Source organism: Malus domestica, chromosome 11 (assembly GCF_042453785.1).
Source record: "Malus domestica chromosome 11, GDT2T_hap1".
Lineage (NCBI taxonomy): Eukaryota > Viridiplantae > Streptophyta > Magnoliopsida > Rosales > Rosaceae > Malus > Malus domestica.
In genome coordinates this window covers 36172980-36243439 of record NC_091671.1, presented here as the reverse complement: position 1 = coordinate 36243439, position 70460 = coordinate 36172980, and the positions used below count along the sequence as shown (strand labels likewise).

The 70460-nt window shown below is 38.9% G+C and overlaps 7 protein-coding genes across 15 annotated transcripts; 5 read left to right on the top strand and 2 right to left on the bottom strand.

Moving 5' to 3' along the window:
- The first annotated feature begins 5173 nt into the window (after positions 1-5173).
- On the top strand, positions 5174-7462 carry LOC108172897 (uncharacterized). Its single transcript, XM_070808517.1, has one exon. It carries the CDS (start codon positions 5174-5176, stop codon positions 7460-7462), a length of 2289 nt encoding a protein of 762 aa, XP_070664618.1.
- Positions 7463-19396: 11934 nt separating this feature from the next.
- TLP4 (tubby-like F-box protein 7) lies at positions 19397-22986 on the top strand. Its single transcript, XM_008388038.4, has 4 exons — positions 19397-19945; positions 21091-21178; positions 21903-22032; positions 22232-22986. The coding sequence occupies exons 1-4, from the start codon at positions 19601-19603 to the stop codon at positions 22803-22805; spliced, it is 1137 nt and encodes a 378-aa protein (XP_008386260.2). The 5' UTR covers positions 19397-19600; the 3' UTR covers positions 22806-22986.
- An 815-nt stretch (positions 22987-23801) lies between these two features.
- Positions 23802-27609, bottom strand: LOC103423048 (uncharacterized). Of its 6 annotated transcripts, none has more exons than XM_070808162.1 (7): positions 26469-27609; positions 25905-26378; positions 25686-25781; positions 24784-25386; positions 24517-24708; positions 24233-24418; positions 23802-24144 (listed from the first exon to the last, which is right to left on the bottom strand). In XM_070808162.1, exons 1-7 carry the CDS (start codon positions 27423-27425, stop codon positions 24058-24060), a joined length of 2595 nt encoding a protein of 864 aa, XP_070664263.1. In that variant the 5' UTR covers positions 27426-27609; the 3' UTR covers positions 23802-24057. The 6 variants fall into 6 exon arrangements, with proteins under 6 accessions (XP_070664263.1, XP_070664265.1, XP_070664264.1 ...); XM_070808164.1 differs by having other exon boundaries at positions 24244-24418; XM_070808163.1 differs by having other exon boundaries at positions 24284-24418.
- A 968-nt stretch (positions 27610-28577) lies between these two features.
- On the bottom strand, positions 28578-35115 carry LOC103423049 (polynucleotide 3'-phosphatase ZDP). Of its 4 annotated transcripts, none has more exons than XM_070808160.1 (12): positions 34631-35115; positions 34100-34159; positions 32812-32868; positions 32664-32723; positions 31959-32030; positions 31589-31645; positions 31266-31342; positions 30530-30611; positions 30274-30390; positions 29928-30052; positions 29340-29594; positions 28578-28884 (listed from the first exon to the last, which is right to left on the bottom strand). In XM_070808160.1, exons 1-12 carry the CDS (start codon positions 35006-35008, stop codon positions 28698-28700), a joined length of 1527 nt encoding a protein of 508 aa, XP_070664261.1. In that variant the 5' UTR covers positions 35009-35115; the 3' UTR covers positions 28578-28697. The 4 variants fall into 4 exon arrangements, with proteins under 4 accessions (XP_070664261.1, XP_028944921.1, XP_070664262.1 ...); XM_029089088.2 differs by having other exon boundaries at positions 29525-29594; XM_070808161.1 differs by lacking the exon at positions 31589-31645 and having other exon boundaries at positions 34631-35098.
- A 7289-nt stretch (positions 35116-42404) lies between these two features.
- Positions 42405-49330, top strand: LOC103448772 (uncharacterized). Its single transcript, XM_070808178.1, has 8 exons — positions 42405-42840; positions 45369-45503; positions 45792-45983; positions 47052-47113; positions 47234-47391; positions 48168-48316; positions 48415-48558; positions 49083-49330. The coding sequence occupies exons 1-8, from the start codon at positions 42499-42501 to the stop codon at positions 49257-49259; spliced, it is 1359 nt and encodes a 452-aa protein (XP_070664279.1). The 5' UTR covers positions 42405-42498; the 3' UTR covers positions 49260-49330.
- A 1548-nt stretch (positions 49331-50878) lies between these two features.
- Positions 50879-53340, top strand: LOC103422123 (peptide-N4-(N-acetyl-beta-glucosaminyl)asparagine amidase A). The gene has a single exon (XM_070808089.1). The coding sequence runs from the start codon at positions 51021-51023 to the stop codon at positions 52854-52856; it is 1836 nt and encodes a 611-aa protein (XP_070664190.1). The 5' UTR covers positions 50879-51020; the 3' UTR covers positions 52857-53340.
- A 13260-nt stretch (positions 53341-66600) lies between these two features.
- LOC103448768 (uroporphyrinogen decarboxylase 1, chloroplastic-like) lies at positions 66601-70256 on the top strand. The gene is made up of 6 exons (XM_008388035.4): positions 66601-66732; positions 66860-67020; positions 68062-68444; positions 68576-68860; positions 69034-69269; positions 69745-70256. Exons 1-6 carry the CDS (start codon positions 66710-66712, stop codon positions 69905-69907), a joined length of 1251 nt encoding a protein of 416 aa, XP_008386257.2. The 5' UTR covers positions 66601-66709; the 3' UTR covers positions 69908-70256.
- The last annotated feature ends 204 nt before the right edge of the window (positions 70257-70460 follow it).

The window sequence follows — 70460 nt, the reverse complement described above, 5'->3', positions numbered from 1 at the left end:
TACAAGGCAATGAAGGCAGAAGTTGAAAAACTCAAAGGCATAGGCTTCGTCCGCGAAGTCAATTATCCAATGTGGGTAGCAAATGTTGTCCTTGATAAGAAGAATCCGACCTAGGAAAGTTTCCTGCTCCAAAAGGTCTTATGGAGAATGTGTGTCGATTACACCGACCTAAACAAAGGATGCTCGAATGATAGTTTTCCTCTTCCTCTCATAGACAAACTTATAGACTCTACGGTAGGGTGTGAACTTCTGAGCTTCATGGATGCTTACTCAAGATACAACCAAATCCTCATGAACCCTCCGGACTAAGAACACACAACCTTTACTACTAACAGAGGACTATATTGCTATAAAGTCATGCCTTTCAGCCTAAAGAATGCAGGAGTGACTTATCAGAGACTGGTCAATTCAATGTTCGCCGAACAGATTGGGAAGAGCATGGAAGTTTACGTTGATGATATGCTAGTCAAGAGTAAACACGCTGACCAACACATCACCAACTTATCTGAAACTTTCACCATTCCGAAGAGGTATCGAATGAGGTTGAACCCCAACAAATGTGCCTTCGGCGTAAGCTCTAGCAAATTCTTAGGTTTCATGATAAGCCAACGAGGCATTGAGGCTAATCCCGAGAAGATCAAAGCAATCCTCGACATGAAGGAACCGGTAACTTCAAAAGACATCCAGAGCCTTACTAGCAAGGTGGCAGCCTTAACTAGGTTCATCTCTAAAGCCACAGACATATGTGCTCCTTTCTTCAAAGCACTTAAGGGAAGTAAGAAGTACATTACATGGACTGATGAATGTGCTGAGGCATTCAAGAACCTCAAAGACTACATGAGTAAAGCCCATCTGCTTTCCAAACCTGAGGTTGGTGACACTTTCATTATCTATCCGTCAGTATCGGCTTCAGCAGTAAGTTCCGTTCTCATTCGAAATGATGGTAATGTCGAACGGCCTGTCTACTACGCTAGCAAGGCCTTACAAGATGCAGAGACACGATACTCCAACATCGAGAAATTGGCTTTATCATTGGTCATGTCTGCTCGAAAACTTCGCTCTTACTTCCAAGCACACTCCATCATCGTGCTTACCAATCATCCTCTTCCACAGATACTCCAAAGTCCTGACACTTCCGGGCGAATTATCAAATGGGCGATAGCATTGGGTGAGTTTAACATCTCTTACCAACCAAAGCCAGCTGAGAAGGGCCAAGCAGTGGCAGACTTCATCGCCGACTTCACATATCCTGTTGAGATTGTTTCTATGCCTAAAAAAGTGGTTTCATTACCCTCGGAAGCTCAGAAAATAGAACCAACAGCCCCAGCATGGAGTCTATATGTTGATGGCTCGTCCAACCAACAAGGTTGTGGAACAGAACTAATCCTTACGACCCCTGACAAAGTGGTGATAGAGTATGTTATTCGTTTCAAATTCAAGGCGTCGAACAATGAGGTCGAATATGAAGCCCTCCTAGCAGGCTTACGTTTGGCCAAACACCTTGGGGTTAAACGAATTGATATCTTCAGTGACTCCCAATTGGTGGTTAACCAGGCTACCAACAACTTTGATGCTAAGGATAGCTCTATGGCAGCATATCTGGCACAAACATAATTATTGCTCCAACACTTCCACTACCAGATCACCCAAATTCCTCGAGCAGCAAACAGTCATGCAGATGCTTTGGCTCGCCTCGCCTTAGCGGTGGAAGACAAGATTGGGAGAAAAGTTCAAGTCGAATTGTTAGCAGCACCAAGCACCATGGCTGCGGAAGTGTGCAACTTACAACAGGGGGATAGTTGGATTACCACGATTTATAGATTCCTTGCTCATGGCACCCTTCCAAATGACAAAGTTCAAGCTAAGCAGATTCGATACAAGGCTACCCGTTACTTGATCATTAATGACCAACTCTACAAACGGGGTTTTAACCTACCATACCTAAGATGCCTTACGCCTGCAGAGGCGGAAACTGTCCTTCAGGAAATACATGAAGGAGTTTGCGGAAATCATGCTGGATCTCGATCCCTAGCACACAAGGCTTTTCGCCAAGGATATTACTGGCTAACACTCTACTAAGATGCCATCAGAATATCCCATTCATGTGATAAGTGTCAATGCTACGCAAATATTCCCCACTCTCGTCCCGAGCCGCTCACTCCCATGATCAGCCCTTGGCCCTTTGCCCAATAGGGACTTGATTTGATCGGCCCAATGCCTGCAGGGAAGGGCAAGGTCCGATATGCAATCGTTACAGTTGACTACTTCACAAAGTGGGCCGAAGTAGAACCCTTGGTAACCATTACTGAGGCAAAAATAGAAGACTTCGTATGGAAGAACATCCTTTGCAGATTCGGCATTCCTAATGCGATAGTCACTGACAACGGGCGACAGTTCAACAACAATAAGTTCAGGATGTTTTGCTCTAAGTTCAACATCAACTTATGTTTTGCCTCCCCAGTTCATCCCTAGTCTAATGGACAAGTTGAAAACATCAACAAAATAATCAAGCAAACTTTGAAAACCAGCTTGGACAAGGCTAAAGGTTGTTGGCCAGAATTTGTACCTTAAGTTCTTTGGTCATACCGCACTTCGTATCGGACATCAACAGGAGAAACCCCATTCTCACTTGCCTTTGGTACAGAGGCAGTTGTCCCAGTTGAGCTTGAGCAAGTAACGTTCCGAGTCCAGAACTACGTGCAAAGCGAAAATGACAAACAACTTACCCTCAACTTAGATCTAGTCGAGGAACACAGAAACCAAGCTCACTTGAGGAATGTCGCCTACAAGCAGCGCATCTCCAACTACTATGACTCAAGGGTAAAACCTCGTTCTTTCAAAGTGGGGGACTGGGTATTGAAGAAAAGATTACTCTACGACAAAGTCCCGAGTGAAGGAACACTTAGTCCAAATTGGGATAGACCGTTTGAAGTTGTTGGCATCAGTCGCCCTGGCTCTTACAAGTTTAGAAGCTCCGATGGCAAGACCATTGGCCATCTATGGAACGCTGATCACTTGAAGTACTATTACAAGTAAACTCACATTGTACAAGTGTTAAGCTTCAGCCGTTCGGCATCCTATGTAACGAAGACTATTTGGCATGAATTCAATAAATAGGTGATTTAGACAACTCGATCCTAATCCTCTTACATTCCTAGCAATGAAACACTCGGGTTCAAAGCTTCAACATGAATGCTTCCAACATGAAACAAAGTCTAAGTATATGTCAACAAGACTATACAAATAAACGAACAGCTTCACAATATATTCGTTCAATCATACATTCTAACACATTCATACATAAGCCAACTGTGCTTTGAAAGGGTTCAACATATTTTGTGTCATTCGACACTTGCTACAGTGTGCCTAGACACCTTGCCCTTATTCTCACCAACCAGGTGATGACATGTGAAGAAGGAACTCATCTTCATGCTGATCACTCATATATTTCATGCATTTATACCATCCATTTCTAAAGTCTTTGTGATGTTTTTGTGTTAAAATTGTGGCATTTTACCTTACCTTGTGTTAATGTGCAGTTAAATTTGTTTTAAGATAAATTTCAAGCAAATGGGAGTGGGAGAGACACAGAGAAAGAAAGCAGTGGAGGACACGGGCTGAGTGGAAGAATAAAAGAAAAGAGAGAGAGGGCAGGGAGCAGAAATAATGGACTGATGGAGGAATAAACAAAGGAAAAGAAGAAAGGAGTGCGGCACAGCAAAAAGAAAAGAAATAAAACAAAGAGAGTGGAGGAAAGACTGAAATAAAATAGGAAAGGAGTGCGCGACTGATGAGGGACACGGACTGAAAGAAAAAGACTAAAATAAAAGGACATAGGCAGACTGCAAAGCGAAGTGAGAAGCAGAAAGCACAGAGAAGTGTGCGGGGAGGAGACGCAGAGCAGAGAGACGTGACAAACAGAGAAGCACAAAAAAATTGTGCGGAGAAAAAGAGCTGACAGGGGGGCAGGCACGGAAGCAGCAGAGAGAGAAGCAAAGAAACTGACAGAGAGCAGAAGCAGCAAGCACAGAAGCACGGCAGATCTTCTTTTCTTGGTTTTATCTTCTCAAATCCATGTTTTAATTTTGGTTTAATTTGAGAATAATGTGTAACTAATTTTTTGTAGTTAGGGGCTGTTTTGAAGCCCCGAATATGATTGTAAGTTTGTTGTGATATTTTGTTTGAATGACTTTTATGAAAGGATGAAAATTGTTTCACTACTTATGTCATTGATAAATTCTTTATGTGTTTCTATGGATGCATACATAGTGAGCATATCTAGGATTTTAATGCTATGAATATATGTTTACCTGCCCTTGTTAATTGAGGACCTACATATGTTCTAGAGTAGCACTTGTTAATTGTGGTTAACATGTGAACCGATTTCTAGGATAAGTAAGACAACGCCAGTACTTACCATGCCTTGTGATGACTCAAACTCTTTTCGTTCTTAATGATTTCTACTTGTTAAATCTATGAACACGCCATTCTAGATTGCATGCTAGGGACTACGTTAAGTTGAAAACGCCATTCTCTTAACATACTACGTAAGAAAGAGTAATAGGTTGTGTTCTAACATTGAGCCAACTTGAGCATCTTCATCCGGAAATAAAAGGAATTTGAATGAAACATAACATGTTTGCATGATTATTTGGTGGTGGATAACAATTCCCCTAACTCGTTTTCTTAACTTGTGAATTAAAATCTATTGGTATTATTTAAAACTTGTTGAGGTCCTGTTTTGTCCTATTTAATTTAAATAGCTAATCAACTCCAAAACTCCCAAAAATTTGTATGAGCATAGCTTGGTGTGTCTAGTTTATGTGTATAAAATTTCGTTGCATTTGGATAAGTTTAAGTTAGTTTAATAATTATTGTTCGGTGGCTGGTCAGTGGAGACAGCCACCCTGTTTTTGTGACATTTTAAGTATTTGGATAAAACAATCTTCTGCGGGAAAGACCCTTATTTTTAAATGTTACAATCGACAAATTTTAGTGTTAATAAGGAAAATCAATAGGATTATTGTGGGCTACTTTGTGGTGTGCTTTTAATCCTACCAAATTTTGGCGCCGTTGCCGGGGATTGTTATTTCTAAATTACTTATTTTTCTATTGTTTTCTTTTCTTATCCAATTAGTGTTTTTGTTTTTATTTCAGGTACTCTTTGTAGTACATGCATACTCGAAAGTCTAAGAGCATTGATCTAGTTTCCTACGATCCAGAGATTGAACGAACATTTCGAAAGCTTCAAAGAAAAATCAAGCAAAAGTGTGCATCGGTGTCTTTACCACCATCTTCTCCACCACATTTAAGTTCGGAAGAGGAGGAGGAACCACAAGAAGGCATGGCTGATAACCGTACATTGAGGGAGTTGGCAATGCCAAATACGGATCAACAACCATTGTGCATCACATATCCAAATGCAGAAGGAGGATTTGAGCTTAAGTCCGGCATGATTCACTACTTGCCTAAATTCCATGGCTTCTCAACAGAGGATGCCAACAAGCATCTCATGGAGTTTCACGTGGTATGCTCAGGAATGAGACCAGCAAATGTGGATGAGGAGCAAGTCAAGTTGAGGGCATTCCCATTTACATTAGAAGCTAAGGCAAAGGAGTGGCTTTACAATTTACCTCCGGGATCAATGAACACATGGAACCAGGTGAAGCACGCATTTTTGGAGCAATATTTTCCGGCCACAAAAGTTGCAAGCATAAGGAAAGACATATGTGCAATCCGACAACAACATGGAGAGCCCTTTGGAGATTACTATGAGCGGTTCACATATTTGGTTGCATCTTGTCCTAACCATCAGATTTCAGAGCATTTACTAATACAATACTTTTATGAGGGATTGTATGGTACTGATCGTGTAATGCTTGATGCAGCAAGTGGAGGAGCATTCATGGACAAGACGCCTACTAATGCTAAGGCATTATTAAAGAACATTGCTGGCAATACACGACAATTTGGAGGGAGAGATGAGCTACCTTTTAAGAAAGTTAACGAGGTAAGTGCTAATTCTAGTATTGAATTACAATTAGCTAACTTGACTAATCTTGTGCAACAGGTTATTGTGGCTCCAAAACAGGTGTGTGGTGTATGTTCAATGATGGGACATGCCACAGACATGTGCCCTTCGTTGATGGATCAAGGTGGTCTTGAGCAAGCTAATGCATTAGGAGGATTTCAAGGGCAACAAAGGCAAAAGTATGATCCCTATTCCAACAACTATAATGCAGGTTGGCGTGATCATCCACACTTAAAGTGGAACAATCAAGATAACGGACAACAATCTGTTCCCAACAACTATAACCGTCCGTCTGGCTTCTTTCAAGCAAAACCGCAGGCACCATTTCAGCCTCAACAACAACAAGCTCCAAGTAAGTCTCTTGAGGATTTAATTGCTTCTTTAGCTAACTCTACTCAATCTCATCAACAGAAAACAGACAAAGCAATTGAAAACCTTGAGCGCCAAATGAGTCAGTTAGCAAGTTTAATGGGGCAACAACACCAACCAGGAAGGTTGCCTAGCCAAACTGTGGTGAATCCAAATGCGGAGCAGATGAATGTTGTGACTTTAAGGAATGGAAAAGAAGTTTTTGAGCAAGATGAGGCTTCAACAGAAACTGAAAATTCTCCTAAAGATACAGAATTGAACAAAAAAGATTCTGATAAGGTAAGTAAAGAAGTTCAAAATTCATTTAACTCATGTGTCCCTATTCCTTTTCCTCGTAGGTTTATGAAGTCTAAGAAAGAGCAAACTGATAAGGAAATCTTGGATACTTTCCGGAAAGTCCAAGTGAACTTACCTCTTTTAGATGCCATAAAACAAGTGCCCAAGTATGCAAAGTTCCTTAAAGAGCTTTGTACGAACAAGAGGAGATTCAATGATCAAGAAACTGTGGCATTAAGCGAGGAAGTATCAACTGTTTTGCAGAGAAAGCTGCCACCGAAGTTGAAAGATGCCGGTAGCTTTACCATTCCATGTGTAATTGGAGGCAAAAAGTTTGGGAGAGCATTGTGTGATTTGGGGGCATCCATCAATCTGATGCCATATTCAGTGTATGAGTCATTGAACCTTGGAGACTTGAAGGAAACAAAGGTAGTTATCCAGTTGGCAGATCGTTCAAATAGATATCCCAAAGGCCTATTGGAGGATGTACTTGTGCAAGTGAATGAGCTCATTTTTCCCACTGACTTTTTTGTTCTTGAGATGGAACATGATCCTATGCCTACTGCACTTCCTTTTATATTGGGAAGACCATTCCTTAGAACAGCACGGACGAAGATTGATGTCTACGATGGTACCTTAACCATGGAAATTGAGGGGGAAAACGTCAAGTTCAGAATCTTCAATGCTATGAGGTATCCTAGTGAATTAGAATCTTGTTTGTCTATTGATGTGTTTGACTATTTGTGGAGGATTGTTTTAATGAAGGTGTGGGACAAGATAATTTAGAGAAGGCATTAGTGCATAGCATTACACATGGAAATTTTAATTATTCAGAGCACATTGAAGAAGAATTAATCCAAATAGTGGCCTCTCTTGAGTCTCTTTCACCAATTCGTGGTAAGTGTTCTTCCTATTTTATTTCTCTTCCTACTTCTAACGAAAAAACTCTTCCTTCTGTGATTCAGGCACCCAAATTGGAGCTTAAACCAATTCCTGAACATTTGAAGTATGCATTTTTGGTAGAGGATGAAACATTACCGGTCATCATATCGTCACAACTTTCAACAGAAGAGGGGGAAAACTGATCCGGGTACTGAAGGATCACAAAACTGCCATAGCTTGGAGCATTGCAGATATCAAGGTATAAATCCAGCTACATGCATGCATAGGATTATGTTGCAGGAAGGTGCAAAACCAACAAGGGAAGCTCAACGCCGTTTAAACCCACTCATGATGGAAGTCGTAAAAAAAGAGGTTATCAAACTTCTTGATGTTGGCATCATATATCCTATTTCAGATAGCAAGTGGGTAAGCCCTATTCAAGTAGTCCCTAAACGATCTGGAGTCACATTTGTTAAGAATGAAGCTAATGAGCTAATGTCTACACGTGTGCAAAATAGTTGGAGAGTCTGTACAGACTATCGAAAGATAAATAGCACCACACGCAAGGATCACTTTCCACTCTCATTCATTGATCAAATGTTAGAAAGGCTAACTGATCATTCTCATTATTGTTTTCTTGATGGCTATTCTGGGTATAATCAAATTGCAGTTGCTCCGGAGGATCAAGAAAAGACGACTTTCACATGTCCATTTGGCACATTTGCATACCGGAGGATGCCGTTTGGACTGTGCAACGCCCCTGCCACATTTCAGAGGTGTATGGTAAGTATCTTTTCTGATATGATTGAGAAAATAATTGAAGTGTTCATGGATGATTTTTCAGTTTATGGTGATTCTTTTGACATAATCTGTCCCTAGTTTTAAAACGTTGTCAAGAAACTAATCTAGTGTTAAATTGGGAAAAATTTCATTTCATGGTTTCGCATGGATTAGTTCTAGGGCATGTCATATCTGAAAAAGGAATTGAAGTTGATAAATCTAAAGTAGAACTTGTTAGTTCTTACCCATCCCTACTACTGTCAAGGAGATTCGTTCTTTTCTTGGACATGCAGGTTTCTACTGTAGGTTTATGAAGGACTTCTCAATGATTTCTAGACCCTTGTGTCGTTTACTTTAAAAGGATGTAACATTTGATATGAATGAAGAGTGTGTGGTAGCATTCAATAAGCTTAAGGAGTTGTTATCCACGGCTCCTGTAATCATGCCACCAGATTGGAGTTTACCTTTTGAGTTAATGTGCGATGCTTCAGACTATGATGTTGGTGCAGTTCTAGGGCAGCGTGTCAACAAAGTGTCATATGTCATCTATTATGCATCTCAAACACTCAATGATGCACAGTTGAATTATTTAACAAAAGAGAAGGAGCTTCTAGCTGTTGTATTTGCTTTAGAAAAATTTAGATCTTATCTGATTGGGACTAAAGTTATTGTGTTTTCTGACCATGCAGCTTTGAAGTATCTACTCACAAAAAAAGATGCAAAACCACGACTCATTCGATGGATACTTCTGTTTCAAGAGTTTGACTTGGAGATCAAGGATAAGAAAGGGAGTGAGAATGTTGTAGCAGATCATCTTAGCCGACTTGTGCATTCAAACACAGAGGAAGATCTCATCCCTTTACGTGAAAGTTTTCCAGATGAGCAACTGTTTTCATTAAAGATTACTGACCCTTGATATGCAGATATTATCAATTATAAGGTCATCAAAAAGATTCCGGATGATTTTACACGTGCTCAAAAAGATAAGCTTGTCAAAACTGCCAAATACTACGAGTGGGATGATCCTTATTTGTGGAAATATTGCACTGATCAATTGATTAGAAGGTGTGTCCCCGAATCTGAGTTTAAATCTATTCTAACTTTTTGTCATTCTTATGCATGTGGTGGCCATTTTGGAGCAAAGAGGACAGCGCTGAAGGTGTTAGAGAGTGGTTTTTATTGGCCTAGTTTGTTTAAGGATGCGTACGAGTTTTGTGCAACATGTGATCGTTGTCAACAAACAGGTAACTTGGGCCCAAGAAATCAAATGCCACAAACCCCTATTTTGGTTGTTGAGATCTTTGATGTGTGGGGTATTGATTTCATGGGACCTTTTCCATCTTTGATGTGTGAGGTATTGTTTATTCCTCACACATCAAAGATCTCAACAATGCAGTCCTATAAGCCCACAATGCATCGTTCAAGCGCATGCTCCAATCCTTCCTTCTAGGACTCACAGTTTTCTCCAAAATTTGCTTCACCTCACGATTTGATACTTCTGCTTGACCGCTAGTTTGCGGATGATAAGGTGTAGACACCTTATGTGTGACATTGTACTTCCTAAGCAACGCTTCAAATGTTCGATTGCAAAAATGACTCCCTCCATCGCTAATGATTGCTCTAGGTATTCCAAATATTGCAAAGATGTTACTCTTAATAAAATCTGAAACAACTTTTGAATCATTAGTTTTGGTGGCTTTTGCTTCCACCCATTTAGAAACATAATCCATAGCCAATACCCCACACATCAAAGAGAGTGGAGGAATAAACAAAGGAAAAGAAGAAGGGAGTGCAGCACAGCAAAAAGAAAAGAAATAAAACAAAGAGAGTGGAGGAAAGACTGAAATAAAATAGGAAAGGAGTGCGCGACTGACGAGGGACACGGACTGAAAGAAAAAGACTAAAATAAAAGGACATAGGCAGACTGCAAAGCGAAGTGAGAAGCAGAAAGCACAGAGAAGTGTGCGGGGAGGAGACGCAGAGCAGAGAGACGTGACAGACAGAGAAGCACAGAAAAACTGTGCGGAGAAAAAGAGCTGACAGGGGGGCAGGCACGGAAGCAGCAGAGAGAAAAGCAAAGAAACTGACAGAGAGCAGAAGCAGCAGGCACAAAAGCACGGCAGATCTTCTTTTCTTGGTTTTATCTTCTCAAATCCATGTTTTACTTTTGGTTTAATTTAAGAATAATGTGTAACTAATTTTTAGTAGTTAGGGGCTGTTTTGAAGCCCCGAATATGATTGTAAGTTTATTGTGATATTTTGTTTGAATGACTTTTATGAAAGGATGAAAATTGTTTCACTACTTATGTCATTGATAAATTCTTTATATGTTTCTATGGATGCATACATAGTGAGCATATCTAGGATTTTAATGCTATGAATATATGTTTACCTGCCCTTGTTAAATGAGGACCTACATATGTTCTAGAGTAGCACTTGTTAATTGTGGTTAACATGTGAACCGATTTCTAGGATAAGTAAGACAACGCCAGTACTTACCATGCCTTGTGATGACTCAAACTCTTTTCGTTCTTAATGATTTCTACTTGTTAAATCTATGAACATGCCATTCTAGATTGCATGCTAGGGACTACGTTAAGTTGAAAACGCCATTCTCTTAACATACTACGTAAGAAAGAGTAATAGGTTGTGTTCTAACATTGAGCCAACTTGAGCATCTTCATCCGGAAATAAAAGGAATTTGAATGAAACATAACATGTTTGCATGATTATTTGGTGGTGGATAACAATTCCCCTAACTCGTTTTCTTAACTTGTGAATTAAAATCTATTGGTATTATTTAAAACTTGTTGAGGTCCTGTTTTGTCCGATTTAATTTAAATAGCTAATCAACTCAAAAAATCCCAAACATTTGTGTGAGCATAGCTTGGTGTGTCTAGTTTATGTGTATAAAATTTCGTTGCATTTGGATAAGTGTAAGTTAGTTTAATAATTATTATTTGGATAAGTGTAAGTTAGTTTAATAATTATTGTTTGGTGGCTGGTCAGTGTAAGTTAGTTTAATAAGTTAGTTTAATAATTATTGTTTGGTGGCTGGTAAGTGTAAGTTAGTTTAATAATTATTGTTTTTGTGACATTTTAAGTATTTGGATCAAACAATCTTCTGCGGGAAAGACCCTTATTTTTGTATGCTACAATCGACAAATTTTAGTGTTAATAAGGAAAATCAATAGGATTATTGTGGGCTACTTTGTGGTGTGCTTTTAATCCTACCACATGCCACCAACCAGGTGATGAAATGTACAACCTGTACTCTCCTTCATGCCACCAACCAGGTGATGACATGTACAACCCATACTCTAATATCATTTGGCAACTTGCCACTCATGCCACCAACCAGGTGAAGAAAGAACTCATCTTCATGCCACCAACCAGGTGATGAAATGGACAACCTGTACTCTCCTTCATGCCACCAACCAGGTGATGAAATGTACAACCCGTACTCTAATATCATTTGGCAACTTGCCACTCATGCCACCAACCAGGTGAAGAAGAAACTCATCTTCATGCCACCAACCAGGTGATGAAATGTACAACCCGTACTCTCCTTCATGCCACCAACCAGGTGATGAAATGTACAACCCATACTCTCCTTCATGCCACCAACCAGGTGATGAAATGTACAGCCCGTACTCTAATATCATTTGGCAACTTGTCATTCATGCCACCAACCAGGGGAAGAAAGAACTCATCTTCGTACCACCAACCAAGTGATGAAAGCAACTCACCATTCATTCCACCTACCAGAAGACGAGTGGTACAACTTGTACATGTGAACTCCTAGCATTCACAAATAATCAGAAACCCTCAAACTTGACAACTCAACTAGAGGAGCATTTATGCCCAACAAGAGTTATAGTCACCAACAAAGTCTTATTGCAAGCCAACAACAACTTCAATGCATGGCATACGAAGATCAAGCTATTCAGCCCTCTTGCATCAGCTTTAAACATTTCCCCTCTGTAACAATGCAAACATTACAACTCGTAGAAAGCTTCACACACTCTTGATCAAGACAGTGTGAAGCAAAACCAATTTATGGTGCCAACAAGAGCTTTATCAAAGGAGTTCAACCATAATTCTCAAAAGCTTCACACATTCTTGATCAAGACAGTGTGAAGCAAAACTAATTTATGGTGCCAATAAGAGCTTCATCAAAGGAGTTCAACCCTCACAATTCTCAAAAGCTTCACACACTCTTGATCAAGACAGTGTGAAGCAAAACCAATTTATGGTGCCAACAAGAGCTTCATCAATAGAGGGCAACCACAATTCTTAAAAGCTTCACACACTCTTGATCAAGACAGTGTGAAACAAAACCAATTTATGGTGCCAACAACAAGAGCTTCATCAATGAAGGGCAACCATAATTCTCAAAAGCTTCACATACTTTTGATCAAGACAGTGTGGAGCAAAACCAATTTATTGTGCCAACAAAAGCTTCATCAAAGAAGTTCAACCACAATTCTCAAAAGCTTCACACACTCTTGATCAAGACAGTGTGAAGCAAAACCAATTTATGGTGCCAACAAAAGATTCATCAATGGAGGGCAACTACAATTCTCAAACATTCGAAACAAATTCAAGACTGTTCGAAGCAAATTCAATTTATATGGTTCATCCAAACCTTCGACTATTACAAGGTGTGGCTTGCATCATAATCTCTTGCTTAACAGTGTGGAATCAAAATTTGTATATGTTGTCTCTCCCACATTTTCAAATTTCTAGTTTCTTAAAAAATTAAAAAAAAAATTAAAAAAAAGGGAAATTCAACAAAGCTTAATCAATGGAAGACAACTATAAATTCTCAAAAGTTTCACACTATCTTAATCAAGATAGTGTGAAGCAAAATCAATTCATGGTACCCAACAAAAGTTTCAACTCCAAAGCTTCACCTACAAAGCTTCAACTCCGAAGCTTCACCTACAAAAGCTTCAACACAAAAGCTTCACCAACAAAAGCTTCATCAATGGAGGACAACTACAAATTCTCAAAAGCTTCACACTATCTTGATCAAGATAGTGTGAAGCAAAATCAATTCATGGTACCCAACAAAAGCTTCAACTCCAAAGCTTCACCTACAAAGCTTCAACTTCAAAGCTTCACCTACACAAGCTTCAACACAAAAGCTTCACCCACAAAAGCTTCAACACAAAAGCTTGACCTACAAAAGCTTGACTCACAAAAGCTTGACCCACAAAAGCTTCACCCACAAAAGCTTCACCTACAAAAGCTTTACTCACAAAAGCTTCACCCACAAAAGCTTGACTCATAAAAGCTTGACTCATAAAAGCTTGACCCATAAAACCTTCACCTACAAAAGCTTCACCCACAAAAGCTTGACCCACAAAAGCTTCACCTATAAAAGCTTGACCCATAAAAGCTTCACCTACAAAAGCTTGACCAACAAAAGCTTGACCCACAAAAGCTTGACCTACAAAGTTTCAACACAAAAGCTTCACCTACAAAAGCTTCACACTATCTTGATCAAGATAGTGTGAAGCAAAATCAATTCATGGTGCCCAACAAAACTTCAACCTCAAAGCTTCACCTACAAAGCTTCAGCATCAAAGCTTCACCTACAAAGCTTTAATACATATATATATATATATATATATATATATATATATATATTTTCTGAAATTCGAAAATTAAAAAATTCGGAAATTCAAAAATTCAAAAATTCGAAAATTCGAAAATTAAAAAAAAAATCGAAAAAAAAATTACCTAGGCCTCCTCTTCTTTGGGCCTAATAACTTTCATAACAAATATATATGAAGAAGGAGTTTTTGGCTACCATTTAGAAAGGAAATGCCTCATTCGTCAACTCCATCGACCGGAGACTTGGGGGATTCCTACCATATGATACTGCACCTTGATACTCGGAAGTCTCACGACCACTCAATGACTTGGATTTTTCAAGTCTACAAACGAGAAGTTTTCCTCACTTGGGAAATTAAGGGAGCACTACCTCAACCTACATGCTTCACTCACAAAGCTTCAACAAAAGGAAAAATTCAAAGAACTTAGTGAAGAAGGCATTGGTGTATTTAACACAATACGTTGAAATGAAGTAAAACTTGTTTATTGATATCTCTGATAAGTTACAAATATGTACATATACATGAATCAAAATAAACAAACAAGAATGAGCCTTCACAAAGGTTGCTCAGGAGAAGTCTCAGCAGTCGGTAGAGCCCTAAAAAGATGAGGCACCAGAAGGTGATTATTCGGAGCCTCAGTACTAGGCAGAACCCCAGAATGAAGAGGCACCGAAGGTTGATCATTTGGAGCTTCATTACGCGATACAGCCTCAGAAGACGAAGGCAATAAATGCCTTTGGAACAAACCCACAAACCTCTGATGATCAAGTAAAATCTGACCATCAGATTCCTGCAGCTGGTCGTGCTTCCTCTTCATGCTTGTAACATAGTCATGTGCGAGCCTGTGCAACTGTTTATTCTCATGCTTGAGCCCTCTGATCTCCTATTTGAGACTTATCACTTCAGCCGCCAATGATTCAACTTGGCGGGTTTGAGCAAATAGGAGTTGAGCCATATTAGACACAAAACCTACACACTGAACACTGAGAGCCAAAGAATCCTTAACAGCCAACTCATCAGACCGTTTGGAAAGTAGTCTGTTATCTTTGGGAGTTATAAGGTTACTGGCCACCACCGCAGCGGTCATATCATTCTTCATCATAGAGTCCCCAACGGTAAGAGGACCGGTATGGGATAAGAAGGATGGGCGATATATTTTGTCTTGAGAAGGCATGGCTACCTCTTCACCAAAGTTCAAGTCAAAACGACGGTCGGATGGGCCAGACATTCTCAGAAATGATGAAGGAGAAATGAGGTGCAATAAATCTCTGAAGTAAGGGGAAAATTCCTACAAGCAATAACTCTCTGAATGTACTTCTTGCACACAATTGGTGCCCTTATAAAAGAAAGGGCAACAAGGCCGTTGGTTCAAAATTGAAGAGGCACCATTCTCCGGATTCCGAAGAGGCATCACTTTCCACACGCAACATCAGCTCCTCGGGTACCACATATAATTTTGCCAAAGATCTCTGACAAAGTTTAGACACATAAATTTTGAAGATCCAGCTACCCTACTATTACCCACAAGGGTAAAAGAACAACACCACTGCTTGATAACTAGAAAGTCCCAATGTGTGTTAACCTCCGTGGTCCGTGGCAAGGTAGACTGGCAAAAATGCCCAACCTTTACTCACATTCGAGAAAACACTCCCAACAAGATTGCTTGCTCAAAAATCGAAGAGGCGCAGCTCTCCAAATCTTGAAAGCCAGACTCCCAACAGGATTACGTGCTCAAAAATCGAAGAGGCACCGCCCTTCGAATCTCGAGAGCAATCTCAAAAATCGAAGAGGCACCGCTTTCCGAATCTCGAAAGCCAGACTTCTAACAGGATTACGTGCTCAAAAATCGAAGAGGCACTGCCCTCCGAATCTCGAAAGCCAGACTCCCAACAGGATTACTTTCTCAAAAATCGAAAAGACACTGCTCTTCGAATCTCAAGAGTCAGACTCCATACAAGATTACTTTATCAAAAATCGAAGAGACACTGCTCTCATAATCTCGAGAGCCAGACTCCCTACAAGATTACTTTATCAAAAATCAAAGAGACACTACTCTCCGAATCTCAAGAGTCAGACTCCTAACAGGATTGCTTTCTCAAAAATCGAAGAGGCACCGCTCTCCGAATCTCGAGAGCCAGACTCCTAACAGGATTACGTGCTCAAAAATCGAAGAGGCACCGCCCTCCGAATCTCGAGAGCCGGACTCCCAACATGATTACTTTCTCAAAAATCGAAGAGACTCTGCTCTCTGAATCTCAAGAGTCAAACTCCCAACAGGATTACTTTCTCAAAAATCAAAGAGGCACCGTTCTCGGAATCTCGAGAGCCAGATCCCCGACAGGATTGCATGTTCGAAAACCGAAGAGGCACCGCTCTCCGAACTTCAAGAACCAGATTTCCTTGGATAAAGCTTGTCTGCAATCTTCACATGCAACATCAGCTTTCCAGATACCACAGACCACTTTTTCAAAGTGCCCTGACAAAGTTAAAACACGTGAAGCTTGCAGCTCCCACTACATTGCTATGACCAAGAAGGGTAAAGGAATAACACTACTACTTATTGTTAGGGAGGCTCCTATATATGTCGACCTCCATCCTCCACAGCCAGGCAGACCTGCAAATAAAAAAAATGCTCAACTTTTCTTCACATCTGAGAGGGCACTCTCAGCAGAGTCTCTCGAAATACTCAGCTTCTTTTTCTCCCGATAATACCTCTGCAAACAAGCCATACCAGAGCAAGAGTATCTCATATCATCAGGGTTAAAAGCAAGAGTATCCCATATCATGCTTTTTCCCTGTCTTTTCCTTTGGCCTTATTCTTACCTGCAAGACAAGGAGAAAGAGAGCAATCAGTCAGCACTTGGAATCAAGCTTCCAGTCAGGAAATGACTGCCTGGAACCCCTTGCCTGATTACTTACCTGGCATTGCTCTCGAGTACTCATCTTTAACATCTTATGCTTTCAGATAAGATACTACATCTGCCTGAAGAATAGATAGGGCAAGTGAGAATGATACAAGGAAGCATGTGGAGACAAGTGTAACAGAACGCGTTCCGATACATCCACTACTTTGTCAACAGCAAAAGTATCTCATATCATCAGGGTCGAACGTACTCTAGATTTGAAGGACTTGTTTTGACCCTCAAATTCTTGAGTCGGCCTTATACATTAGAGGAAACCAGAAAACCCTCCAGCCTAGTTCAAGAATAAGCATGTGGAAAGTTACTTCTTCAAAAGCAAAAGTATCTCATATCATCTCTTCTCCATTTGCTTCTCCTTATCCTTGTTGCTGTTTACGATACAAGGAGAAGGAGAACAATCAATCGGAAGCCGAAGTCTAACCTCAAATCCAGGTTGTTTGCTTGGAAGTCTGATTGATTACCTTGTCTGTTACCTCATTCGACAAATCTCCTAGCTCGGCAACTTGGGGGACTCCTACTATAGGGTTTGTATCACACTTGACCAAGCCCGAAACTACAAGTAAGCTTCAAGTGAAATTGATACATTACCTTGTGCATCTTCATCGGTTAAAGATACCACCCCTGGATGGAGGAAAAGTACTTCCAGAGAAGATGCCACATCTACATATGAGACAGATAAGGCAAGTGAAAATGATACCACACTTCAGTACTTAGAAGTTTCGTGATTACTCAATGGCTTGGATCTTGCAAGTTCCCAACCGAGGAGATTCCCTCACTCGGGAACTTAGGGGAGCATTGTTTGTACCATATTTGACCAATCCCGAAACTACTGAGCACCAGTCAACGTTATACCGTCAAGGACCCAGAAGAGTTTCCCTCCAACCAGGAGGCCAATCACAGCGCAACACGTGTCGACATCAGAAGCAAATCACAACACGACACGTGTCAATGTCAAAATGAAACTAGAAACTCTCTTCTATAAATAGAGATCATTCTCTCATAATATTTCCTAATGTCATTTGTTCTAAATCATTCACTAGTACTCACTAAAGGAGAGCTTGAACCTATGTACTTGTGTAAACCCTTCACAATTAATGAGAACTCCTCTACTTCGTGGACGTAGCCAATCTAGGTAAACCATGTACATCTTGTGTTTGCTTCCCTGTCCCTATCCATTTACATACTTATTCACACTAGTGACCGGAGCAATCTAGTGAAGGTCACAAACTTAACACTTTTTGTTGTACCAAAGTCCTCACTGATTTTGTGCATCAACAGCTTGTATTTTGAATTAGTAATATGATCTGAACATGTCATGCATTATCACTATTATCTTGTTGGCAGTTGAACTTATTATATTATTTTGTTAAAGTTGTATTTGAATATTACATTAAGTAGTTATGCGCAAAATTTATATGCATGTTTCACATGTTCTTGGCACATGCATTCATAAAATAGCTTGCGTCACCTCGGGTGTCGCCAGCATATGACCATCATGTTGTCCTTCGGACATCGGGATCGGGGCATGTCAAGAATCATCATTGGAGGCACCATAGGAAACCCCAATTGAATTGCTCACACAAACCCAAGAAACCTCGAGGCCTATTTGTAAGAAGGTTGCTAAGAAAAGAGTTGCAAGAAGGAATTCTTCAAATAATGATTACTAAAATTAATTTTCAAATTGGCTCGCCAACATGCACTGAATATGGAGCAAGACAAGGCTAGAGATAGAGCAAAAATAAGAGATAAGGAGTTAGGCAAGAAGAGAAGGATCAGGTATCACACGGCGCCTTGACAATATATCTTTTGATTCAAGACGTTTTTGGAAAATACAAAAAATTGCGTCATGCGAAGAAGGTTTTCTGCGGAAGATGAAAAAGTTTCATACATTCTAAGGAAAGACAGACCTAGTCCCACTAATTTTATCCCATTGGTTGTAGAATACTAAGAATAATATTGTTTCAATATCGTAGTTGGTTATGCTAAAATTCGTATTTATCCTTAATTAAGAATAAATTATTGATTTTTTTTGTTTGTTGAACAAATGATATTATCTCCACTAAGTCACAATGAGCTAGCAATAATGTGGTTCAAATTCGTTTTAGGCGAGAATGAAACTAAAACATCTCATTTACAAATAAAAAATAATAACACTAGATGTTGTACTAAGTGACAATAAATTATTAGAATTAGACAATCATTTTATTTTTAAAATATTCTCATCTTTCAAGTAATACATTACAATAAAATAAAACTATCGAAAAACATTATAGATTTCTATAACGATTTATTATATTTACACAATCACATTCCTAACCAAAATAGAACTACAACAAATATGAGACACAAAGTATAAGCCATAAATGGCAGTCACTGTTACGGTACTCTGCCGCGAACGGGTTTCAGCTGTTAACGTTGAATAGGACCAGTCAAACGCCCACCACACTTTGACAACACCACTAACCTCACATCCCCGTCACCCAACGCCCCTTCACCACCACATCCCATCTCCCCACGCGTCCAATCCTCGTTCTCCCATTGGCCTCCAAAATATCACCCGTCACAGCCCCGGCTCTCTATCAAAACTCATTTTCTCCCATTCATCATCAACCCCTACCACTCTCGCTCTCTTTTCTCTCTGTAAGGAGAAAAAACTGCTTCTCTTTACCAGCAAGTTCGAGATCGGAACCCTAACCCTAGAGCCCCAATCTGAACCCATGTCTCTGCGGAAAGCCTTTCGCTCCCGGAAATTCTCCAAATCGTTCAGGGAATTGAAGCTCAGCGACGAGGATCAGGCGCGTGGGGGCAACCGCCGAGTCGTCCGCGACTCGGACTGTGCTGACTCATCTTCATCGCCGTCGTCGTCTTCGTGGTCGGATATGCTCCCGGAGCTGCTCGGTGAGATCATACGGAGAGTGGAGGCCAGCGAGGACAAGTGGCCTCACCGCAAAAACGTCGTCGCTTGTGCCTGTGTCTGCAAGCGGTGGAGGGATATCACCAAGGAGATCGCGCGGTCTCCTTCGTACAGTGGCAAAATTACCTTCCCTTCGTGCCTTAAACAGGTATGCCCTTGGCGATGTAATTTTCGATTTGTTTGTTTAGTTTTTAGGAGAATTTAGGTTAAATGAGTTTGTGTAATTTGGAATTTGAATAGTTTTTAGAAGATCGGTAATGATTGTGTGGAAAGTTGTTTTTTTTCCTGGAAGATTTCGCATTCTGCAGTTTCCCAAAAACTAATGGTGAAATTCACTGTTGGAATCTGAAAACTTTGATTGGGATGCCAAGGGGGTTCATCTGTGAACAGAGTGAATTTTGAAAAAAGTGAGTGACTTTCAAAGAATGTGCATTTTTAAGGTGTATGCTTTGAAACGCACCACATTTGTATCCTTTTGCGGGATTAGCTCAACATTCTTCCCCATTTGCTGCTGTTTTGGTTCCCCCTTTGAGTACGACGTCGTGATTGGTTTCAAAAATGAAATTTACTATTGAAGTCTGCAATTATAAGCGTATTTTCTTGGATGATCACAATTCGCAAGATCAAGGAATATGAACTAGCTTAAAACTTTATTGGATCGCAGGCTTCATCTGTGATCAGAGTGAATTTGCGTAATTCTGAGGAAAAAATAGCAAGATTTGGAGAATGTGCATTGTTAAGAAGTTGCATGCCTTGAAACACCACATTTATATCCTTTTGTGGGTTTAATCAATATTCTCCCCATTTTGCAGCTGATTTGGTTCCCCCTTTGGGGTATGAGTGTATGCTTGTTAACCAAGAATTTGGAAGTTCGAAATTTATACATGCTCTTCCCAGAAAATACCCAGATATTTGTATTTCGTATAGTGTTTTGAATCTTGTGTTTTGTCTGAAAAACAATGAATTTTATGAAATTCCCCATACTAAGTTATGTCTCCATTTACCAGAACTAAAATCTAAACTGTTAATGAAGAAATTATGGATTTTTTGGCAGATTATTGTTATACTCTAATGATAGTCCGTACGGAGAAAAGAGAATGAAATTTTAAGATTGTTTCTTTTATGCTTCTGGTTATCTTGTTTTCAGTCATGTCTTGAAGTGAGATTGAAGTTTTAATATTAAGTTGCTTCCGGTTTATCATTGACAATGGGATCGTGTTCAGTGGTTTAAATTTAGTGTTTTTAATAAATTGATCTGAAACTGATGATCTTACACTTTTGTCATTCTTGCAGCCAGGACCACGCGATTTTCCCCACCAATGTCTAATAAAACGAAACAAGAAGACCTCAACGTTTTACCTTTATCTTGCACTTACCTCATGTAAGTATGTACATGAGAACAACTTCAGGATTACTTACTCCTATGTGTCTTCAGAAGCTGTTTTACCTTTACTATTTCAAATTTTGACCTGTAAGTCGCCAAGTCAATACTCGAAGGGGGACAATTTCTTGGGCCAACCCTATTTAAGTTGACTTTAATGTGACGGAAAAAATGGAAGATTTTTCCGGGTGATTGAATTGCTAAGTTGACTTGACTCAGCAGGATCTGGGCAATCTCAGAATTGTCAAACAAAACCTTTAATATCTTGGTCTTACATAGCTTTTGACTTTATATCAATTTGGTTCGCAGCCTTTCCTAACCTAATTACATGTAAAGAGCAGGTTTAGCTCTAACAATTAGAGAGTTATAGGTTTTAAACTGTTAACCATTTGCTGAAGAAAAAATTTTGGAGGAGCACTTGATCAATACTGAAAATTACTTTTGTAGAGTAGACTTTTAAGTTTGAAAGGTTTATCTTACTGAGAGTCTTTTGGTTTGTGACACAGACAAATTATTATTTATGGTAGTCGTTTAGTTGTGCAGAAGATCGGGACTATAGTAACTCTCATTTCCTACTTAATACTCCTATTGAATACAGTGGAGTTAAACTTTTGTTTTATTTGATACTTTTTATGTGAGTGGCTCGTGACAGCTTGCATGGATGCTTAAAGGTTGAATGTTTTCTCATTCTCCTGTGATATTTTTTTTCCTCTCCCCTTCCCAGCATTCACCGATAAGGGAAAGTTTCTTTTAGCAGCACGGAGATACAGGCATGGCACTAACTATGAGTATATAATATCACTTGATGCTGATGACATATCCCAAGGAAGTAATGCTTATGTGGGAAAATTAAGGTAAGACATTCTTGGGAAAGGAAGTTAAGTTAGGGGACCCTTTTTTGGAATGTCTGTAAGAGGTTTTATACCAAGTTAGGTTGACATGATCTCATTTTTTAGAATTCAGAATCAGCTTGACTGATTTTTTAGGAGGTTTCATTACATTGAATTAAAAGAACAAATTTGAATGTTAACTTGGTTTCTTAAACTTTTTCAGCTCCGATTTTCTGGGCACCAATTTTACAATCTATGACAGCCAGCCACCGCATAGTGGTGCAAAGCCTGCTAGCAGTAGGTCTACTCGTCGTTTTGCAAGCAAGCAAATAAGCCCCCAAGTTCCGGCAGGCAACTTTGAAGTTGGGCAGGTCTCTTACAAGTTCAACCTTCTAAAATCAAGAGGTCCAAGGAGGATGATTTGCCCGCTTATTTGCCCACCATCAGATGAAACTGCCATTGGAAAACCTTTGGACAATTTAAAGTTGAAGAAAACAGCTTCTACAAGTTCTGGTTACACCTTTTTGAGGAACAAAGCTCCAAGATGGCATGATCAGTTGCAGTGCTGGTGTTTGAATTTCCATGGTCGGGTCACGGTGGCATCAGTAAAGAACTTTCAACTGGTTGCAGCTGTGGACCCAAGCCAGCCAGGAGGGAAAGGAGACGAAGAAACGGCTCTCCAGTTCGGGAAAGTGGGTGATGATACATTTACCATGGATTATAGGCAGCCTTTGTCAGCGTTCCAGGCATTTGCTATTTGCCTTACCAGCTTTGGCACCAAACTGGCGTGCGAGTAAGATAATTTCTTTTGTATTGTTTTTTTCTCTTAAATGTTTATTTAAAGAGCCGGTGCTGGTGCCTGTGGAGATTTCCATTATGTAAGAAAACTCAACGGTTCAGTTTCGGCTTCGGTTGGACGATGCTTATCATGTAAATGTTGCTTTTGTATGATTATGTCATGGGCTGCTGTTGAAATCATTGGTGGTGTTTAATATATGTAATTTTAAAAATAATTGTAAAATGTTGAATGGGGTCGGTTTTGCCGTTCATGTTGCATCTCAATGGCTTTGAATGAAAGATTTGATTTTTTTCACCTCAAGATATGACACTGAAGCTAAAAGCTTCCGGGCTATTGAATACTCTGCCATGACGATCCCTTCGATCCGGTCCAATGGTTGTCCATTTTCCTTTGAATCCGTTGGGTTGGATCTAAGGGCTCTATGAGGCGGAGTAGTGTAGATTTTTTCGTATATTAGGATCCCTGAAGCCATTGTGCCGAAGGGCCTTAGTCGCAAACATGGACGATGAAAAGTTTCTGCGAAGGTCTGAGCACCCAATTGAAGCACACTGGGAGTTGTTGCATTGAAATTTGATTAGATTCAAAATCAAATCATATTTGGTTCAGGTTTTGGGTTACTTGGGACTTGGTTTTCAAGTTTCAATGTCTTGGATTCGATGTTTGGAGTTTGGAATCTCAGTCTAGATCGCAAGTTCCAAGTCCATATCTGAGGCCGCAAGTTCTAGATCTGTAATCTTGGGCCACGAACTTGAAATTTTCGAAGTTCGCTAAATGGTGCTAATTGGTAGTACGTATCACTGAGTGATTTAGAAAACCAACGGTTTGATTTTGCATACAGGAATCTAAAGAATCTTTCCACCAGTTGGATTTTGATTAAAATTTGTACTGTTTAGTAAGTACCATTGCAACCGAACTCAAAACTTTCCAATCTCTTATGCAAACAAGAGACATCATAACGTGGAAGTGCGACCGTCACAATAAAAGAAAGAAACTCTTTCAAAAGGACAAATGCATATATTCAACACATCCATTGAAGAATGGCCTTGCACAAGCTTTAGCTAAGTTAACATTTACAACAAAGCGCCACATGAAATTCTACTATTGATTCACAAGATCAACTTAAATGATGATCGATAAACCGAATCGTCATTGTGACCAAGCTGATCTCTCTTAGGATTGTCCTGCCGGGAAAAGCGATGTCGTTGCACTCGAATATAACTAAGATTGCCAAACACGTACCTCTTTGGGAGTTATGTCAACATTACCGCTGTTTCTAAATTTTCCATAAAGACATTCAAATCTTCACTTCGACCATCCACATTTTTGTCAGGTTCAGCCTGCAATTTCAAAATTATAACCAAGTTTTAACAATCAGATGTAACTATGAATGTATGACATACACATTATCACCAACGAAAAAATAACCTGCGACTCGCCTGACTTTGTTGAGGAGTGAACAACTGAGTTCAAACTCACCCGCAACCCAGGTACCGTAAATGTTCCATCACCATGAGCACCATCAGATTCCTCTTTTGGAACTGTTTCACCATTATAACCACTGATAGAGTCCATGTTTTCATTTGAAACAACCACATTTTCCTCGGGCACACCCTGCAATTTTAAAATGAGATCCAAGTTACTGAAATGTTACTATGAATTTATGATGTATATACACGTCAGTAAGCACAAAATAATAATATGCGATTCACTTGACTTTGTTGAGGAAAGAACAAGTTGAAACTGACCTGCATCTCGGGTGTCTGTGATGTTCCGTTACTGTGAGCAACATCAGATTCCTCATTTGAAACCATTTCACGATTATAACCACTCATGCAGTCCACATTTTCATTTGATACAACCATGTTATCCTTGTCATTGTCAACATTTTCCTCCACTTCACCCTGCAATGTTCAAATTTACAATACTTATAGAACTGAAGAACCATAGTCAACATATCATACGCACATATTACTGACCGGCAAATTGTCTGACTCTGACAAAGGTTCTCCAAGAGTTTTATCCATGGAGCCAATGGTTGGAGGCTGACCAATATCCCAACCAAGGAGTTTACAAATAACCTGCCCATAAGCCCTATGAGCCGCCTTCTTCTTTGTCTTTAATATTGCATTGCAGTGCTGAAGAAGCGCAACACCACCTTTAAACCTCTTCCACCCTTTCTTCATTAATGCGCAACAAACCAAACAGCAAAATTCCCCACCTTCGTAATTTTTCTCATAAAAACTCCTCAACTCACCATCCTCCGTAAATATTCTTGAAAAGAACTTTAGCTCACTTTCCTCACACCCATCTTCATCCATCAAATCACCCTCCTCGTCATCTTCGCTGTTGTCTTCATCACTGTATGAGCCATCTTTCTCAGAAAAGAAATCCAGGCATTCTTTCAAGGCCTTCTGCTGTATCCTCGCTTCAGCAGACCTCGCTTGTTCTTCCACTGGAATAGAGCATGTTGCAGAAGCTGGGGGAGAAGTACAGGTCGGCCAACCTAACACTGTCGATGAGGAAATGCTGGACTCTTTACATGGCCATTCATTCTTTGACACCAGTGTTTGATCAGTTCCCTGCATTTTACAAAAGTGAGTAAAAATACAAATTTTTGGATAACACATGATTTTAACAAAAAATGCAGTAGGCACGTATGCCATTAAATTATTTTAACCAACAAAGCCCTGGGCAGGGTGCTAAAATCAAATATAAAATTTAAAAAGAAAAAAGGGAAAAAAAAAAAAAAAAAAAACGAAAACTAGTTCATTTGAAAAGTGGATTATCAATTTAGTTCAATTTAAGAGCAATCATCTTCCCCACTTAGTGGGAAAAGGCTTTGTTGTTGTTGTTGTTGTTGTAAGAGCAATCATCTTACCCAAGTATCCACTGTTTCTTTGTTTGCTTCCATTTCTGATATTCCTTTATCCATGCTTTCTGTGCTTTCATTTGTATAATCACCTTCGAAAGATTTCTGAAAAAACATATCCCATATCAGAAATCACATTACAAAAAAAATTCACATTTTGTTATGTCTGAAACTCATGTACAACTCATGCACCAAAAATTACGTTAAACAGCGAAAGACATAACTAACCTGGCAATCCATTACTTCATTACACAAAGCATTGGCTTCAGCAAACCAAATATCTTCGTCAGCATTTTCAGCTGTCACTATCTCTTCAACAGAATTTTCAGTTGCCACATTGCCTTCGACGGCATTTTCTGCTACCACATTGTTTTCCACAGCATTTTCGATTTCCATAGCCTTTTCGGCTGGCAAATTGTCTTCCATAGCATTTTTAGTTACCAGATTGTCTTCCACAGCATTTTTGGCTGCCAGATTATCTTCCCTAGCATTTTCAGTTACAACATTGTCTTCCATAGCGTCTCCAGGTGCTACATCGTCCTCCATAGCGTCTTTGGGTGCCACATTGTCTTCCACAGCATTTTCGGATGCCACATTGTCTTCCAAAGCAATTTCAGCTTCCATAGCATTTTCAAGTGCCACATTGTCTTCAACAGAAACCAAAACTCCCTCAGATGAACCAGCATTCACGGCAGCCTCACCCTGCAGCATTCGCAACTCAACCCAATTCATATACACCAAAACAACCACCACCACAAAGCAATATTAAACAATGAAAAAAACCCCACTTACTTGTTCCTGGCCCTGGTTCTCCAACGAAAGACCGAGCCTTTCGCCTTTGAGCACAATCGTCGGCAGCCTGTCAAAATCCCAACCCAAAACCTTACACACCACCTGTGCAAAAGCCCTATGAACCCGCTTCTTCTTCGTGTTGGTAATGGAAATCGAGTGCTGAACAAGCCCAACACAGCTCCTGACCCTCTTCTTCTTTCCCAACACGTCGCACACCAAGCAACAGAACTCCCCATTCTCATAATTCACCTCATAGTACCTCCTCAGCTCAGTCCTCTCAACAAACAAATTCAACAGCACCTTGTACTCCTCTGTTTCGCCGTTCTCAACACAGTAGTCCTCTCCATCTTCACTCTCTTCCGCCTCGGACTCCTCCCCGTCCGACCCATCATTGCCGGAAAACAACCCCCGGCAAAAGTCTAGGGCGCCGTGCTGCAGTTTCAGTGCAGCGAGCCTTGCTTGTTCTTCAGGGGAAGGGGGTTGGGCCACCGCAGCCGAATTGGGCTTGGCGGGCATTGCAGGCCACTGGGTGGATGAGCCCGGGGCAGAGTCACGGGCGGGGCTGGGGCAGGGCCAAGGAGGCCCGGAATGCGGAGGAAGCGGGTCGGGTTGGGAGGGGTTCTTCTTGGCCGGTCTTTCTCTTTCGTGCCTTGAATTTCTATTTCTCTTCCTCTTAGAGGAGGAGGAGGAGGGGCCTTGATGACCCGATTGGGGAAGGGGGTCGGGTTGCGAGGGGTTTGTAACATTTCTTCTGGGTCTGGGTCTGTTATACGGATTGGGATTGGGATTGGGATTGGGATTGGGATTGGGATTGAAATTGGGATTGCGATTGGGATAGGGATTGGGTTGGTGGAGTCTAGGGTTAGGATTAGAGGAGGAGGAAGGGGGACCCTGGTACCAGAGAGAGTGGAGGTAGATGACTTCATCTCTTAGTCTCTGCTGGAAGTAGGGATCCATGGCTTTTGCTTTTGCTTTTGCTGCTGATTATTCCTGAATCCTGATTGCTTTTGTTAGCCAATTCCTTCTGTGACCAATCCAATTCAATTCATTTTATACAACTAGGAACTAGGAACTAGGAACCTGCTTCTTCTTCTTGCTGTTGGATCGTACTATTGCATGGGATGTTGCCACGTTTCACGGATGCATTTTTCTGAAATACGATCCACGAAGTGTTGTAATAGAATTGGTTGGAAACCTGAAAAAGAAAATTTTAACCAATTACATTATGACACTTGGTGTACTGAACTATGTTCTTATCACATTGAAAATTTTCTCCAAGTTGCACACTTTGAGTTTTACACTTACCGAACACTCAAATACTTATGACGTGCGTCACCTAAGTAACCACGGTAGAAAAGGAAATTACCAAATTATCAAAAAGACCAATTTTTTTAGTAATCCGGACTACTCAATAGCACGAGAAATGAACGGTCATAATTGAATCGAGAAAATAATATTTTTGTTTACTTGCCAATTTAATGAATATAAAGCAGGACTAGACAATATTTTTGTGTACCAAACCGTGTTCTCAGCACATTGGAAATTTTCTCCGAGTCCCAAGCTTTGAGTTTACACTTACCGGACACTAAAATGCTTATGTTGTGCGTCACCTAGGTAACGAGTGCAAAAACAGAAATTACCAAATTACCAAATTTTTTTTTTTTTAATAATCTGGATTACTCAGTAATATGAGAAATAAACGATCATAATTGAATTGAGAAAATAATATTTTTGTTACTTGCCAATTTAACGAATATATAGCAAGACTAGACGATAATTCGGACCACTAAATACTAACTCCAAAAAGACACTCATAAACTAGAGAAGTTACCTTTTTTCTTGCCCCCCAAACCAGAAAAGTTACTTTTAAACAATAGTTTTGCTGCTCTGGTTTATGTGTGCCCCTCATAAGACTGCCCCGTTGCAAAAGAACATGCCCTCCAAACCCATTAGTCCGAACTACCCAGCAGCAAACACAATGGGCTGTGCGAGGCCATTATACAGGAGCGGGGTGTTTTGTGTGTGACAGCCACAAAGTCTAGACGGCCGCACCCAAAAATTTCTCTATGCGCAGATACAAGAATATTGAGTTAACGTGGGAAGAATGTATAGAAGTGAATTCATCAAATCCATTCTCCTTTCAAAAGAAAACAGAATCTTTGCGACACTACACAGTGGAAAGTAACTTATCCTAATCCAAGAATTTACAAGTAGGGTTTCATCCGGTGCTTAATTCATTGCAACAGAGAGGAGCATAGCAAGAAAAGGAAAAATAAAATCTAATTTTAAACATCCCCTACAACATTGACAGCCAACGTGAACGCTGAATTTTGCAGTTGGAGGGTGGAGCCGGTGACCGAAAAATTCCTCAAACACCAAAGTATTCCTCTGGGACGTAAAACTTAACACCAACAGCCTGCAAAGACAGAAAAACTATAAGCACCGAACCTCCTTTAGATTTATTTTGAAAGGGAGAGTAATCTCAAACCAGCAAGGATAATGTCCAAGCACTAGAACCATTGTTCGACTATACTAGATAAACCAAAGAAACCTCGGTGACTGGCAATCATTTACTCATTTCCATGTTCACACGTTTACTAACAAGAAGAAGAAAGTCATGAAAGGCTCATGTGGACTAAGACTATGAACCAAGATTAAACAATCCTAACTCACGAATTCATGTATAAATCCTTCCAAGAACCGTTTATTATCAAGCTTTGTTCACCAATCCTGTTCTGTGTAAGTAATTTTTACTGTTCTTACCAGAGAAAAAGTCATACTGCTCTGATACAGTGGAACTGCGGCACAATTTTAGCACTTACTATTTACTAACATATATAGAGATGTTATTCAGAAACTGCATGAACTTACATATTCTTTTTCAGATTGATGTTCCCTTTTAGTAGATTGACAGAGGCGGGACTACGACAATGCTCAAAGGATTTAATAAATGGATGATGGGAAATAGAAAGTCCTTGTACACCAGTAAGTACAACTGTAGCATAGACCCAGCTTAAATTTCTACATGCGTGTGATGTAGTATTGTATGTTTGTACCTCCGCAAATTTAATATCAGCATCACTATGATCCTTTTGTCTCCCGGCTGCATCACCAACATAAAAGGATCTGCAATGCAGACAGAAAGGGCTTTTATACGATCACTGATCCTGTTCTTTTGATAATAAATGCCATTGAAACAAACTAAACTAACTGATCATTAAGGATAACGCTGAGGAGACCAAATTTTTAAACCAAATGATGTATCACCAATAGGAAATAAGCAAGTTAATCGACACTTAATTAATAATCCAATCATCACCAACCACATTATTTGGTTTACACAATTTGGTTTAAAAATTTGATCTCCCTAGCATTACCCGATCATTAAGGTAGCTATTCTAAGTCTTTCATGTGGAGAACAGTGATATAGAAACAAAACAAGAGATAAAAATAGTTTACTGATCCATGTCGATGGAAATGCCAGAGTTGAAGTGTTGTTCCAAAATATGCCACATCCCAGGTTTGGGCTTGCGAAAGGGGTCTTCTGCTTTACCAACTTTGCCTAGGCCACAAGCTATGAAAACCTGGACACAGATAACTTCAATATTCCTTGCGTATTTTTCTTGAAAAAAGAAAATAAAACTCATTTCATAGTTTGTCTAGATAATGGTTCTCTCAATAGAGTTTTGGAGGTAATAATTAAAGATGAAATGATGAATATATTAGTTGCATCAGAAATGGCCATTGCAAGATTGGATGTTGTGACCACATAAGAAATAATGTAGGTTAGTCGGAGAGAATTTACCTGAATTGGGACCCTTACTTGCCCAATAAAATTGTTGAGGCGCCCAATTTTTGAGTCCACAGCTACTTGTCTCTTATTCTTCCAGCGCTCTATGTTGGATTCATTCGTAAAGATTACCTGATGTAGTCAAATTTCCAATCAATTCAAGCCCAGACAACTAAACAAATGTGAATCTCAAGACTTTTGCATATAACCTCATTAGCTTAGACTTAAAATAAAAAATAAAAAATAAATTAAAAAATAAAAAAACACAAACCAGCTTGTAGCCATCTTTGTACAGGCTCTGCAGCTTATCAGGTATTGAAGGATACATAAGAGACCAAGCATCAGGACCTACTCTGAGATCAGACCAGCATGTCAGGCCAAATGAGAGTACAAATGAAACTTGCTTATAACATTTACATTGCTGGAACCATTAAAAAAGATACATATCAGACTGTCATCATGAACATATTTACTAATACTATATACTTATAATTCACAAAGCATTCCCCAAATCCACTTCACAGACTCGGACTTGAATTAATGCATCCAATATATGTCACAATTTAGCATTATACTTGAATGAACAAAAACATGTACAAGTAGTAACATCCACTACCCTTGCAATCTTCAAAGTTTCTTAGTCCATAACTTATATGGCATATTAAGTTACACATTCTTAAAATGTGTTCCATTTTACAAGAAATATTTCAACTCCTTTTCTTTAATATTACACCTGATTGACAGAGATGATATATGTTAATTACAAAATTCTGTATTTTGTCACCTAGACATGGATGAGCATAGAAATACATTCTGCTGTCTGCATACATGGATCTACATCATACATTAAGGTGTCGCCAATAATTGAGATGGCTTGTCTGTTGAAAATGCTTTGTGCATCATTCATTATTGGCCAATACCTTGTTCAAAAATAAAATAGTTCCATACACATTTCAATAAGATATATTCCACCCAAGATAATGCCTGAAACATCAGATTGGCTTTACCTCTTTACATTAGTGTTGGCAAGACATCCATCAAAATCAAAAGCAGCAATTTTACTCGAATCATGTAGACCTTCATCCTGTATTAATAAACACACACAACAAAATGTCAAGAGCATTGAACTACCTCTGCACGGAATTATCATGAGATGTTTTGTAGGTCTAATTTATAATTTATAACTGCATGTGTGCCACAGAAAAGCAAAAGGGAAATCCAGCAAATACTTTGTTCATTAAGCTAAATAAAATATATAGATAAACACACTCAAGTAAGAATTAAGAAGCTTTTCAAAATCACTATTACAAAGAAGGATAATATCTCTTACCCGTTCAAGAAATATGATTGTTTGAAATGCTTTCCATTTAGGTGAAAGAGTTGCATCCTGAACCAGTAAACATTTCCAATGAAAGAAAACAAAGGAAAGCGTACATTTATGCAAGCACAAAGGGATTTCCCAAATGCCAGAGTTTGCAGATGCAAATTTAAAGGACAATCAACATATATTGAGGCCAAGCCTTTGGGTTTAGCCCAAGTGGCGAGGGAGGGAGGGTGGTGCAATATATTAAGATTAAAAAATTCCAAGGTTCAGTTCCCTCCAATGTACCCACCAAAAGAAAATACCCAGGCCTAAATAAATAATAAATATGAGGAAGGATTAGTCCTGGTGAAAAAGAAAGAGAGTACATGAATCAGACCTTGTACTTGTCTTTCACATCAGAAATTGAAAGGGATATTTCCAGCTTAGCTTGTCCATCAAATTTAGAGGACTGCAAAGAGAAACAAATAATAATTAAGCTATGTCAAGAGGAGAAACAACATCTAGCTTAACTTCTTATTTAAAATAGTTCACCACTACAAAGCAGCAATCATATGTCCAATTATTGTACCTATCTGTTGATCCAGGAAAACTACGAGTACTACAAGTAACATGTATTCAGTCCATGTGATACTTGTAAACTAATTAAAGGAAAATTGAGGATCAAAATTCACATGTACAATGTTTGCAACCGCACGAATCTACTTGGGAACAAAAAGGGATAGACACGGAAAACCTCAAGGAACAAGGAAGAGCAATCTGGAAACAAATGGAAAAAAAACAGTGTAGGACAACAGTTTCGAACCAACCAGAAAACCCAATCAAAGTATACAAAAACTGAATAAAAAGCTTGAATAAGGCAGTAGTACATAGGCAAAACCAATCTATGGTGTTATGCAATTCCTTGACATTTTATGATGGAATATTTAAGGAAGCATGATTTCCATAAGAGATGTTCAACAGAAGTAGTGCGATTGCAAATTAAACAGAAGTATCTCAGAGCCCACCTAGCATCATGTAGAAGAAATCCAAGAGATATACAAATAAAGATATGTTTACGCATTTCAAAAGAGCATCTGCATACCTTTGCTTTCTTCGGACTCCTTTCCTCTATTTCATTTTCATTTTCATCAACTTCACAAACCTATGTAAGCAAAACATAACAAATCACCATAGGAACTTTCCTTTGCAAATCAAAGCTAATTAGGAAGACAAAAACATAGTATGTTTACCCTTTTTCCATGAGAACCTTGCTTTCCTTCAATTGCATATTTACTTTCATTTGTATCCTGAAAGATTCAATTTTATTTTCAAAAAAGAAAAGAAAAACGGTTTTGTAAACAGGACATTATGATCTGTCAGATTCACCAAGAAAATGAAAAACCAAAATCAAACAAAGAGACCAAAGAGGTTCATTTCAGCATGAATTGTGCACACTTAAAAGGTTGGAATTCATCCGACAAGTTCCCTTTAATATACAATAAAACAAATGTAATGCATTTGAGTAAGAGAAAATATTTGTCTTTTCTGTATAGTTTTTTCAGTTAATTGCTAGGCTAGAATATGTGTGCCATAATGCCATTTAATTTAGGGCATTATCTGTTGGTTTTGGTTCTTCATTGCAAGTTAGGTACATAATTGGTCCTTGTGGTTTACTCTAATTTTCCTTTTAAGTACAGTGGTTTCAAGTTTGTTAATTTAATCACTGGGATCTACTTATGTTACTACTCTTAGTTCCGTAAATTGGTATAACTTGGTGTGCAGTCTTTTAGTGTTCAATCTCACTTGACAATTGAAATAACACCAATTTCACTCCAAGTAAACCCAGAAACTTGGGTTGCAATACCCTTCGCCCCAAGAAATTGTGTTCTAAGGCTTGAGCAACATTCTTCCAACTTATTGAGTTTAGACACGGAAAGAATATAATGCCACTGCACATGATGGGCATTGGACACAAAGTTATACTAATTCACGAGAATTGAGCATTTGACCAAAATTGTTAACAGAAGTAAATCACAGGGGTAAAGTTACCAAAATTGAACAAAAAGTGACAAATATGATAAATCACAGGGACCATTTGAAATTTTTGGCTTTTCGTATATGTGATGCTCGATAACCTTAGGTACCTAGGCTGTTCTATCTTTTGTTCTCCACCAATCGTTCACTTTATCCAAACTCAGTTTTAGCCTCAATGATGCAGGAAACCCAAATAACATCGAGAAATAATCTTGAATCGCATTAGTGTAGCACAAAAGTGTTCACAATTTTGCAACAGTTTGTTCCCCTACTGAGAGAATCCTGGTCGGGCTTCAGTCCTTACATCTATTGATGATTCCATAGACTGATATAAATCATTCAAATGAACCCAAAATCAGCAGAAACTGTGTACATATTGATTTTCCGAACTTATTGAATGTTTTACTTGTTACAAAGGCCAATGTCTAATGTACATTAATATTAGTCTCTCTTTTCCCCAAATTCACAATCGAAAGCGTGAAATGACAGAAAATCAACTTGTACCTCCTCTCGAGATTCATGTGACGCACCCACTAACTTCTTCAAAGCCTCCTGATCACTGCTCTGAAAACATAACAAAGTGAGAGAAACAATCAAATGGAGTAGAAACCCATTTCTGCTAAACCAATTTGCATCCTTCCACTCCGAGTTCATGTTTGCTTGCAGAGAAAATTACGAAAAAGAAAAGGAAAATGAAGTTCAAAAATTTGATTCACGTTTATAAAAACAAATTTCAATGCTTTGCACTTTTAAACTCAGCTTCGAATTCAAACAAAAAAATAAAATAAAAAACTTAAAGGGTCTGTTTGGTATCGTTATTAGAAGCAATTTTTTGTTTTTGAAAGTAACGAGTACTAAGTGATTTAGCTACATTCATCATCTCCGAAGGTTTTTAATTGAAGATCAAACAAAGCCTTACTTCAAAATATTCATCCTCTCAATTTCTTTTTTCCTTAAAAAAACAGAAGCTTTAATTAATTAAGTAATTCCCATTAACCAAACAAAGAAAATCCCAAAACTGCCAATCGATCAAACCTTCAAAGACTGAAACCCTTTAATCTTCTCAACCGAAGCAACCAAGTCGGACCTAAAATTGAAGCAATCCAAATGGTGCCATTTGGTCACATCGAAACCTTTAGGGTCTCTGCTGACCAACCCCAGCCGCAGAGCCTGGGCGGCGATCGGTTCCGAGCACTTTTTGCACGATGACCTCTTCGACTTCGCGTACTCCGCCGCCAATTTGGTCGAAGAAGAAGCCGACATTGGTGGTGTGTCGAGGCCGATACAAGCGAAACGTTTCGGGGTGTGGAAATTGACGAAACGTGTCGGAGAGGGTTTCGGGGAATTAGGGTTTTTGGGGAGGAAGGGAATCAGGTGGGTGAAGATAGAGTTGCGGGTGGGTATGGTTAGCATTGGAAGTTGGGTAACTGGGGTTTTAGGGATTTCCCGCCATCTTTAAGTGCAAGAACAAGAGAAAAGCTATAGATTCCAAAGAAAAATAAATTTTGTCACCTTCCGGTATGACATTCTATTAATTTACATTTTTTTGTTAAATTAGTACATGATTGTAAGCTCCGGATCCTTTTTTTCTAACCCATCAAGTTCGGAAATCTGGATTATTAAAATTTAATCCAACATCTAAAACTATTATAACTTTAAAGTATACTTCTATTTGTAATCATTTGATCAAATTTCAATGGTCTCAAATTTCCGAACTTGATGGATTAGAAGGAATAAAACCAGACAGAACAAACATGATCCCTTTCCTTGTAAGAAAATCGCTTCTTTCGATGTTTTGACATTCAATAATTTATACGTTTTTATTACATTAATCGAGTGGTCAACTATTATATGTTGACCTGATTGTAAAAGAACCGCTTTTGAACTCACTGAGGCCATATTCATATTAGGAGTAGGTCCAATAGATTAACCAAACGGACAACTTAACAGAATGTTTAAATGACCGATTCTAAAAATATTGGGGGATTCAAGAAAGTCTGTGTGGAAGGAGATTCTAAACTTGTTATTGATTCAATCAAAGGGTTCTAAGTGACTCATTGGCAGTTAAGGAACTTTATTGAATATATCAGGTGGTTGGCATCTATGTTTGGTACCATTTCATAGAGTCATGTCTACAAAGAGGCAAATTCTTGGCAGATCCCTATAACGAGTTTTATTTTTAATAATTTCCATGTTTAGTATAGGACTCTGTCATCTGTGGCAAGATATATTTTTCTGTTCGACTATATTAGAACTGGTTATGACTGTGGTCAATCAATTTAATGTTTTATTTTCTTATAAAAATGTGAGTAAATTTACCAAAACGCTTCTCATGAGTGACACTTCAAAAATATAGGATAAAGACTGCAAAAATGGCAAAAGCCCAAAACCTTGTTGTGAAAAGAAAGAGTCACATAGGTGACAGTCCAAGAGTAGAAGACTGGAACTTATATAGGTCTTCTATTTCCACCACAGCAGCACTAAAAAAAAGTATCTCTTTCACAAGATTTATGTAAGTGAAGGGTCGAACCGCTGCTTGCAAAAACAACTACGGAGGAATCTTACTATTCTTGATCCTTTTCCTCCATGGACCACACCCAGCAATCTTCTATTATTCAGCACTCACTGTCGGTCGTTTTCCCCTCATGATTGTTTCATCACCATCACTTTCTTCTTTGTCTTCCAAGTTTCGATTTTTGTTCGTTTCCATTGTCCTCAATTGCTTCTTATAGTACTCAGTAGTTGCCTTTACACTCTGTTTTACTAGCTTTTCCATTGCATCTGCATCTGAGCTACTTACCGCATTTTCAAGCTCCTTACCCCAATACTTCTTATCTTTTTCTTCACTCAATTCTTCCTCTGCGGCTCGAACCTACACTAATAAATCGGCCTCTTCACGTATATGATATTGAGTCTCATCTAAGATGCACACTTTTTTTTTTTTTTTTTTTTTTTTTTTGGAAAACAAAGGATCCAATAACCGGGCAAAGATGCCAAACAGTACAAAGAGAGCCTACACCGAAGCAAACAGCCAATAACTACTTGGAAAGGGTAGAGCGAGGAGGTTACAGAGAAAACATGACGCCGCAACAAATGCTAGAGCGTCCCTCTACGCAATACCACAAACCATTAAGGCGGACAAGGTAAACCGTCGTTACACAAAACATGAACCAAGGAAGATGGGGGTCTATCAACCCACACATGATCACATACTTCCCTACTACTTCGCGATGCCAAATGGTCCGCTGCCGAATTGGTCGGTCTTGGAATCCAAGACCAGCGACAATCAAGAAACTCATTTCCCAATCTAACACAATTCAGAAGAGAGGGGAAGGCATCCCAACTGCCTTTCTTAGCCATATCCCTAAGGCAAGAAATCAATTCCAACCCATCCTCTTGCCAAGCATACACTCGTGCAAGATTGCCATAGCCTCTCCCATAGCCACACTAGTAGCCTTCACACATGATCTACTAGCAGCAAGAAACCTCCCTTCCTCATCCCGTGCAACAATACCCGTGAATCCCCGTCCATCATATGATCCCCAGCTAGCATCCACATTTATCTTAACGAAACCCGGACACGGAGGAGACCAACAAACATCAACTAATTGATCCAGGCCACGAGGTGGAGGCGTAGTCCGAGGACCACCCCGAGCTTCTTTGAATGTAGAGACCGATAAAGAAATGGCCAAAATAACCTGCCTAGGATGAAGTGGTTGCTGGTTGAACTGCATATTACATCGGGCTTTCCATATATGCCAACAAGTGAAGGCGATATATGAGAGCATATTGTTTCTCACCTCAATTGATCCCTTCGCTGAATCAAACCTCTGGAGCAACCAGCCCACCCAAGAAGAAGTATCCGTTTGATTAATCCTCATACTCAAGCTTCCCCCGAACCAAACAGCCTCCACCCACGGGCATTGCAAAAATATATGTATAATTGTTTCATCCTGATTCTTACAAATCGGGCATAACGGAGATGGGGAAGATTTTATTCGGAAGAGGTTTGCCATAGTAGCCACAGCTTCCTGAAGGGTCTTCCATAAAAATCATCTGATTTTTGGATAAGCCTCAAGTTTCCACACACATTTCCACAGATGGGCAGGAATGGTGACCGATGATCCAATATTAATACCCCCATGGGGCAGATTCTGACCAACCACCCATTTATGTCCGGATTTAACTAAATATACCCCCTTTTTATCCAGGGGTCAAACCAAACGATCACGTAACAAAGGGTCTCAAATATGGGTCTCAAGGATAGCATCAAACTCGGACCTTTCCAGGAATGGCTTTAGAAAATCAATATCCCACATTCTATTCTCAGAGCAAATAAGCGAATTAACCACCAAATTATTAGAAATCTATACCGTCCCCGATGGAGAAGGTCTTCCCATTGGAATAGACGGGATCCATGTATTAACCCACACCCTAACCTCATTTCCACTCATAATCTGTCAATGAGCTCCATTACATAAAATGTCCCTTCTAGTGAGGAGGCTAGACCAGGCCCAAGAGGCTCTCCCACCCCTTTTAGCATCCATGAATGAACAATTAGGGAAGTACTGTGCCTTAAGCACCAAACCCCACAGAGAATTCGGCTCCTCAATTAATCTCCAACACTGCTTAGCCAACAGGGCATCGTTGAACACCTCGAAACTCCTAAGACCTAACCCGCCCATATCATTTGCCCATCCCAACTTCTCTCTAGAAACCTAATGAATACGTTGTTCACCATCTTTTTGCCCCCACTAGAACTTCGACATCATGGCATCCAACTCATTGCATAGAGAAGTAGGAAACTTGAATAAGTTCATAGGATATGCAGGGATTGCTTACACCACCGCTTTTATGAGGACCTCCCGCCCCGCTTGAGAGAGAACGGCTTTCTTCCATCCCCTGAGCTTACCTAATAATCTTTCTTTAACATAGGCTAGCCCACTTTTTTTCGAACGACCCCAAATAGCGGGAACCCCCAGGTAGACACCTGGATCTCCAACCCTCTCCATACCCAGGATGTTCGCCAAATGAAATGATAAAGACTCAGGCACATTGTTTCCAAAAAATACGCTTGACTTTGACTTATTAACTTTTTGACCCGACGCCAAGCAATAATCATCAATGACTTGGGATAATTTTCGACAATTCTCCTCCTCAACTCTCAGGAAAATCAGAGTATCGTCAGCAAAGAAAATATGGGATATTGTCGGGCCAAGCTTGTACATTTGGACTCCTCTGATCCAACCTCTATCACTAGCCTGCTGGATACGAAGTGATAACACTTCACTAACCAACAAGAATAGGTAGGGGGAAAGCGGATCTCCTTGTCTGAGCCCCCTAGAAGGCGCAAACTTAGTTCCAGGAAGACCATTCAGAATGATTGCAAAATTCACAGAAGAAATGCATCCCAGGATCAAGCTTATCCACTTACTGTCAAACCCCAATTTCTCCATCACTGCCATTAAAAAATCCCATTCCACCCAATCGTAGGCCTTATGCATATCCAGTTTAATGCCCAACTCGAATTTGCATTTCGCTTTCCTCAATTTAAGAAAATGGAATAATTCATGCGCAATTCCAATATTGTCTTGGATTTGCCTTCCTGCCACAAAGGCGTTTTGGGTAGGGGAAATTAACTCCGGAAGAAACGGCTTGAGATGATTCACCAAAATCTTCGAAAAAACCTTATAAGGATAGTTGCATAAACTGATGGGCCGAAATTGAGAAACGGATTTCGGGTTTTGAACTTTCGGTATCAGAACCAAATGAGTAGCATTGATTCTCATGGGATTTTCTAAACCATGCATCAATTCTCCAATAATTTCATTCACATCCGCAACAAGAATGTCCCAATGAGCCTGACAGAAAATCCCCGGGAAGCTATCCGGACCAGGGGCCTTCATCCCACCCATCTGTAAAGTAACATCTTTCACTTCATCAACCGAGACCGTACCAGTAAGGGTATCATTCATTTCATTGGTAACCTTTGGAAGCATACAATTGAGGATTTCTCCCCACTCCCGGTTCCCAGATGATTTGAATAACTCCATGAAATGATCATCCACCAAACTCCTAATCAGACTTGGGCTTTCAATCCACTCTCCGTTGCTATTTTTTAAAGTCACCACCTTATTTCTTCGTCTTCTTTGAAGGGTAGACTGATGAAAGAATTTGGTGTTGGCGTCTCCCTCGTTTAGCCACTGCACCCGGGATCTTTGCTGCCAGTAACACTCCTCCTGCCTTCATAATTGATCAACATTGTTGGAAAGAGCCACAATTTCCTTCTTATTCTCCTTCCAATTATGTTAGAGACGACCCAGACATTCCAACATCTCTTTAATTTGCCTTCCAAGGTTACTGAATTTTCCCCTGCTCCAGTTGATTAATTTGGCACGACAAATATTGATTTTATGATTCCATCTCTCAATAGGACTCCCCTCCCTGGAATGATTCCAAGCATTTCTCACGATGTCCCTGCACTCCCCGTCCTTAGCCCAAAGGCCTCAAAGCGAAACATCTTTTTCGATTTATTACTCTTAGGCTCACAAATTACCACCACAGGACTATGGTCAGACCCTAGAGACGTTCCGATTTTAATCGACGTATTTGGCCAAGTAGCATTCACCAATCCCCTATCCAGCCTAGCCTCCACCAGCTGTCCATTTCGAGTCCCCCTCCAAGTAAATTTGGGTCCATTAAATCCCAAATCCATAACCTCCACCTTGCACATAAACTCCTCCAGGTATCTGGGACGGTTGTATCTCACTTTCGCTCGCCCAGATTTTTCATGATCCCATAAGACTTCGTTAAAATCCCCTCCACAAATCCATGACATATTATCCGGGCTGAAATTCTGAATCATACCCCTCCAAAATTCCTCATTCTCCATCCTGTACGATGTCGCGTAAACTCCGGTAAACTGAAATTTAACCTGCGAGTCAACCAACCCACATCCAGCATCAATAAAATGCTTAGAAAATTCCATCACCTCCACTTGGACAGAGTCCTCCCACCATAAGCTAAGCCCTCCAGCTCTCCCGATCGGAGCTACATCAAAACCATTTGAGTACCCCATCCGCCTTCTTACTCCAGCTATTCGATGATCTTTCATTTTGGTTTCTGAAAGAAAAATCATCGAAGGTCTGTGTTCCCTTATTTGCCCATGTAAGGCACGAACCATCGTGTCCGACCCTAGACCACGGTAGTTCCAAAACAGGTGTATCATGGCGATCTTGCGGCTGAGTAAGGCCAGTCGCCACCACCTCGGGATGAAGACCCCATTTTTTTGGACCTCATCAACGATCTAGTCAAATTCCCAAGCCTGCCCATCAAACTCCACTTGTCCAACCTCTGTTTTTCGCCTTCCACCACTACCTCACACACCAAAGTCCACTGCTGCCACGGCAAATCCAAAAACCGCCACCTCGGGTGCCTCACAAACACCCAAAAGTACTTCATCCCCTTGCTTCTATCCAATTGCTCTGATCTCTTACCAAAATCTTGGCTCATCTCAAATTGCTCAATCTTTTCCCACTCCTCTTGGTCCTTCACTTCCCTAATCATCATCACCCTCTTGTCGGTGAACCTCCCCCGGATCAGTTGGCCAACAACAACCTCGCATCACATGCACGGCCCCGTATTCCCCGTGCTTGTACCAATCATGTGGGTGACGCAAATTGGGGTTGTCTTTCTCCATAAACCGGACCATCCAGTCGTACCCGAGCCCAATTTGCTGGAGCTCATCGTCAGTGAAGTTATCGGTGTACTTTCGGCCATGGTTCTTGAGTCGGTAGAAAATTCGACAAGCCTTTTGCTTTTCCGCCGAGCAATCTCCTTCACTTCCCGGTAAAACTTTGCGTTACCCTCGATTCTGCTTGGGGATGGCCAGTTTCAAGCCTTCTTTTTGCTCTGCTCGGCGTATAAGCGGAGGTTCCGCCAGAGTTGGGAAATTTGGCAGGAAAATGTGAAATTGGGGTTCGAATTTTATGGGAATTGGAAGAAAGAGTTGATGGAGAGTGTTTTTGGGGGCCGCGGTGAGGGGTTTTAAGGTTAGGGTTTTGTGGAGGAGATTGAAGAATGGCGTGAGGAGGAAGAGAGAGGGGTTTAGAGAGGGAAGGGTCTTGACTCAGCATTTTCGATTTCTTAGACGATTAGACCAGTGCAGTCTTTAATTAGAGATTAAATAGATGATTTTATCTTTACATACGATATGATGATATTTCTTTTTACTCGTAAGTAAGAGATTTTATATTTGAATCTCTTAAATAACGAATTTGATACTAAATTAGATTATCTATTGTGCAATTTACCTGAATTGCTATCGTGATTCATCACAAGTAGGTTTTAAAGTCACATTAAAAGTACCATGCCATCTTAAAAATCACGAAAAAAATTTAACCAAAAAAAAAAAGTTGGTTACACTGTAACTTTCTTAGGGTGAGTAACATCTCGTTTTAAATTTAATAAATTTAGAAATTAAATTTGATTTACAATTATTTTAGGTAGATTTCACAAAAGAAAAAATAGTTGGGTTAGTTCATACCAAAAAAAAAAAATAGTTGGGTTAGTTGATCGTTGGTACATCACCTTCATTTCAAGAAATTTTTCATTATGATCGGAACATGAATGAATGGTATATCACGTATTTTTATACAAATTGTAAGAAATTTTATTTGTTAAATTATTAATTTTTTAACACATATATCATAATCATACTATCATTTATACAGTAACACGTGTGCCATCCGTACGGTTTCACTGAAAAATTTCTCCCTTCTGCTACTTTTAACGGCTAAACGATGCGGGCTTCGGGCACTTAAATTAAACAAAAAGTACTGCCTGTAAATTTCCACCTCTTGCTTCAACCTCCTCCTCCTTTTCTAACTCCGACCCAATCAACCATGGCGAAGCGAACTCATACGACGGAGCTGGGCAGCATCGCCTGCGAGGAGCTCGGCGAGCTCGGCGCGGGAAAGGAAGGCTGGTTCGACAACCCCAACCTCCTCTGCGCCCTGGACACCCAGTCGCTCGCTCTCGCCAACCGCTCCGTTATTGTGTTTCTCGGGTGGGCCGACTCCGACGGGACCCCCCTCAAAATTCGACCCGAATTGTCCCCGATCGAGGCGGAGTTCGTCACGGCGGTGGAGTGGTTGGTGTTTGACGAGGTAAGGGTGGTTGTGGCCGGGACTTCGTCTGGGTATCTCCTATTTTTCTCTTTGGATGGAGATTTGATTCATAAGCAGGTAAAGCTGCTGCATTGGTAATCTGGGTTTGATTAGATGAAAATTTGTCTTTGAATGATGTGAATTTTATTGTGTTTGGTAGATTTTTGCATATGGGGTTTGTAAATGCAATAATTATGTATGGCATTGTGATTTTTTCTTGTAGTGGTCATTGAAAATTTGAATTATTGAGTTTAATTTGTTTAGATTTTGCATGTTGGGTATGTAAATATGATAGTTTTGTATGCCATTGTGATTACTTTTGGTATTGGAACCCATAACCAATTGAGAGAGGGATCAAATGGAGTAGAAACTAGAAACCCATGTCTGGTAGAAAAATTTGCACTCTTATCATTCAGTTCCTGTTTGCTTGCAAGGAAACTTCAGAAACTGATAGGGAAAATGAAGTTCAAAATTTTTATTCATGTTCTTAGAAACAAATCTACAATGCTGTACACTTTTAAACTCAGCTTCCAATCAAGAAAAAAATCGACATTACTTCAGATCATTCATCCTTTGAATTTCATTTTTCTTAAAAACAGAAGCTTTAATGAATTCCCATTAACCAAACAAAGTAAAACCTAAAATTAAAATTTGAACAAACCTTCAAAGACAGAAATCCTTTAACCTTTTCTACCGAAGCAACTGACTCAGACCCAAAGTCAAAGCAATCCAAAATGACACCACTTGGTCACATAGAAACCTTTAGGGTCTCTGCTGACCAACCCCAGCCTCAGAGCCTGGGCGCAATCAGTTCCAAGCACTTCTTGCACAGCAACCTTTTTGATTTCGCGTATGGGTTTGTTAGATTTTTGCGTACGGGGTTTTTAAGTACAACAGTTTCGTATGGCATTGCGATTATATCTGGTGGTGATTATTGAAATGTTGAGTTATTGAATTTAATTCGTTTAGATTCTGCATATATGATAGTTTTGTATGCCATTGTGATTACTTTTGGTATTGGTTCTGTTGGAAAATTGAGTTATGGTCTACTGGTCTTGGTCATGCAACTTTAATGATTTTATGTAGGGTTAAACTCTGTTTACTACCCTGAAGTTTTGTAGTTTTCAACATTTAGTACATGAAGTTTTTTTCATCCCAGAGTCATACCTCAAGTCTTAATTTTGGGATAGTTTCATATATCCGTTAAGTTTTCTGTTAGAAATTCTGTTAAGTGATGACATGGCGCTTATGTGGACAATGACTGGGCGCCATGTGTCATTAAAAAATATTAAAATAATTAATTAAATAAAAGTAAATAAAAAAAAAAAAAAAAAATCCAACTCCACACCCGTGCCCACTCACCCGTCTTCCACCTCCCTTCCTTCTTCCCTCTGCAACACCCTCTTCGGCTCCCCCTTTTCTCTCCCCCATTTTTATCCCCCCTTCTCCACAACCATCACCTCATCCACCATTCCTCTCCTAACCCCACCCCCCTCTTCCTCCTCCTTATCCTGCACCCCAACCCAAACCCCCGCCCCCAAACTGCAAGCTATACTAACCACACCATTTTCGACCCCAATCCAGCCTCACCCTCCTTCCCCCATAAATTCATCCAACCAAACCCACATAACCCACCTTAGAACCCCAGAAGGAAAAGCTTCCAAACACTAGCAGAGCGCCGTCGAACACCGTCGCTCACACGCCACACCCTCCCTCCTACCCCGTCTGCCTCCTCCTTCCCCTATCACTCCCCCAAACCCACCATTTAATTCCCCTTCAACCCCAAACCGTACCCTCACCCTCACCACCGCACCACACTCATACGCCTCTTGGCCTCCATCGAAGCCCCATAAAAGATCGAAAAGCTCCACCTTAAGAGGATGGTTGTCTATGACGAAAGTCTCGAGCTTCTTTCTAGGTAATTCCCCAATTCCAAGTCTCTTCCTCTCTCCTCACATTTCAACCCAAAACTGAAACCCTCAACGTCGCCGCAGAGCTTAAAAATCTGCAGCTTTTTGTTGCTATTCTTCCTCCAGTGGTGAGAGAGGAAGGTCAAAGTGGGAAGGAGAGTGGGGATCTTGCGGGAGTGTGGGAGTGATTTGGAGGTGGGTGAGGCCGCGAGGGTGCACGTTCCCAGTTCCAGTTGGTTTTCGTCGGAGGAGGTAGAAAGGGAAATGGAGAAATGGGGTTTCCGTGCACGATAAGGAGGATGAAGGTGGGGTTTCGGTCTGGATTTAGGTTAGGGTGCAGGATAAGGAGGAGGAAGAGGAGGGTGGGGTTTAGGATGGATGTGCAGAGGTTGGGTAGGTGCAGAGAAGAGAAGGGAGGGGGGTCGGGGTGGGGAAGACAATAGGGTTATGGGTTTTTTTTTTTAATTAATTATTTTAATATTTTTTTAATGACACGTGGCTTCCAATCATTGTCCACATGGCGCTACGTCATCACTTAACGGGAGAATTAACAGTTTGACTAATGGATGTATGAAACTGTCCCAAAATTAACACTTTAGGTATGACTCTAGGACGAAAAAAACTTTATGTACTAAATGTTGAAAATCACGAAACTTCATGTAGTAAACAGAGTTTAACCCTTTTATGTATTAACAGATGGTATATCCCGAGCGGATTATAAGGTTGAGAGTCCGTGGAACGAAGAGAGATTTTACCCATGAAACATCCTCAGAGGAGGTTTGTGTTGTTATGCCTGGCATAGTTGCTCGTTTTGATGGCTCGGATATTCAGGTAGGGAAAACCTTTTGTTTTTTCATTCCTTGCTATGAAGAGTTGTACCTGTAAAGTCATCTTTGAGCATGAAGCATGTGTCTTGAATCTTTAAGTTCCCATACTTTCACTTAATGTAATGTAATGATAAAGTATTTCTAGTTTAAATTAACAAGGTTGTATGTGATGTCTATAGGCAGAGACTTCGAAAAATTTAGGTCCCCTTATTTTGTGGGTTAAAATTTGGAGTTGTTTCTAGCGTTTAGAAGCTCAGTTGGTGTGGGTTCTAATAATATGCTTGGAATACAGAATATGCTGCTCCAGTGGTTTGAAGATACACAGTCTCAGTTCTGGGATCAAACACTCAAAAAGCGAGGCTCAGATGATTTTGAACATTCCTATGGTAAATTACCTTACCAGTTATGGAGTGTCAGCAAGTATGGTACTTGTGCTGATGCAGCCATTACTGGCATTATGCCTCCGCCACTGATGGAAATCCAGGTATATTCGCCCTGCGTATTTAAATATGCTGATGCTTTCCATTTTAATTGCATGAAAAGGATCAAGATTATAAAAACACACATTGTACCCAAAACATAATAAAACAAGATGGTCATTTGTCAAGTTCAAGAAATTAAAAGCACACATACCATGTAATGTTAAACTGCAATTAGTGTAGTCAAAAGTCAGAAATAATCAATTCCATTGAGAATAACACCAACTGTTCAATAAAAGGACTTTAGTCTGCCCCGGATATAGGAGACCAGCTCAAAAAGGAAGTTATCTTCATGATGAAATTGTTGATTCTCTTGAGAAGCACAGGATCCTGGGAGCTATTGATAGACATTTTCTATTTTATCTTATCTATTTCCTTTTACTTGTCTCCATCGTCTATGTTATTAGGTTGACAGATTCATTTTCAAATGAAAATCTCTCTTCATCTTCATCTGCTGAATTATTCGGTTCATTGGATGGAGAGCAAACTCCATGTACATTATAATCTATCAGAGCATTTATTCTTCACTTTCACACCTTCGCCTATGTTCTTGAGCTTCCTCCAGATCCTTTTTCCAGTGTTTCTCCATTTCAATCAAATAATGTATGTTCATGTCACCCTGTCCTGTGACATTTGCAAGGTTTATCAGCTTCCATCTTGATGGAACAAGGTTCTGTTGAGTTGACAAGTTAAAAAGAAGTTAATAGGTGGGGGATATATATGACAAGATACCTTGCATCAAAGTCAATTGGAAGCTTGAAAGTTCTTGAAGAACTATTTTCCCCCATTGACAAATCTCAAAATCTTAACATTTATACCACACTGATTTTGTTTGTCATCTTGTAAATAATGAAATAATCAAAGGAACTTCATTCTTAGATTTATGCAAATTTCTTTCGGTAATGTTTACAATTTTGTTTTGTTGCCATTTTGGTCAATTTTTTCGTAGTTGTTTTTTGTTCTCTCTATTCCCCTTCTTCTGATAGTAATGCTTCGGTCTTTTCCCCATAAATCATGGAAAACCTTCTGAAGTTATTCTGGGTTTGAATTCAGCTGCTTTTATTGTTGGGCAGTCAACTGAACATTATTTATGTGGAATCACTGTTGGAGAGGATGCAGTGATTTCGGCCTTCAGGTTAGTGTGGTGGGATGATACAACTTACAGGTTTTCTACTGAGTGTTAAATGCAGTCTTATATCTGTTTCACTTAAAAGTGCCCATATTTATTGACGACATTTGGTTTCTCCATATAAAGACTATCGGAAGACAATAATAGGTCTTTGGTGGGGGCAATCTTGTCTAAAGTTGTGCCTGCAACATTTTCAACAATAGCTTCATTATCAAAAATGATTTGGGGGAGCGATCAGACTTCATCTAAAAAATCAGAGGAGAAACCTCAACCATTTGCACAAGGTGAGATTAATTTACTGTAGTTATTTATTTAAAGTTCATAATGTTGTTGCCTAAGTACATTTGTGTAGTCTTTCCACTAGAATGTATAAATGAAAGAAGAACAGGGTTATAAGCACAAAGAAGAGAGAAATGGCAACTCATCTCGAAAGTATCTACTTCCCTTGCATCCATGTATTTGGTGGTCATGCCCCCTACTTGCATCACTATTTGTGTTTTCCATACTTTGTTGGCTCTTGGAACTTTGCTAATATTGTTTGTATAGAAAGAAATAACAGTAACCTTTTTTTTTTGGTTAAAAAATAAGAAGAAATATGCACGAACATGCATTTGGACTGGTAATGGAACTAAAGTAGGTACCTCAGTTCCTCTGTGTGTGCAACATTCATTCAAGTCTAAGGAGGTAAGTGATTTGACCTGGCTTTTTGTCAGCTCAAAGGGAATTAAACTATAAGGGCTCGTATGGTGCCTAGGATTGGAATGGATTGGATCATAAAATGCATGGTATGTGGTGGGTGATTTTAATATTTGAGGAGATTAGAAGGGTATTAGACATGAAGAAAACTTATCCCTTCTAATCCTACCATTTTGGAGAGGAGTGTAATTAATAAGTTTTCTTAATGAGTAATCCATCTTCTACCTTCAAGTAAACAACAAACGAGGCCTAAGTTTTAAACACTACTATTATAATTGATTTTTTCTTCATGGATTTGGGAGTCTAGTTACCAATCATTAGTTAACTCTTGTTTTTTGCTCACATGTGATTTTATTTGTGACAGCTTCTCCATTGACATGTTTGAAGGATTTCCCAAGAAAGGGTGAGAAGCTTACCTTATCACCTAGTGGCACATTGACTGCGATTACAGATTCACTTGGTCGTATATTGCTTTTAGATACTCAAGCACTTGTGATAGTGCGGCTTTGGAAGGTTTTCTCCCAGAAACCTTAAATTACTTAAAAGTTTTTCTTTCTCCTTCGTTTTGATGTTGTAGTTTTTCCCTGATGGTGGTATGAGTCGATTTGCAGGGATATCGGGATGCTAGTTGCCTATTCATGGAGATGCTGGTCAAAAAAGATACTGCAGCTTCAAATTCAAGTCACTATGAACCCACGAAGAGTGATTACTGCCTGTGTTTGGTTATTCATGCCCCTCGAAAAGGAATTATTGAGGTAGTTTCTTTTACCGTTTCCTTTAAGGAACTCTCTCCTTTTTCGGACATGCAAGCAATCAAAGATCTTTTTCATTCTCTTAGTTGCATTTTTTGTAGTTTATATATTTACAATAATGAGACTGCAAAATTAAAATAGCATAGACTCCATTTCCTCTTATCTTCAAAGAAACTATCCATACCTGGCATTCTTTAGTACATTGTTACTTATTTCAAAAAAACAGAACGCAAAGGTAAGAGTCATTCTATACATGCTTGTTTTGGGTTTTATTGGAACCGTGCACCGCTCTTCCATTTTAACTCAAATGAAGCAGATGAGTATAAGGGAATATGTGCTGGATGGCAGCCTAGAAATCGAATGAATGGATATCATTAAGTAAGGTCAAGAAATTGTTTTAGTTTTGGACTGATGGGAACTTCTTTCTTGTATTTATTAAAAGAACTGCAATGGTACTTCAAGTGATTAACATCTGACTCACGCATAATTTCTAATAATATGTTTTCTCTCGTGGCAATATCGTGCAGATTTGGCAGATGAGAACCGGACCAAGGCTTCGAGCATTTCAGTGTGCGAAGGGTAGCAAAATACTGCAACCTACGTATAGATTTGGTTCGTCAATAGCCTCTCCTTATGTTCCTTTGGAGGTTTTCTTGTTGAACGGCGACTCACGTCAAATATCAGTTTTGAACCGCACTCTCTAATCGAATGTAAATATCAAACATTTGTAAATCTTTTTATGCAAATGAAACGATGAAATCCTTTACCAGAGTAATTTAGTGGTCTTTATTGGATTATTCTTCATCTGCTCCTTACTTAACGACTAAACCCTGAGACCACCCGATCTTGAAACCGGCCAAACCGCTAGGCTGCAAGTACAACAATTACAACGTTGAGAGCAATGCAGTTTGGTTTGCTTTGGGTTGTTTTTTGGGTTGGGTACTTGCTTCTGGTGGACCATCTCCTCAATCGAATCGCCTTCATTTGTTTTACATACTTGTTTCTGGGACGGATTTAGCGGCACTATCTTCTTTACGCAACATTTGGCATGCATTTTTTGGAATCAATTTCGTAATATATTTCAGTTATTCGAATTGTCTATTTTTTAAGTCTTCATTTAAAGATTATATGTACCAAAAAGCACACAAATCCACAACCATATGATCGTTAGACTAAGGGTATAGGGTTTCGTTGCAGAACTGTATTTGTCTATTTTCTTCACAACAAATGAATATCATAATAGTTTTGGATTGTCTAATCTACATATTATGACCTAAAAGATAAACGATTTGAATTGTTAAAATACACTAGTGAGTCTCACAAAAACGTGTGTAAAAAAAATATGATGCTACATATTTGTTCCTTTACATAAAATTTGATTTTTACCCCATATGAAAAATAGCTAATTTTCCAAATGTATTTTGCAACAGAATTGGATCCTCTCCTGAGCACAAGCTTAGGAGCCTCCTGACCAGCGCACGTGAGCCATTAGATTTTGATCCAACGGCTACAAACATGGGTCCCTCTAAAAGTTACAATAATTATAACTGTTGGATTTTGATCCAACGGTCCACATGTGATAGTTAACAGGCTCCTGAGCTTGTGCTTAGGAGAGGATCCAATTCCTTTGCAACAAAGAAGAGAGAAAGAGCAATAAAATATAAGGAGGAACTGATATTCTGTCCACTAAATTTATCACTGATTTCTTCTGGATTCCCTTGAAAAACGACAGTTCACTTTCCCAAATACATGAGACATTGTTTTCCAACACATTCCAATTGCTATTTGTAGAAAATACAAAATTACTAAATATTTCTTTGGACTAAAATTGGTAAGTTAAATAGATTATCTACTAAATTTGCCTACGCCATTAGCACTTTATTAGCAGAATTGTTTATGGTATTTCTTATTGGAATTAAGGGTTATTTGGGAAATGCTTTTAAAAGATCGAAACGATTTTTGAAAAAATATTTTTGAGTTCAAAATCACTTAAGTGTTTTTTCAAAATTAACTTGCATTTTTAAAGATTAAATTCAAAAATATTTTCTTTAAAAACATTTTTATCCATTTAAAAGTATTTTCCAAACAAGCTCTTAAAAATTTAAGTAATATTTTAATTAAGTACTCACTAATTAAAAAAAAGTTATTTGCAAATGAAAAATTAAATTTGATTTTTCAAATAAAAACGGCAAACCTAATTTTCGAACTAATCAAACGAGAATCAAGAATTCCAATTTTTGTCCAATTTTTTTTTTTTCTGGAATGAAAGTAAAAATGTACGTTTAAAAAAATTATTTAAATCAGTTTATAGAATCAATCACCAAGTCACCATTGTTTTCTTCTCCAACAAAAGAAACTCTTCGACAAAAACGAAAAAGCAAAAGAAACTCACTATTGTACGATTGTTTTCTACTCCAAGAACAGCACCAAAGCAACAGACAAGCTCAACCACCAGCAAGTCACTCATGGCCTCTCCATTGGCCCTCTTCTTCCTCCTCCTCCTCCTCCACCAACCACTCTTTTCCACTGCCAATGTCCACAAACTCAACCTCCTCCGATCGGAGCTCCTCTCCGAGCCCACCCCTCAAAACGACCCCGCACCAACTCTCTTCTTCGAAGTAACCAAACCCATAGAACTCCCCAAAACCAAGCCCTGCACCCAGCTCGTTCTCCAGCACGACTTTGGGTATACATACGGCAAAGCTCCAGTCTTTGCTAAATACACCCCTCCCTCGCACTGCCCATCTCAAACATTTTCTAAAATTGTCCTCGAGTGGAATGCCACCTGCAAAGGGAGGCAATTTGATCGGATTTTTGGAGTTTGGCTCGGCGGCGTTGAGCTTCTCAGGAGTTGCACGGCGGAGCCGCGGCCGAATGGGATTGTTTGGAGTGTCGAGAAGGACATCACAAGGTACTATTCTTTGCTTCAGAACGATCAAACACTTGCTGTTTATCTTGGGAATTTGATTGATAAAACCTACACTGGAATTTACCATGTGAACATAAGCATTCATTTTTACCCTGCTGAGAAGAATTTGAACTACAATTACGAGAAAAAGTTGGGAAATTTGGCTTCTGGGTACCATTCTTGGGCTGATTTGATCTTGCCCATTTCTAGAAATCTGCCTTTGAATGATGGGTTGTGGTTTAAAATCCAGAATTCGACCGATACGCAGTTGAAGGAATTTGAGATCCCACAAAATGTTTATAGGGCTGTGTTGGAGGTGTATGTTTCATTTCATGAGAATGATGAGTTTTGGTATTCAAATGCTCCTAATGAGTACATTGCTGCAAACAATCTTAGCGGCACACCTGGAAATGGGCCTTTTAGGGAGGTTGTGGTGAGTTTAGACGGTGAGGTTGTTGGTGCAGTCTGGCCTTTTACTGTGATTTTCACTGGAGGGGTCAATCCTCTGCTGTGGAGACCCATTACTGCGATTGGATCCTATGATCTTCCTTCTTATGATATTGAGATTACGCCCTTTTTAGGGAAGATATTGGATGGGAAGAGCCACAAGTTTGGTTTTAATGTTACAAGTGCCTTGAATGTTTGGTATGTTGACGCGAATTTGCATCTTTGGTTGGACAAGCAGAGCACGAAAACTGAAGGAGGGCTTTTGAAGCATAGTAGCTTGCCCCTTGTTGTTTCACTGGTTTCAGATTTCAAGGGTTTAAACGGCACATTTTTGACAAGGGTTGGCAGGTCTGTGTCATCGACTGGATGGGTGAAGTCCTCCTATGGGAACATCACAACCGATGCGATTCAAGATTTCCATTACAGTAATACAATGGTCATGAGGAATGATGCTAATACACAGATAGTGAATCAGAAGATCCATTTCAACGATACACTTCATATCAGGCCGCCATCCTCCAGTGCGTACTCAATGTCATCAAACAAAAAATTTCCTCTTTACTTGTACACTGACTACTTGGATCAAGCAAATGAAACTTATAAGTTGGTTACAAATGTTGAATTGGGATTTATTGAGAAGAAGTCTGCAAGTGCTGGTTCACAATTATCAGGTAGCTCCGTCAGAAATCTGCAGAATGCCGAGGGTAATATGGTTGTAAAAAACAATTTGGTAGCTAGTGGATTGGGGAGTACCCAGCAAGTGTATAGGTACGATGGTGGCAAATCCTGTTACTTCAGAAACATAAGCAGCTCAAACTATACCATACTTTATGATGCGGTGAGGAGTACGTGCGGCCAAAAACCAGAGTCTAATTTGGATTTTGGCTTAAGCAGACTGTGGCCTTTTGGTGCTCAAAGGAACTTTCCTGGTCCCCGATTTACTTGAGAACAATGACGGTGCCTAGCTTATTCATATCGATGCATTTTCATGTGCTACAGGAATGGACTTTTTTCGGTAAATTTTACGCGAGTTCCTGTTTGTTGGCACCTCAAATAAAAATGTAGGTTTTTTATACTTAAATTTATATTTGTGGATATTCTTCTAGAATCTAGTTAAGGTATCTGCACTAAAATGATTCTGGTTTTCCTTGGAATTGAATGATTTCTAAAAACTGGATCATGTCAACTTGTGTTATCTCAATATTTTCGACGTGTGTATGCCGGAAATTAAGAACCGCTGATTGTTTAGAATCTAGTCCTTCTGGTTGTTTTTCCATTTTAATGCGAGTCTTGCATTTGAAATTGAAGGATTATTCTGTATCTCTAAGTTTTAACTATTGAAAGCTTATGCCACACAGCAGAGCTGCAGAGTCATTAGATTTGTAATTCCACAGTTTATTTATATGAGAGGAGCAATGGTGTTTATGTTTGTCTCTTTCTCTTGTTAGATTACATTCTTTTCCTGCTTCTGGGTTCATGCGCACCACTCATTAAGAATGACGCGCCACTCTTAAGAATGAAGGGGCGTCGGGAGTTTATTTTCATCCCGACCCCTAATTTCAGTCTGTTAGAGGAGCTCGTCTATGGTGCGAATTCGTATGGCACAGGAGCAGACCTAACTGTGCACGAATACAAATCCTCCTATGAAAAAATTGAACATTTCAAGATGCAAATGCATGCCATACGAATTCTCGCCATAGATGTAGAAATTATGGACTTCAATGACGTTTTTAAACGCTGACAGTAGCTTCACTTGTCTGCTGGTTTGTTTCTTTTATGTAAACTAAATGGTTGAATGAATTTCACATTGATAGGAGAAGAGACCTTGTATGTGCTTATAAGTACGTAGTTGGGCTATTCCAATTAGTTTTATATATACTGGAATTTCAACTTTATTCAAGGTATGGTTTTCCCACGTGTGAAACTTAATGGACGCACGTGCTCCACGTCACCTGATTTGTGTTGTCCATATGTTTGGCTTGAAAATCCATCACATGCGACTTGAGCATACATGAGACTAACTACAAGAGCAGCATAGGGTTTGTCTTTCATGCTTTCCTTTTCTAGTTCGTTTTTAGGGCTTTGATCATTGCTCAGCTTGTCACCTTTTTGCAATGGGTAATGTTAGGGAGATCAAAATTTTAATTTGTAAATCAAATGATGTATCACCAATAGGATATTAATACCGTAATCAACACTTAAGTAATAATCCAATCATCAACATCCACGTCATTTGATTTACAAATTTTGATTTAAAAATTTGGTCTTCCTAACATTATATTTTTACAATAGATAGTTCACCACTTGCTCATTTGTCCATGTTGAATCTTTTTTCAACCCTATCAATGTAATTCTTAGAAAGACCAAGCATTCTCCTCGATCTGTCCCTCTCAATAAGTCCTTCATATCGAAACTGTTGTCAACATTAAATCTTGATTGTATGCAACAATGACATGTTAGAGTTGGCGAGTAAAATACCATCGGTATACAAACCAAGAAAGTAAATTTGGAACCACTAACATTACCCTTCCATGAATAAATTAGGTTAATTTGCGGAAGAATTTTCTTTTCTTTTATTCTGTGTGTGGGGGAAGAGCTTATTAATCTCCAACAAATCTATAGAAAAAATAATAAATGGTGCTTTAGAAAAGTATAATGTGACAATATTAAAAGGTCCAAATTAATAATGAAATAATCATTGCACATTCCACCAACAAATAACTATATTCTCAAAACTGTTATAAATATATAAAAGTTAAAGAGATAACCTTTACTAGTGATATGAGTGAAACAGAGGTAAAATATCACACTGTAACTATAGCACTAGGGGATGACAAATAAAAGAGGGAGGAATAGATGATGTTATTGATTTTTCTTTCTTTCTATGTGTTTTGATTGCAGTCGAGTGCTCTATTTATAGAGCAACTCGCATTATTACATTTTGAAATTTACATCACATGACTTTGAAAATACAATCATGTTGTTTCCAAAGTCTACATCACATTTGTGGGCATTGGAAATTTGTGTGTGGACATTGAAAAATTCTACCAAGGTTTTCATTATCACTGTGGGCATTCACTAACTCACCAGCATTTTCAACACTCTCCCTTGGATGCCCACATATCACACTGTAACTATAGCACTAGGGATGACAAATAAAAGAGGGAGGACTAGATGATGTTATTGATCTTTCTTTCTTTCTTTCTTTCTGTTTGTTTTGATTAGAGTTGGCGAGTAAAATTCATTAGTACATGCATAATTTATGGAGATTTCTTTGCTCTCATGTACTGCTGTTTCTTCAGGGACATGTGTCTCATCAAGGACATTTTTTTTTTTTCTGGAAGTCCAGAATCATGAATTGTAGATTTGTCATTCATTCTCTCTTCCTGAATGATTTCATTTGGATTCAGCTGTGCCCTTGTCTTTTTCTTTCGAGGGGCTGAATCTTTTGAACCTAGGGGTCTACCACGCTTCAAGCGTGCACCAGATGAATAATTCGCTACCACTTTATTTTGTCCAATAGGGACATCATTTTTGCAGGTGCATTTGCAGCTGGTATATGTGATTTTGTCACTTTCATTGCATCACTAAATGCATCTGGCATTTGATTGGCAATGCTTTGAAGATGAACGATCATTTTCACTTCATTTTCACATTGAGTGCTACGTGGATCAAAATGGGATAAGGTGGGAACAACCCATGTTAGCTATTTCCGTTCTTCTGGAACGATCTTTTTTTCCTTATAGACGGGAAGACTGTCTCATCAAAGTAATAATTAACAAAACGAGATGTAAACATATCACCTGTCAAGGGTTCCAAATATCTAATGATAGATGGTGAATCAAAACCCACATAAATTCCTAGTCTATGCTGAGGTCTCATTTTAGTGCGTTGCGGGGGTGCAATAGGCACATAAACAGCATAACAAAAAACTCGTAAATGTGAAATGTTTGGCTGATACCCAAACACAAGTTGTATTGAGGAGTATTGGTGGTTGGCTATAGGTATCAATCGAACCAATGATGCATCATGTAAGATGGTATGTCCCTATGTAGAAACTGGCAATTTTGTTTTCATGAGCAGAGTGCGAACTATTAACTAAAGCCGCTTGATCAATGCTTCTGCTAAACCATTTTAAGTATGGACATGAGGAACTGGGTGTTCAACATCAATACCCAATGTCATGTAGTAATCATCAAAGGTTTGAGATGTAAATTCACCAGCATTATCAAGTCGGATTGACTTAATAGGGTAATCTGGGAACTGTGCTCATAATTTAATTATTTGAGTAAGAAGTCTCGCAAAAGCTACATTCCGAGTAGACAAGAGACAAACATGTGACCATCTGGTAGATGCATCAACCAAAACCATAAAATATCGAAATGGTCCACAAGATGGTTGAATAGGTCCACAAATATCCCCTTGACTTCTTTGCAAAAATGATGGGGATTCAGCATCAACCTTTAGTTGTGATGGTCTAATTACCAACTTCCTTTGAGAACAAGCCTTGCAAGGGTTATCATTTAAGATAGTAATGTGGCTCAATAATGGATGTCCATTAGAGTTGGTAATGATCCTACGCATCATGGTAGATCCTGGATGACCCAAACGGTCATGCCAAAGCATGTAAACTATTGAATTAATGAACTTCTGGTTCATGATAGTATGTGATTCAACTGTCTTTATGTATGTATAATACAATCCACTCAACAAACCATGCAACTTTTCCAATATACGCTTCTAGGTATCATTGGAGGTAATGCATAGATACTCCACATTTTCTGCACTTTTTGTTTCAATGCGGTATCCATTTAAACGTATGTCTTTGAAACTCAACAAATTTCGAGTAGATCGAGTAGCGTACAACGCATTATGTATGGACAATATTGTTCCATTTGGTAACATAATCTGGGCTTTCCCCGAGCCTTCAATTACATCTGAATGTTCTGATATTGTTGTTACCCTTACTTTTGTAAGCATCAATCGTGAGAAATATTTTCAATCTCGAAATATTGTATGCGTAGTTGCACAGTTTGCAAGACAAATATCTTTGCCATTTCTCATATTTTGAGAATGACCATAGTTTTTATCCATGCTCTATGAGTAAGGGAATCAGAGTTAGAAGTAAGTTATAACAGGAAATTTACATGCCACTTTTATTGAATCTAAAATGCTAGTTTTAAACTACAAGTTCAACATAATAAAAGTACATCAAACATAAATGAATCAGTCGGACCGACACATTTCATTCCCCTTTTCCACAATGAAGTCCAAAACATCTAAGTGAGTTGTGTTCAACTACCCTGATAAGTCGCACACTGGATCAGGTATATCCATTGGTTTAGCCTGGTCAAGAAAATTAGTCTCGACACCCTTCTCCTTGAGGGATGCTTGATATAGATCCACCAGATGTTTTGGGGTACGACAGGTACGCGCCCAATGCCCATTGCCACCACACCTATGGCAGGCTCCTTTATAGTTCTTGGGAGCATTGTTCATGTAAGCTTTGCCTTTGTGGCGATTCACATTTTTAAAGCTCGGGCCTGAATTTTGTCTTGTAACCTAGTTATGAGACTGACCACCATGGTTCTTGCCTTTCCTGTTCCACCGACCTCACTTGTGGCCACGTCCTCGTTTATGATTATCGCCACCAGAGAATGTGGCGTTCACATCGAGGGAAATATCATTCACTTCTGGGAATGGTGCAGTGTAGGTCGGGACTGATGATTTTTCATCAGGAGCTCATTGTTTTGTTCAGCTACCAAGAGCACAGATATCAGCTGGTTGTATTCAATAAAGCCTCGCGCTTTATATTGTTGCTGCAGGAGCATGTTAGAGGCATGAAATGTGTTGAAAGTTTTTTCTAGCAAATTTTTCTCAGTAATAGTATCCCTACAGAGCTTCATCTGAGATGTAATTCTGAACAATGCAGAATTGTACTTTGCCACTGACTTGAAATCTTGGATCCTTAGGTGAGTCCACTCATAGCGAGCTGTTGGAAGAATCATCGTTGTCTGGTGATTGTATCTGTTTCTCAAGGCCTTCCAGAGAGCTAACAGATCTTTAACCATTAAGTACTCGATCTTTAGTCCCTTATCAAGATGGCGACAAATAAAGATCATGGCCTTCGCCTGATCTTGAGAGGATGAGTTGTTCTCTTCCCTGATGGTATCTCCAAGATTCCCTGCTTCTAGATGGATCTTGGTATCCAGTACCTAGGTAAGGTAATTCTTCCCTGTAATGTCCAGGGTAGCAAAATCAAGTTTTGCCAAGTTCGCCATTTTCTTTTCTGAAAGAAAAATGAGATGTATAAGAACTTGCAATAATATGTATTGCTGGAGGAATATAGTGTTAGAACTTTTGGTTCTTACAAAGTTTTCATTTTGATCTTCAAGCCAAAATGATAAGCACTCGAAACTTCAGGCTTGAGATTTTCAAAATGAATGAGGAAGGCGATTGTACTACACCATTCTCATTGAAATAATATAACATAGGATGGGCGATTATTCCGCACCACTCCAGTAGCAGGAAAAATTTAAATACGCATAGCAGGGTGGGCGATTATACCGCACCACCTAAAATTGCAATGAAATTAAATAGCAGGCAAATTTAAATATGCAGGGTAAGGTGGACGATTATACCGCACCACCTAAAATTGTAGTAAAATTAGATCTGTAGTCCAAGATAAGCGATGATACCGCACCATCTTGGATCGCAGTAAGATTAAATTTGCAGTTCAAGATGAGCAATTGTACCACACCATCTTGGATCGTAGTAAGATTAAATTTGCAGTTCAAGATGAGCAATTGTACCGCACCATCTTGGATTGCAGTAAAATCAACATAAATAAGTACTGGGTTAGTAATCAAGATCTACACCAAACAAGAAATCAAAGATGTATGTAACTGTTAAGTTGAGAATTAGAAGCAGGCATGGAGCAAACAGTTCATTGCGAAGGTATATCGCGCAGTTAAGGCAGATGAAGAAGATGAACAGTAAAAACCTTATAGGAAACATTTTTTTCCTTTCTTTCGTTCGGCTAAGAGAAATGAGAAAATGGTTAGGTTTTAGAGACTCATGCTGATAACGTGTTATAAATATATAAAAGTTAGAGAGATAACCTTTACTAGTGACAGGAGCGAAGCAGAGGTAAAATATCACACTGTAACTATAGCACTAGGGGATGAAAAAAAAAGAGAGGGAGGAATAGATGATGTAATTGATCTTTCTTTCTTTCCGTGTGTTTTGATTGCAGTCGAGTGCTCTATTATTATAGAGCAACTTGCATTATTACAATTTGAAATTTACATCACATGACTTTGAAAATATGATCATGTTGTTTCCAAAATCTACATCACATTTGTGGGCATTGGGAATCTGTGTGTGGACATTGAAAAATTCTACCGAGGTTTTCAATATCACTATGGGCATTCACTAACCCACCAACATTTTCAACAAAAACTAATTATTTGTAGAAATCATATCTATTTTATACTTTTGTTGAGTAAATATTTATCCATAAATCGCCACTCATCATTCAGTTATGTGTATGAAGGGGCGTCTGACTTGGACATTATTTTCCATCCAAACCCTAACAATGCTGTAGACGTATGTCGACCAATTCATGTCATCACTCGGATTGTTCGGCTTGGATTTTGTTACAAGCTGAAGGCTGAACTGTGCCGGACACAATCGGCTTCACGTTCTTACAGTCAAACTAAGCTGCGGGACTGTCGCCCCCTATCACATTTACGCTCATGTCACTAAACTTCACATCATTGCATGCCCCCTCCCCGCACGAAAGTTTGACAACGGTAGCGTGCACGGTCGTGCCCTTGACGTTCTTGAAGCTCACGTTCGATATCTTAAAATTCGAGGGCACCGTCTTTTCACAACGCCCTTTGCCTTTCGGGGGAATGCATAACTCTTGGGTCAAGATTATAGGAGTGTTCTGGGTGTAGTCCAAGATAATGTCATCAAAAATCAAATTGGAAATCTCTAAAGGTTTTTGAGAACCATGATAACTCTCGATACGAATGCCTCCCTCAGTGTGCCCAAAGGTGCAGTTCTTAACGGTCACGCACTTCACGGATTTTTCGAACTGATCGGTACCCAGGGGTCCGATACCAAGTCCGTTCCCGGCCTCGCAAGGCATTTTTTCGACATGGATATCAGAGTTATCGTTGCTAATGGTAATGCAGTTGCTGTTGTATATTATGATATCTACATTGTGATGTTAACTTTTGTTGATTACTTAGAATTCCATCCGAACCCATTTCGTAGATGTTAACATCTTCGATTAACACGTTGGTGCTCTCAAAAATGCCAATGTGGACGTAGTCGCAATTGGTCGAGGTTATATCTCCGATTTCTGCATTGGTGACCCGAAAGAAAAGAAAATTCTGCATTCAATCAAGGAAACTATTAATTAATCAAACAAATTAGCTTTTTGTTAAGTTGAGCATTTAATTTAGTGCCCTTCAGTATTCAATTTTATTTTATATTTTTGTCTAACATTCATATAACATCTAACCGAAAAACAAGTGCAATGATTAAAAAGGCCGAAGATCAACAGTTAACCCAAAAAAAAAAAAAAAAACTGAAATGACTTACGAATGCGAACATGCATGCTTGCATGGGACTTACGTACGTACGTACCATAGGTTTACTGGTGCATTTGTTTCCAGTTGTAGTTGAAGGACAATCCTTATCAACTCCCTTGCCATCAAAAGTGCCTTCTCCATAGATTGACAAGTTCTTGATATTTTGGAAAGTAATCCACGCATTTGGATGGGCACCTCCAGTTACACTTCGTATCTGAAGACTGCACTGTTCCTTCAACCTCAATTTCCACCGATTATTCGCAGGGTCCCATAAATTCAAGTTTACCGACTATATATGTTCCTTTTGGTATTGTAAGGACGCTCTCTTTCTTGGATCTGCATGCTTCTTGCCATGCATTTGAAAAAGCCTACAATCAATCCCAGAATCATATATTAGTTTAAAAAATTGTTATTGCTATTCCGAAATTCTCACTGTAAATATAATTTTTTTTTTCCCGTATTCCTATTACCAAACATCATTTGATTTAATAACAATTAGTCTCTATTTTGATAAAAAATAATCGTGATTTACAATCTCATAAGCAAAAGTTGTTCTTACAGCAGTATCACCTGTCTTGCCGTCACCCTTGGCCCCAAATTTTTTTATGTCAAGATCGATACCATCCGTTTTGGCTTTGATGGCAAATATTGTTACCAAAAACAAAAAGCACGTAATTCCATGACTAAATTTTGAACCCATGTCTAAATCGTATTAGTAAAACTTTTTGCCTCCGATAATCTTAGTACTGTTGAAATGAAGATGATTAGTCTTAAGGGCTGGGCCCGCTGGGGTGCTTTTCTATATTGTGAAGAAGGAAGCTGAAAACCACAAATTAAATTGTGAACCCTAATTTCTTAGGTCCTATTGGCTTTCTTTTATTTATGTAATCCAATTTATTTCTAGTGATGCCACTTAGTAGGACAAGTCTAGTGATATTCATCTTCACTTGTAAGTAAGAGATTTTAGGGTAAAAGACTGTTTACTACCCTCATGTTTCGTGGTTTCAACATTTAGTACATCAAGTTTTTTTCGTCTCAAAGTCATACCTAAAGTGTAAATTTTGGGACAGTCTCATACATCCGTTAGTCAAACTGTTAAGTCTCCCGTTAACTGTGACATAGCGTCTATGTGAACACTGACTGGGCACCACGTGTCATCCACGTTTTTTTTTTCTTTTTTCTTCTTCTTCTTCTTCCTCCGAATCTTGGGGAAGATTTTTTTTTTCTTTTCTTCTTCCTCCTTCTTCCTTCCTCTTCTTCTTCTTCTTCTTCTTCTTCCTCCGAATCTGGGTTGCAAATTCGTTTTTTTTTCTTTTCTTTTTTTTTCTTTCTTCTTCTTCCTCCTTCTTCTTCCTCCTCCTTCTTCTTCTTCTTCCTCCGACTGCAACTTTTTTTTTTCTTACTCCTTCTTCTCCTTCTTCCTTCTTCTTCCTTCTTCCTTCTTCTTCTTCTTCTTCTTCTTCCTCCGATTGCAACATTTAGTACATCAAAGTTTTTTCGTCTCAGAGTCATACCTAAAGTGTAAATTTTGGGACAGTCTCATACATCCGTTAGTCAAACTGTTAAGTCTCCCGTTAACTGTGACATGGCGTCTATGTGAACACTGACTGTGCACCACGTGTCATCCACGTTTTTTTTCCTTTCTTCTTCTTCTTCTTCTTCTTCTTCCTCCGAATCTTGGGGAAGATTTTTTTTTTCTTTTCTTCTTCCTCCTTCTTCCTTCTTCTTCCTTCTTCCTTCTCCTTCCTCCTTCTTCCTTCTTCTTCTTCTTCTTCTTCTTCTTCTTCTTCCTCCGAATCTGGGTTGCAAATTCGTTTTTTTTCTTTTCTTTTTTTTTTCTTTCTTCTTCTTCCTCCTTCTTCTTCCTCCTTCTTCTTCCTCCTCCTTCTTCTTCTTCTTCCTCCGACTACAACTTTTTTTTTTCTTACTCCTTCTTCTCCTTCTTCCTTCTTCTTCCTTCTTCCTTCTTCTTCCTTCTTCTTCTTCTTCTTCTTCCTCCGACTGCAACATTTAGTACATCAAGTTTTTTTCGTCTCAGAGTCATACCTAAAGTGTAAATTTTGGGACAGTCTCATACATCCGTTAGTCAAACTGTTAAGTCTCCCGTTAATTGTGACATGACGTCTATGTGAACACTAACTTGGCACCACGTGTCATCCACGTTTTTTTTTTTTCTTCTTCTTCTTCTTCCTCCGAATCTTGGGGAAGATTTTTTTTTCTTTTTTCTTCTTCCTCCTTCTTCCTCCTTCTTCCTTCTTCCTTTTCCTTCCTCCTTCTTCCTTCTTCTTCTTCTTCTTCTTCTTCTTCTTCCTCCGAATCTGGGTTGCAAATTCGTTTTTTTTTTCTTTTCTTTTTTTTTCTTGCTTCTTCTTCCTCCTTCTTCTTCCTCCTCCTTCTTCTTCTTCTTCCTTCGACCGCAACTTTTTTTTTTCTTACTCCTTCTTCTCCTTCTTCCTTCTTTTTCCTTCTTCCTTCTTCTTCCTTCTCCTTCTTCTTCCTTCTCCTTCTTCTTCTTCTTCTTCTTCTTCTTCCTCCAACTACAACATTTAGTACATCAAGTTTTTTTCGTCTCAGAGTCATACCTAAAGTGTAAATTTTGGGACAGTCTCATACATCCGTTAGTCAAACTGTTAAGTCTCCCGTTAACTGTGACATGGCGTCTATGTGAACACTGACTGGGCACCACGTGTCATCCACGTTTTTTTTCTTTCTTCTTCTTCTTCTTCCTCCGAATCTTGGGGAAGATTTTTTTTTCTTTTCTTCTTCCTCCTTCTTCCTCCTTCTTCCTTCTTCCTTCTCCTTCCTCCTTCTTCCTTCCTCCTCTTCTTCTTCTTCTTCCTCCGAATCTGGGTTGCAAATTCGTTTTTTTTTCTTTCTTCTTTTTCCTCTTCTTCTTCCTCCTCCTTCTTCTTCTTCTTCCTCCGACTGCAACTTTTTTTTTCTTACTCCTTCTTCTCCTTCTTCCTTCTTCTTCCTTCTTCCTTCTTCTTCCTTCTTCTTCTTCTTCTTCTTCTTCCTCCTAATCTGGGGAAGATTTTTATTTATTTTTTCTTCTTCCTCCTCCTCCTCTTCTTCTTCTTCCAAATCTGGGTTGCAGATTCCTTCTTCTTCTTCCTCCGACTGCAACTTTTTTTTTTCTTCATCCTTCTTCTTCTTCTTCTTCTTCTTCTTCTTCCTCTGAATCTGGGGAAGATTTTTTTTTTCTTCTTCTTCCTCCTTCTCCTTCTTCCTTCCCATTCTTCTCCTTCTTCCTTCTTCTTCTTCTTCCTCCGAATCTAGGGAATATGAAGGTTTTTTTTTATTTTTTTATTTTTTTATTTAAATATATATATATATATATAATTTTTTTTATTTTATAAATAATTTATTTTTAATTTCCACGTGGATGACATGTGGCGTCCAGTCAGTGTCCACATGGGCGCCACATCACGGTTAACGGGAGACTTAACAGTTTGACTAACGGATGTATGAGACTGTCCCAAAATTTACACTTTAAGTATGACTCTGAGACGAAAAAACCTTGATGTACTAAATGTTGAAAACCACGAAACATGATGGTAGTAAACAGTCTTTTACCCGAGATTTTAAGTTCGATTTTCGTCAAAGGCAAATTTGAACCATATTATTACTAACCCATTGTGAGGCTAAGCCTACTAATATTCCCTTAGTGTGAATAATATCATTTGTTAAAAAAAAATTATTTCCTTGTGGTTTCAATTTCATCCAATTTTAGGTGTTATTTTTGCTTAAATTTGGCTCCTACTATTCAGTATTCACACAAGAACGTATGTTTTTGCTTTTTGTAAGGAACTACGTTCGCGGAGAGCTTGTTGACCTCCAAAAGTTACCTATGTTAATTCCCGTTATTTTATTTTTTTTTAATTTTTTTTTTCACAAACGATATTATCTAAATTAAGGGGTGAGAAGTGGATTAAGCCTCACAATTGACTGTCCATAATAATGTAGTTTAAATTTGTCTTTGGCGAAAATCGAACCTAATACCTCTTACTTACAAGTGAAGAGGAATACCACTAGACCATAATACTAAGTGGCTAATTCACGTTATTAACTTCTTGTAGTAACCGTCACCAAATTATTACTCACATATATCTTTAAGCTATGTTTGGACGATAAATTTTAAGTTTAAAGGGATTGAGATCAAGTTAGTCAAGAATGGATCGAATGATGTTGATAGGAGAGATTAGAAAATACCCATCTATACATTACAAAAGCATGTGAGAGGATATTCAAATCCCTACTTGAAAGGAGTCATTTTCTAATCCCTCATACATGCCTTATTAATGCTGATATAGAAAATTTTTAAAGGATAATAATTGCATTCGCTCATGGGGAATGCTTATATCCTAATTTAAGCGAATAATGTATTTTTTTTGTATAAATTTTATAATTAAAAATTTTGAATTTCTTAATGTTTATTTGAAGATTATCTTTCAAAAAACAAAATATTTGAATCGGAAATTGTTTATGCATTCAAATGTATAAAAAAATCGACCTTGTGTTCACCATTAGAGTTCATTACTCTAAAAGCCTGTTTGCTGAGCTAGATGGGATTGAGCCTTAGGGATACAATTGGATCGGCAAAGACATGTAAAACAAGACTTGTAACTCATGCATAAGGTTATGTTAAATAACCCACTTTATTGTTGATTTATAACTCATCATGTTTAGTTCTGTTGATGCACAAAATCAGTGAGGACTTTGGTACAACAGAAAATGTTAAGTTTGTGACCTTCACTAGATTGCTCCGGTCACTAGTGTGAATAAGTATGTAAATGGATAGGGACAGGGAAGCAAACACAAGATGTACATGGTTCACCCAGATTGGCTACGTCCACGGAGTAGAGGAGTTCTCATTAATTTTGAAGGGTTTACACAAGTACATAGGTTCAAGCTCTCCTTTAGTGAGTACTAGTGAATGATTTAGTACAAATAACATTAGGAAATATTGTGAGAGAATGGTCTCTATTTATAGAAGAGAGTTTCTAGTTTCATTCTGACATTGAAACGTGTCGTGTTGTGATTGACTTTTGATGTTGACACGTGTTGCGCTATGATTGGCTTTTGATGTCGACACGGGTCGCGCTGTGATTGGCCTCTTGGTTGGAGGGAAACTCTTCTGGGTCCTTGACGGTATAACGTTGACCGATGCTCAGTAGTTTCGGGATTGGTCAAGTATGGTATAAACAAGTTCTGTCAATCTCACCGTTTGACACAATAAATAACAGACTGTAAAATCTATTTTAATTGGTCACAATCTATTGTAAACCAGCCCACCAATGAGCAATAGGTCTTGCATGTAAAGGATCATGTACACATGCCTCAAAATTTCCTTCCCAAGCTACATGAAACAGTGGACTAACTTAATTAGTTCTACAGGTCTGGGGCTATTTACAACTATCTAATTAAGAATTATAAGATGTTTTTGAATTGTTAATCCACGTATGGTTGATTTGACGTTAATGCAAACAAATAGTGGACTGAGTTCTACAACGAAAAACAAAAGCTAACTTGACTATTAGACCGAAAAAGAAACTAATAGTATAATGCTTCAGACCCTATTTTGTAATTGCCAATTTCTGAAAATCATACTAAACTTAATTGACCATTCATGTAAAGTATGAGAGGACTTTTTCCTCAAAAAAAAAAAAAAAAAATGTATGATAGGACTTAAATGAAATGGACCGTCATTCTGATGTCACGATTCAAATATGCATTTTTATGTACTAGGATTAAATACGTTTCATGTAAGTCCTTAACTCTGGAAAAGCTTCATATATATATATATATATATAAACACTCAATTAACCATTTGGATCATAGTTTCAAAATTGTCTCTATTCAAAAGGTTTTCACATTTGAGAAAATATCCCCAATTATTTCCAGAGTGATGCTCTCCTGTGCATCAAAACACAAAAAGCGAAGGTTAAGATTTAACCAAATCTCATTGGACTAATCTCAGTCGCTGACTTGTAAAAAATAATGTGTGGGAGAGAATTCTAATTATTTCCATTCCCAAAGAGTATTGGACTCGTCTTCGTTCAAGTTTTACTTTTATCTTGGGTCTTGTTTTTTTTTTTTCTGGTCAAACAGGGCCTCCATATCAGAGCCCAATATAATATAACTCATCCACTCTACCGTTTTCACTCTCTCTCTCTCTCCATCTATCCGAACCGAAATGGGTTTATCTGCTCCGGCCAGGCAAGTTCTCTCTCTCTCTCTCTCTCTCTCTCTCTCTCTCCATTGTTTCTTCAACTTCAGTTCTGACTTTGAATTTGGCGTCTGGGCCACTTGGGGGGTCTATAAAACTGAAATTTGGTATTTGCAGTGTGAACAGCTCTCTGAGATGGAAATCTTCGAGCTTATTCGTGCAGTCGGGAGCAGCTTCTACTTCTACTTCTCTCACTGGATTCTCGGTTTCTTCCAAAAGAAAATGCCCCCACAGAAAGGTTTCTGTAACATGCTCTTCTTCCTCCTCTTCATCTTCTGGTATGCTTCCTTCCCTCCCAACTTTGCAAATATTTGTTCTTTTTTTTTTTTTGAAGTTTAATCGTTTGGTTGGTTTCTTGGGATATTTATTTTATTTTAATTTGATATGGGTTATTGTTCGTTTTTAATTTCTTGCATTTTAGCTTGATTATATTGAATCAATGAGTAATTCCCAGTGGGACTAATAGAAAAAGAACGTAATTTAACTCTCAGTATCCAGGTTCTGATTAGTTGCTTCTAATTTTTCATCGAAAATGTTCGGTGTTCAACATAGTGATAAATGTGTGTTGATACTGAAAATGAAGCTGAATTTAAAAAGAATAAAACTCTAGTTGGTTGATTTAGGACCAACTGGTGAAAAAGATCAGAGAAAAGGTTGTTGAAGACACTCTTGGTCATGCATCTGTGATGTTGTGAGAGCTCTAAGAGTGTCACCGTAACATGGAGAAAGGAAAAGTCAATGGATATCGAAGCTGTCCTAGAAGTGCTGTTATAGCACTTGAGGGCTTCGGTGCTTTTTTGTTGTCTGAGTATACATTGCTACATTTGATATCGAACTATACTCAAATGGATGAATTCTAGATAGTTTTCCGGAAAAAACATAGTTGGGAAGTATAATACATCAATGAAGTCTGTTTTTACTTTATGTTCCATGAACTATAGAGAGCAACTGTGCTGTAGTGGTATGTGATAAGGTTGAGTTTGCATTTCTGTTATGCACAGTATATGTCGACCGTCTGTCTTGGCTTAGGTAGTAACAGGATTAGGTGATCTAGAGGTTGATCTTTGAATTGAAGTTTAACCCATTAAAGATGTATATACATATAGTGTGCTAATAGGTGGCATTTCTTTGTTCGTCACTTCTTGTAAATGCTGGTGCCTACTAATACTTACAACAAATAATGTTGAGCCCTTTCTTCTAATATTTTCTCTTGTTTGATGTTTAATTTTAAGAACTCTTCTTTGAAATTGTGGTTTCATTGTTATATAAAAGTTTTCATTTTTCATATTCATTTTAAACTCCCCACTTCCTGCTCCCAGATCCACTCTTGGTTAAGGCTGCGAGAGGAGATCCTGTAAGTCGGCCTCCAGCATGGATGATGCGCCAAGCAGGAAGGTATATGGCTGTTTACAGAAAGCTTGCAGAGAAGTATCCATCATTCAGAGAGAGGTCAGAGACAACTGATCTCATTGTGGAAATTTCTTTGCAGCCTTGGGAAGCTTTCCGTCCTGATGGAGTGATTATTTTCTCTGACATACTTACGCCTCTACCTGCATTTGGTGTTCCCTTTGACATAGAAGACGTCAAGGGTCCTGTTATTCAGACACCCATTGTTTCTGAAGAGGGATTGAAGACCTTGCATCCGATTGACTTGGACAAACTGCACTTTGTGGGGGAATCCTTAAAGATACTGCGGCGGGAGGTAGTTATTAGACACTTATTACATGCTTGAAAAAGAAGATCAACTGTATTAGATTGAGAATGATTATTAGATGTCTGGTTATAATTTTCAATCTTTGTACACATGCTTCTCTCACTTATTCTTTCATTCAGGTTGGTGGGCATGCTGCTGTTTTGGGTTTTGTAGGGGCACCCTGGACGATTGCTACATACATAGTAGAAGGGGGTTCAACTTCCACATATACAAAAATAAAGAGCATGTGCCATACAGCACCACATGTATTGAGGGCTCTTCTTTCTCATTTGACTCAAGCAATATCAGACTACATTGTTTTCCAAGTAGAAGCAGGGGCACATTGCATACAAATATTTGATTCATGGGGTGGGCAACTACCACCAGCCATGTGGGATAGCTGGTCGAAGCCTTATATCCAAGAGGTGAGGGAGGAGACATATGTGTAGGGACAGTCATTATTAGGTTTTACATAATATATTTCTCTAAATGGGATTCTTCTCACACAGGTGCATATGGAAATTACTCATGTTTTTCTTTATAGGTATAAGTTGCTTCCTTTTCCTTCTGCTCACACGATACTTTTCTTAAATTTCAGATCGTGACTTCAGTTAGGAAAAGATGCCCTAAAACACCACTTGTTCTCTACATTAATGGGAATGGTGGCCTTCTTGAGCGTATGAAAGGAACTGGCGTAGATGTGATTGGGCTTGACTGGACGGTAGACATAGCTGATGGTAGAAAACGACTGGGTAGTGAGATCAGTGTACAGGGAAATGTGGACCCTGCTTACCTATTTTCTCCTCTTCCTTCCTTGACCGAAGAAATTCAAAGGTTTGTTACAGGAACTTCTCTAAACTTACAACTAATATTATTCAAAACTTACCTGCAATACGAACTTGGATTTGGGACCACTGGTTTGTATGATGCTAGATAACGAATGGGTAGTGAAATCACTTGTAGGCACTTGCCTGAATTTGTAACAGATTGGATTGTCCGACTTCTTTGTCTAAAAACTAATATTTGGGTAGTATCAAACTTTTCCCAGATTAACTTGGCTTCACCTAAAACTTATAAAAAATGAAAAACCAGCTTAGCACTTGGAAACTGGTTGGAATAAAGTCCTTGCCCCAATATTTACTGGCTCAGATGTTCAGTTAAATAAAAAATTTGTTCAAACGATTGTTAGCTTCTATTTTATTCTATATGGATAGTCAAAGGGAATTTAAGGTTTTGATCTTTTGTGGTTTTCTTTCTTTCTTTCAGTTCTGAATTGTGTATAATTATAAAACTAACGCAATATATTCAGGGTGGTGAGGTCTGCAGGGCCAAGGGGACACATCCTCAATCTAGGGCATGGTGTTCTTGTACGGACACCTGAAGAATCTGTTAAACATTTCTTCGAAGTTGCAAGAAGCTTGAATTATGACACATTTCTTGAAACACAAACACCGAGGGAATTGGTAGTGTAGACTCATCAAATTTTATTTCGCAAGTTGGCTTTCGATAGCGAGTTCACAGCATATTCTTGCAGCATCATGCTTGTCTCTCTTTACCGCATGTAGTTGAGGGTTCATTGGAGCTCGAAGTTTCTGGACGTTTTGAAAGGCGAGATTGTGTTTCAGATTCAATTCTTCTTGTAACAAAGATATCGAGTATGAACAAATGAATTTCTTCTTGTAGGAAGTTGTTAGTTTTACCTCTCATTTCTCCTACTATCTACATCTGCATATATTGACAGATCGTTGATCGATCAGTTCTAGCGTTTTGAACAAGTAATTGTTGTCCATTCTCTTTCATAATACAAAATCAGTATGCATATATTGACAGATCGTTGATCGATCAGGTCTACATGCGTTCGTCGTAATCATCTCATTCGAAGTCTGTTATTAGTATTTTCTGTTAGCAGTTTGTTATATTAAATAAGAATTTTTTATAGTAACACCGTAATAAACCAACCAGATCATTTTTATACATTAATTGAAAAACTTGGAAAAACAACATATATGACAGGAGTAAAACGCC

Coding starts and splice junctions, on each gene's coding strand:
- LOC108172897 (XM_070808517.1), top strand. CDS start 5,174: ATGCATACTCGAAAGTCTAAGAGCATTGATCTAGTTTCCTACGATCCA.
- TLP4 (XM_008388038.4), top strand. CDS start 19,601: ATGTCTCTGCGGAAAGCCTTTCGCTCCCGGAAATTCTCCAAATCGTTC. Junction 19,946..21,090: donor TCCCTTCGTGCCTTAAACAG/GTATGCCCTTGG, acceptor TCATTCTTGCAG/CCAGGACCACGCGATTTTCC. Junction 22,033..22,231: donor GCTTATGTGGGAAAATTAAG/GTAAGACATTCT, acceptor AAACTTTTTCAG/CTCCGATTTTCTGGGCACCA.
- LOC103423048 (XM_070808162.1), bottom strand. CDS start 27,425: ATGGATCCCTACTTCCAGCAGAGACTAAGAGATGAAGTCATCTACCTC. Junction 25,782..25,904: donor ATGAAGTAATGGATTGCCAG/GTTAGTTATGTC, acceptor ATGTTTTTTCAG/AAATCTTTCGAAGGTGATTA. Junction 24,419..24,516: donor TCTTTCCTCAACAAAGTCAA/GTGAATCGCATA, acceptor TTAAAATTGCAG/GGTGTGCCCGAGGAAAATGT.
- LOC103423049 (XM_070808160.1), bottom strand. CDS start 35,008: ATGCTAACCATACCCACCCGCAACTCTATCTTCACCCACCTGATTCCC. Junction 32,724..32,811: donor AAGGTTCTCATGGAAAAAGG/GTAAACATACTA, acceptor TTGCTTACATAG/GTTTGTGAAGTTGATGAAAA. Junction 31,343..31,588: donor CAATCATATTTCTTGAACGG/GTAAGAGATATT, acceptor TTATTAATACAG/GATGAAGGTCTACATGATTC.
- LOC103448772 (XM_070808178.1), top strand. CDS start 42,499: ATGGCGAAGCGAACTCATACGACGGAGCTGGGCAGCATCGCCTGCGAG. Junction 47,114..47,233: donor GCAGTGATTTCGGCCTTCAG/GTTAGTGTGGTG, acceptor CTCCATATAAAG/ACTATCGGAAGACAATAATA. Junction 48,559..49,082: donor CTCGAAAAGGAATTATTGAG/GTAGTTTCTTTT, acceptor AATATCGTGCAG/ATTTGGCAGATGAGAACCGG.
- LOC103422123 (XM_070808089.1), top strand. CDS start 51,021: ATGGCCTCTCCATTGGCCCTCTTCTTCCTCCTCCTCCTCCTCCACCAA.
- LOC103448768 (XM_008388035.4), top strand. CDS start 66,710: ATGGGTTTATCTGCTCCGGCCAG. Junction 68,861..69,033: donor CGAAGCCTTATATCCAAGAG/GTGAGGGAGGAG, acceptor CTTAAATTTCAG/ATCGTGACTTCAGTTAGGAA. Junction 69,270..69,744: donor TTGACCGAAGAAATTCAAAG/GTTTGTTACAGG, acceptor CAATATATTCAG/GGTGGTGAGGTCTGCAGGGC.